Source organism: Cervus elaphus, chromosome 15, assembly GCF_910594005.1.
Source record: "Cervus elaphus chromosome 15, mCerEla1.1, whole genome shotgun sequence".
Lineage (NCBI taxonomy): Eukaryota > Metazoa > Chordata > Mammalia > Artiodactyla > Cervidae > Cervus > Cervus elaphus.
Window position 1 is genome coordinate 47,112,598 of NC_057829.1, and position 72,089 is coordinate 47,184,686.

Consider the following 72,089-nt stretch of genomic DNA (forward strand, 5'->3'; position numbering starts at 1 on the left):
GTTATCCTTTCACAAGTATACATATGCATAATATATTTTGGAATAATCAGTCATTTTTATACTGCCTAAGTCCAGTAACTTAGTTGTCTATTTCCTGCATTCCCTAAGTCAGGTCAACCTTCAGGTTGCACATCACAGGGAGAGACTCCTGGCTACATAAGTTTGGAGAGGAGCCATTGGTCCTTAAAGCTGCTATGATGATCTACTCTGTCATGAGTCAAATGGCTCTGAATCTTTAAGAACTGATGCAGGAACCAGGAAAACAGTTGACGCTATGCATAAAAGTAATACTCCAGAAGATTTTGAAATTCAGTATTCATGGAATTACTAAACACATTCAGTTTTACTTGTGTGAAACTTATTGCATCTCTTCTTTATTTTCCCACTTCCTCTTTGTTCTGCTTCTTTCATTTTATGCACTAATGTGTTATCTGTACAGCTTTAACATTTCTGTTTATAAAAATAAACATTTTTATTTAAATAAGGATTAATGGTCTACAAGTCTCAGGTCATCAGTCAGAGATCCTGAATTACAATGTAGTTATTCAGACCTAGGCCTCTTCCCTAACTTCACTCTTTTTCATTGTAATACTTTCTGGGTTCCTGTAGTTAAGATAGAGACCATTTGTTCATCAAAATTTCCTAGTATTTGATTGACCACAAAGTGTTCACCATGCTATAGTAGTCCAGTAAAGTGAAGTAAAGTGAAGTCACTCAGTTGTGTCTGACTCTTTGTGACCCCATGGACTGTAACCTACCAGCCTCCTCCATCCATGGGATTTTCCAGACAAGAGTACTGGAGTGAGTTGCCATTTCCTTCTCCAGGGGATCTTCCTGACCTAGGGATCAAACCCCTGTCTCCCAAATTGCAGACAGACACTTTACTGTCTGAGCCATCAGGGAAGTCCAGTCCAGTAAGGTCTGTATCAAAATTGACCTAGAGAGGATTTTAGCAGATTTTGCAAAACCTAACATCAATATAACTTCTAATGTTCTTATCATTATTTATTTATTTTTCCTTACAAACAACAGAGTTGGCCTCTGGAAATGTGTTGGTGTGTTTAGTGGAGATAGGAGGAACTGAGAGTACCTTTCTTAGCAAGGCACAACTTGCTGCTAAATCTTTAAATGGTCCTAAGAAAGCCTATCTCTCTTGCAAGTTGTGATTTGGTGGCCTTCAAGAGTCACTTATGAACACTGAAGAATGTAGATTTTACTGGGACACTTAAGGCTTCAGGCCAACCTTCAAAAATTAAAAAATGTATATCCTTCAACTTTTATACTTATAATTTTTGGGGCAGGCTTTTTTTTACTTGGAAGCATATTTCTTTAACAGAAACTGTCTTCATTTCTAGAAAAGTATTATACTAACGTTAAGCCACTTCCAGGTTTGGAAGTCTTTGGCCTTTCAAACTAATCAGATTTGTGCTGATAACATTTCAATAACCAATTTCTATGTTATAGTTCATATTTAAATCGTTACTAACTTATGCATCAAAAACCAGATTATTAACTAGTAATCCATGATTCGTTCAGTGTGTGCTACATTAATTTGCTTTGCTCTTGTCTGATTCTTTTTAACCCCATGGACTGTAGCCTACCAGGCCCCTCTGGAGAATCATGAGATTCTCCAGGCAAGAATACTGGAGTGGGTTGCCATTCCTTCTCCAGGGGAACTTCCCGATCTGGGGATCGAAACTGGGTCTCTTACATCTCCTGCATTTGGCAGACAGGTTCTCTACCACTAGCATATGCCTCATTTCCTGCTGTCTCTCATCTATGTTGCTTTTAAAAGATATACATCTTGTGTGTGACCTGACCCTGTATAAATTTCTAAAATTAATAAGAACTGGATAGACGTTGTTACAAATGGATTTGAAGGTTTTCCTCTTCCCATGTTTTTAGAGAGCTGGCAAGTGAGTTTCCTTTATTTTTTGAATATTTTATTTACTTAGAACTCAAAAATGGAAATAAAAACCAAGCATGTTACTTGGCTTTATTTTTTACAGAAATGCAAGAAAGTGGGGAAAATGTATGCTTTGGATAAATGCTCAAGATATAAACCATCATTCAGAAAATGAGTCTCTTGAAAGATTACACATTTGTTGGAAATAGTTCCTTGTGTGGATTAAAAGTAAATTTGGTGTTTGAATTATCAATTGTATTGTATGTATATAGTAGAAGAGAAGTGAAAGGCAGGGGAGAAAGGGAAAGATATATCCAACTGAATGCAGAGTTCTAAAGAATAGCTAGGAGAGATAAGAAGGGCTTCTTAAATGAACTATCCAAAGAAATAAAGGAAATCAATAGAATAGGAAAGACTGGAGATCTCTTCAAGAAAATTGGAGATATCAAGGGAATACTTCTTGCAAGGATGGGCATGATAAAGGACAGAAATGGTAAGGTTCTAACAGAAGCAGAAGAGATTAAGAAGAGGTGGAAAGAATACACAGAACTATACAAAAAAAGTCTTAATGACCCAGATAACCATGATAGTGTGGTCACTCACTTAGAGTCAAACATCCTGGAATGTGAAGTCAAGCAGGCCTTAGGAAGCATTACTATAAACAAGGTGCATGCAGGAACAGAACTCCAGCTGAGCTATTTAAAATCCTTAAAGATGATGCTGAAAAGTAGTGTTCAAATTACCACACAATTGCACTCATTTCACATGATAGCAAGATCAAGATCAAAATCATTCAAGTTAGGTTTCAGCAGCATGGAACTCAGAATTTCAGATATTTAAGCAGGATTTAGAAAAGGCAGAGGAAGCAGAGATCAAATTGCCAACATCTGTTGGATCATAGAGAAAGCGAGGGAGTTCCAGGAAAACATCTACTTCTTCTTCATTGACTGTGTTAAAGCCATTGAGTGTGTGGATCACAACAAATTGTGAAAAATTCTTAAAGAGATGGGAATACTAGACAACCTTACCTGTCTCCTGAGAAATCTGTATGCAAGTCAAGAAGCAACAGTTAGAACTGGACATGGAAAAAAAGACTGGTTCAAAATTGTAAAAAGGAGTGCATCAAGGCTATATATTGCCACCCTGCTTATGTAACTTCTGTGCAGAGTACATCTTGTGAATGCCATGTCGGGTGAATCAGACACTGGGATTAAGATTCCTGGGAGAAATATCAGCACCCTCAGATATGCAGATGATACCACTCTAATTGCAGAAAGTGAAGAGAGGTTAAAGAGCCTCTTGATGAAGGTAAAATAGGAGAGTGAAAAGCTGGTTTAAAACTCAACATTCAAAAAACTAAGATCATGACATACAGTCCCATCATTTCATAGCAAATAGAAGGGGAAAAGGTGGAAGCTGTGACAAATTTTATTTTCTTAGTCTCCAGAATTACTGTGCATGGTGGCTGCAGCCCAGAAATTAAGAGACACTTGGCATGCTGCTGTCCATGGGGTTGCAAAGAGTTGGACAAGACTGAGTGACTGAACAGCTCCTTGGAAGGAAAGGTATGACAAACATAAACAGTGTATTAAAAAGCAGAGATATCACTTTGCTGACGAGTGCCCATATAGTCAAAGTTATGCTTTTTCCTGTAGTCATATACAGATGTGAGAGTTAGACCATAAAGAAGGCTGAACACCAAAGAATTGATGTTTTTGAATTGTGGTGCTGGAGAAGACTCATGAGAATCTCTTGGACAGCAAGGAGAACAAACCAGTCAATCCTAAAGGAAATCAACCCTGAATATTCATTGGAAGGACTCTTACTGAAGCTCTAATACTTTGATCACCTGATATGAAAAGCTGACTCATGGAAAAGCTCCTGAGGTTGGGAAAGACTGAAGGCAAAAGGAGAAGGGGACCCAGAGGATGATATGATTAGATAGCATCACCAACTCAGTGGACATATATTGAACGTTCTCCAGAAAATAGTGAAGGACGGAGAAGCCTGGCGTGATATAACATAGCCCATGGTGTTAAGTAGTCAGACATGACTGAGTACCTGAACAACAAGAATAAATCGACTAGCTATGAAATAGCAAAAATAAATATAAGCTAAAGGCTTTGGCAACCCCATTCCAGTATTCTTGCCTGAAGAATCCTATGGACAGAGGAGCCTGGCAGGCTACACAGTCTATGAGATCACAAAGAGCTGGACACGACTGAAGTGACTTATTTAGCAAGCAAGCAAAGACTTTGAGGTCAATATACTATTCTGCCTTGCTTTCCAGCTGACGTTATAAAGACTTGACTTCGTTGGGATTATCCAGATATCATTTTGAAATGATCATACCAGCAGTTTTATTTCCAGGTCATCATGATAAGATTTGGTGAACAAAATCAAGAGCCCATTGCATTATATAGAATGGTGATAAATCTTGTCAGAATTTGTTATTTTTCTTTATAAATGAAGTGCTTACTTGATCTGATAAGTGGACAAAGCCTCAGTAGAGATAATACTACAGCCTTAGTTTTGTGACTTGAAAATATTAATACTCTAAGAACTGCTACATTACTCCGAATTGAGGGGCAAAACCAGGTTTTAGAAGTTAAAGAATGGGTGAGAATGGGTTAAAGAATATAAGAATATTCATTAGAGAAACCATTACAAAGTCTAAAATGGTTTCCAAAAACAGAATGAAATCAAAGAAAGGATACTAAGGCCAATGATGAATGTAATATTTATAATTTATTTAGGAAGGTTGCATTTTATTATCTTAGCCAAATCCTTGTAAACTTGCAGTCTAAGGTGTCCTGATATTATTTTCATCAGATGTCTTCAGAGCAAAGGAAAATAAAGGATTACTATATTTGGAGGTAAATCCCAGAGTTAAGAATCTAAAGAGCTAAATTTAACCTAATAGGACAAAATACTAGTTTGTTCTGAAATGTTAGGGTTTCATAGAATATGCAGTGTCAAAAATGTATGAATACAGGAACATTTAATCTGAAGTAGCATTTAGTAGCAGAAATACATTTATCCTAGGAATACAAAAAATAAAAATCATATATTTAAACACCAAACAAATATATCAGAAGCTGTAATGTGCAAGTTACTTTCCTAGGGGATGCATGTTCAGTCACCCAGTTGTGTCTGATTCTTTGTGGCCTCATGGACTGTAGCTCGCCAGGCTCCTCTGTTCTTGGTATTGAAGAAGGAACTCATAGGGCCTGGACTCCATCTCAGGCCTGTCCATGCTGGCCGTGCTCGGCTGCCTTTCCAGCGGACTCTGAACTCTCTGCTTAGTGCCTGTGGGGACGACAATGGAAGGATAAGGCCCCCTCCAGACAGGGGAATCTTGAAGATCACATCCAGGCTACTCATTGCCTAAGAGGAAGCATACCGTAATCACCCCTGTCTCCGGACAGGTCATAAACTTTTTTGTATCTATCAGGATGTAATCACAGGCTTATCGATTATTAACTGGTTGGAATGTAACTGCGGGCTTATTGACTATTGACTGTTTGGACACGTACACATGGGGTAGGTGGTGGGTTTGGACACGTACGCATGGGGTATAAAAGATTTTCACAAATGCTGGACGGGGTCCTTGGCTAAGAGGAGACTCTGCCTTGGGCCCGCCGGCGTAATAAACTGCACTCCACTCTCTGCATTGTCCTTCTGAGTGAGTCTGTTTCCCGGAAAGCGTGGCCATAACAGTATTATTCTGGGAAGAATACTGGAGTGAGTTGCCCTTTCCTCCTCCAGTGCATCTTCTCTACCAAAGTGTCGAATTCACAGTCGCCTGCAGCTCTTGCATTGGCAGGCAGCTTCTTTACCACTTAACCACACGGAAAGTCCTTCTAGATGGTAGGGGAGATTTAAATAAAGAAAAAATCTTGGGAGCCTATAAACTTTAGGATAGTTGGTTTAGAGATTAAAAACACAAATATATGAAAACAAAATATAATTAAAAGTTCATCAGAAGGTACCACATAGATAACTATCGACTTCATAAAAGAAAAACACAGATGCTCACATATAAGGTAAAGCAAAGTGTTACACTAAAGGAAAAATGTTTTTGGCATCAACATTACAAGAGAAAATGGGCAGTTGGATAACTTCATCAGGTGTCTAATATATGTGTCGACAATCCTCCTGCTAGCAGCTATCACTTTAGACAGTTTAACTGTAATCAACTTGTTTTATTTTTTCACAATATTCTCAGACTTTAACAAAAGACAGCTTTACAATAGCATGTCAGCCTTCTGCATTATATGACATTCATCTTCCTTAATAAAGCTTTGTTCTATTCATATTCATATTTCAGTGATGAAACTAGGTATTCATGTAAATTAAATACTTTTATTTAAATTGTCATCTAGAAGCTAATCTGTTTTAATGAATATTATTATAGAATGTCCTTTCCTGTCCTCTCCACAATGAAATTTTATCTGTAAGAGAAAGAAAAATAAACTGGAAATTCAGAGACACAGAGTTCAGTTTTCCCCTGAAAACTGGTTTGCAGCTGGGAATTTAAATGCCAGATAAAAACACCACACAGAATGAAGCCAACATGTGAGAAAATATTTAAAAAGAAGTATAAGGTTGGTGTATCAAATGACAGAAAGGAAAAGCTTCTTTTCTTTCTATTTGGCTTGGGACAACTTGTAGCATTAGCCTCCCAAGGAGAAGACTCTAGATGAAAAGCAGTTCAGCAAGGAATACTAAGAACTATATACTGAGGTGGAGAGGTGCCTTGAACTGCTGTGTTTAGCAGTGAGCAATTGTTTTGAAACAGAATCTTGACCACATTCAAACTTTGTGATTTCTAAATTCCACGATATTGCCTAGTCCTAAGTGATCTCAAATTTCTACTAAGCTGAAAAGAAGTTATGGAGTTAACACTCTTGATAACGCTGTTTCTCTGGACTTTATGTGCTTGAGAAGCTGTCAATCTTTGGCAGATGTTTATGGTGTTTTGTAGTAACTAAGTCTTAAATTTCTCTTTTAATCTGAGCCCCATCCCACCAAGTGTTCATTCCTAAATATGTTAGTAGCATACAGGTGTGAAAAGAAATTAACATCGATCACTTCAATCCAGAAAAACAGGTCTTTCATCCCTAAAATACAAAGCCAGAGGGTCCTCAGGCAATCACAGAACAACTAGATTTGTCTCACGGACATATCTAGCTATTACATCTCATTCTAGAATGGTTTTAATAAGCCTCTGCATTGCCCCTTCTATATCAAGTCTGATATATATCTGCATTCTCCCCCCATTGGGTTAAAAAATGAAATATCAAGTCACTAAATATTGGGCACATCCAAAGCAAGAGCTTGCTCTGAAAAGCTGGAGATTTTCAATGATTATATGTTTTAGATTTGTCATTCTAAGAAGAGGTTATCACTTTGGTTTTAGTGTCTAACCTCTTGTATCACTCTGAGCTCACAGCTCTGAAGTTGTCTTTTTATACCTCTAAAATAGATCTAAAAACATTTTCTACCCTCTGGAAAAATAATATCCTTCGACCAGAAGGACAAGGAGTATCTGATTTCTAATATTTCTGCCCATCTGAAGTTTACTAATGCCAGTGGTCACAATTCAACATTTCTTCTCAAATCTTTGTGTGTGTCTATGTTGTTGCTATTTTGAAACACCAGGGCCAGCATAGTAAAATAGCCATTAAGCCAATGTGGTTGTTTTTCTTTTAATTAGTTGGAGATATTTTGTAACAAAAGATAATATGTCAACTAATGAAGTCAGGTTTTATATTTTCTTCTTTTTCTGCACTGTGGTTAATATTCAGTCATAATATAATTAACTCTCTCTAGCTGTTTTACCTATTTGTGGTATTTAAAAAAAAAAAAAAACAAACCCTTGATTTCAAGAAGCAAAGTAGGGACCTCCCTGGTGGTCCAGTGGTTAAGACTCTAGGGGCATAGGTTCGATCCCTGGTTGGGGAACTAAGATCTTGCATGCCCCACAGCAGGCCCCCCCCCCCCAAATAAAAACAAAGCAAATGTTCTCCATTTTAAGCTCTTTCTGCTCTTCCTTAAGCTGATGTTTCCAAAAAGCAATAACAAATCCAGTATTTACAATCTCTTCCAGAGTTAATGTCCTCAGTGACAGTGATTCCAAATGAATATAAATGATAAGTACTTCAAATTGAAATTTAAGGTAACTTTTGGGGCTTGGCAGATTCACCATATTTTGTTTAACTGTCCAAAGCTCATCTTTATGAGGTGAGATAAAAGTCTTCTAAAAGTATAATGGTTATTAATTGTTGTTTTTCTTTGAACATCCCTCATTTCAAGGCAATCTATCACTTCATGGCAAGCCTGCCTCATTTGTTCATAGGTATAAATAAAAGATAAAGGCCTTCATACAGTCCATTCTTTATTTTCATGATATTTCCTTTCACTCTATTATTTTGTCACACCGTTTCAGGTCTGTTTGATTTGTACTTTGTACAGAAGTAGTGTTTATAATCCATTTTATTTAGCTGTTTTTTTGTGCAGTATGTTTTGTATGAAGAACATCTTATGAGTGTGGAATAAGTCACTTTGGCCTAATAAATGTTTTATTGAACAGAGTTCTATCACTCATAATTCTATTTAGAAAATAGTACTTTTGAGATTAGGCGTTAAAGGAGAATTTCACCTCTATAGTTCTTTGTCTTATATTTTGTTTTGCTTTTTTCCAGTTTCTTAATTATAAAGTTCAGGTACAGTCTGTTTTTTGTTTTTTTTTTTTTTTTTTTTTTTTACTGAAGAAACTGTAGAGGTATTTATACCTTCCAGTGTAAAGAGTGAGAGAAAGAGAAAGAGAGGAGACAGAGAGAGATTTTAAAAAAACATAATCGGGATGTGTATCTTTAGAATAGCAGTTGTTAATGAAACCTCAAAATCTTAAGAATGAAAGCCTTGGACTTAGACTGTCCAGATTAATATCTTGACTCCATCACTCAACATCTCTGCTATTTTCACAAAGTCAAATAATTTGTTATTCTAGGTTTTCTTATCAGTAAACAGGAATATCTCTCTCATAGTGTTTTTAGGAGTAAAACTTGATATAATCCATGAACTTATTTGGTACAATACTTGAAAGAGTAAATTGTCCCCAAGTTAATTATTGTTAATATATAGCAAGGAAAATAATACTGGCACTTTTAGGTCCACATGAACTTCTTTCTTTTGGTGGTGGACATGAAGGAAGTACAGTGATGACTAAACTTTATTGCCAACAACAGGCATACACTTTTGTTACATTTCAGCTTTATAATTAAATGCAAGCTGAAGTAAAATTATTTAATCTCTTGGGCACCAACATCCCTCATCGGTAGATGCTTGATGGTCAGTGCATTGGTAAAGACTGTGTCACTGAACAGGAGCCTAACAGGAACCACTGCAGAGATGGATTAGCAGGGTCTGTCATGGCAAAGCATGGTAAGTTGCAATACATGTTCAGTGTGTTCACTCACTTTGTTTCAGACATGGTTGTTTCTCTTGCAGCTTCTTTCCCATTCCAGGCCACTTTGATGGAAAAAATAAATATGAACAGTTGCTCACTAATTATAGAGGTTCTTTAGCATTCTTCTTGGAGAGGAAACAAAAACAAAACAGAGGAAAAAAAAGACAACCTTGCTTCTTGTTATTGCTATTCAGTTGCTAAGTTGTGTCCGATTGTTTGTGACTCCATGGACTGGAGGATGCCAAGTTTCCCTGTCCTTCACTATCTCACAGAATTTGATCAAATTGATGTCCACTGAGTTGGTGATGCTATCTAACCATCTCATCCTCTGCCATACTCTTCTCCTTTTGCCTTCAGTCTTTCCCAGCATCAAGGTCTTTTCCAGTGAGTCGGCCCTTCACACCAGGTGACCAGAGTACTGGAGCTTCAGCTTCATCGTTGGTCCTTCCAATGAATATTTGGGGTTGATTTCCTTTAGGATGGACTGGTTGAATCTCCTTCCTGTCCAAGGGACTCTCAAGAGTCTTCTCCAACACCACAGTTCAAAAGCATCAATTCTTCAGCACTCAGCTTTCTTTATAGTCCAACTCTGACATCCACACATGACTACTAGTAAAACCATAGCTTTGACTAGATGGATCTTTGTTGGCAAAGTAATGTCTCTGCTTTTTAATATGCTGTCTGGATTGGTTATAACAACTTTTCTTCCAAGGAACAATCATCTTTTAATTTCATGGTTGCAGTCACCATCTGCAGTGATTTTGGAGCTCCCCAAAATAAAGTCTATCACTGTTTCCATTGTTTCCCCATCTATTTGCCATGAAGTGATGGGACCGGATGCCATGATCTTAGTTTTCTGAATGCTGAGCTTTAAGCCAAGTTTTTCACTTTCCTCTTTCACTTTCATCAAGAGGCTCTTTAGTTCTTCTTCACTTTCTGCCATAAGGGTGGTGTCATCTGCATATCTGAGGTTATTGATATTTCTCCCGGCAATCTTGATTCTAGTTTGTGCTTCATCCAGTCCAGAATTTCTCATGATGTACTCTGTGTATAAGTTTAATAAGCAGGGTGACAATATACAGCCTTGACATACTCCTTTCCCAATTTGGAACCAGTCTGTAGTTCCATGTCCAGTTCTAAGTGTTGCTTCCTGACCTGCATACAGTTTTCTCAGGAGACAGGTCAAGTGGTCTGGTATTCCCATCTCTTTAAGAATTTTTGTTTGTTGTGATCCACACAGTCAAAGTTTGGCATAGTCAATAAAGGAGAAGTAGATGTTTTTCTGGAACTCTCTCACTTTTTTGATGATCCAACGGATGTTGGCAATTTGATTTCTGGTTCCTGTGCCTTTTCTAAATCCAGCTTGAACATCTGGAAGTTCACAGTTCATATACTGTTGAAGGTTGGCTTGGAAAATTTGAGCATTACTTTACTAGCATGTGAGATGATGATTTTAATATTGATCATCTGCTGACGTCCATGTGTAGAGTCATCTCTTGTGATGTTGGAAAAGGGTGTTTGCTATGACCTGTATGTTCTCTTGGCAAAACTGTTAGTCTTTGCCCTGCTTCATTTTGTAGTCCCAGGCCAAATTCGCCTGTTTCTCCTGTTATCTCTTGACTTCCTACTTTTGCATTCCAACCCCCTATGACGAACAGGTTGTCCTTTTTCATGTTAGTTCTAGAAGTTCTTGTACATCTTCATAGAAGAACTTCACTCCTACTTCTCTAATTTCTGAAATTCTAAATTCTCCATTCTTAGGTATATTTTTAGCTGGGGCTACAGAAATTTTGGTATAATCACTTGTACGAAAATCTAAACAATTCAGTTCAATCTGACCTGAGAATAGCTTGAACTTTTCATCCTTATCTGTTTCTGATATTCTAGATTAATCTTACAAATATTAAAAGTGAGTGTCTATGGTGGTCCTTTATCATATGACTGGGAACCAGGGCCTCTTGCTTAGGGAATTTTCTACTTATATTTGCATAATTTATTCTTTCTTATTGGTATTCATCATGATCCTATTTTTACCTATATGAAAAATAGTTTACACCAATGTACTATCTTTAAATTTATATTCCATACATGGCTTTTTTCCACTTTAGGTGATACCTAATGGTGGCATTTCAATGACTCTGAGAGACATGCTTAAGGAAAAGGGTATCATTCTATCACCTGTGAAATGATATAATTTAATAATTTAAAAAATTGAGATATAATTACATATTACAATTTATCAGTTTTAGGTATACAAAATAATGATTTCATATTGGTGAACCCTGAAAAATGATCACCACAATAAGTCTAGTTACCATCCACTACCATACAGAGTTACATTTTTTTTATGATGAGAATTTTTAAGATTTACTCTTTTAGCAACTTTCAAATATATAATACAATATTGTTAATTAGACACCATGCTATACCTTGCATCTTCATGGCTTATTTATTTTGTACCTGGAAATTTGTGCCTTTTGATCTGCTTCACCCATCTTGCCAAACCCCACTTGCCTCCCCTCTGGAAACTACTGGTCTCTTCTCTGTATCTGTGAGATTGTGTTTTACTCCTGTCATTTTGTTTGTTTTTCTTTTTTGATATTTTAGAGTCTACACATAAGTGAAATCGCATAGTATATGTCTTTCTATGTCTGATTTATTTCACTTAGCATAATGTCCTCAAAGTCCATTCATGTTGTCACAAATGGCGAGATTCCATTCATTTTTATGGCTAAGTAGGATTTCACCTTCTTCATTCATTTATTCAACAGCAGGCATTTAGGTTGTTTCTGTATCTTGGCTGTTGTAAATAATGCTGCAGTGAACATGGAGGTGCACATATATTTTAAAATTAGTGTTTTTGTTCTCTTTGGATAACTGCCTGGAGTTGGAATGTTGTATTATATTGTAATTCTATTTTTAATTTTTTGAGGAAACTACATAGTATTTTTCATGGTGACTGTATCAATTTACATTCCCATCAACAGTGTTCAAGTGTTCCCTTTTCTCCATAGCCTCTCCAATACTTGTTATTTGTTATTTTTTTTTGGATAATTCTGACAAGTGTGACGTGGTATCTCATTGTGGTTTTGAGTTGCATTTCTCTGATGATTAGATATGTTGAGCATTTTAAATGTGCTGATTGGCTATCTGTATATTTTTAGAAAAATGTACATTCATGTACTCTGCACCGTTTTTTAAAACCAGATTGTTGTTTTGCTATTGAGTTCTTTCCATTCTTTATATAATTTAGATATTAATCCCTTGTCAGACATGGTTTGCAAATATTTTCTCTTTTTTTTTTTTAGGTTGCCGTTTTGTTTTTTTCATGATTTCTTTTGCTGTGCAGCAGATTTTTAGTTTGATGTAGTTCCACTTGTCTATTTTTGCTTTTGCTGCTTTTGTTTTTGGTGTCAGATTCCAAACCTTGTCACTAAAACCTATGTTAAAGATATTTTCATCTACATTTCCTTCTGGGAACTTCATGGTTTCAGGCCTTACATTCAAGCCTTTAGTTCAGTTTTAGTTAATTTTTGTTTGTAGTACAATGTAGTGTAATTTCTTTCTTTCTTTTTATTCTCCATAGGTTTCCCAACTATAGGTTAGTTTCCAACTATATTTCGAAGGTTTCCCAACTATATTTACTGAAGGGACTGTCCTTTTCTCATTGTATATTCTTGGCACCTTTGTTGTAAGTTAATTGACCATATAATCTGGGTTTATTTCTGAACTCTCTATTCTGTTCCATTGATCTATGTGTCAGTTTTTTTTTTTTTTTTTTTTTTTTTTTTTTACATTTAGATCTTTATTCCAATATTATACTATTTTGGTAACTATAGCTTTGTAATATAGTTTGAAATCAGGGAATGTGATACTTTTAGCTTTGTTCTTTCTCATGATTGTTTTGGTCATTCAAGGTCTTTTGTGGTTCCATACAAATTTTACAGTTGGTATTCTGCTTCTGTGAAAACTGCATGGTTTGCAATGTCTGCAACTTTTTACATACTTTTCCAATTTTTTTTTAGTTGCTTTTGATATGAGAATAGATTTGATACCAAATGCTCTATTGTTAGCAGAGATAGACATGTTCTACATGTTCTTTTTGTTTATGCTACTGATTATACTAATTTCACTATGATTTAAAAATTTCCATACATTTTAGGTAATTTATTTTTAGAAGTATTATCGAAAAACAAAAAGAGAAAGAAAACATTGATTGTGGCAGTTATATGTTGTAAAGATCATTCTGCCTAATAAAAACCCTTAAAACTCAGTTGCTTGAAAAATGTACCCATATTTTAAATTTTATGAATATTTGATACCTTTATAATATTTAAAGATGATGTTAAAATATATAGTTAATTGCTTTAATTCAGATACATTTCTCTCTAGTCTTCTAAAATGAAATATGTGTATGGATATCAGATCAAAGTATTATAAATAGTCTCAGAAATACTTCCTAAATTCCTTGATGCTGAATGATATCTTCAATATTAGTTTTTATTTGAATGCTATAGTGAACATTGCAGGGCACAGCCTCAAAATGGAAGCTCTCAGTACCATCCGTAATCCTGCTAATTGTAAAATAGGGAAGGTAAATTTTTCATAACACTTTCTCATAAGGCATGCTCTTTTCATTATTTTATAAATGGTTTATTATGTGTATAGCTCCATTTATCTTATATTAAATTTCCATCCGTTTTGGTCAAAATCACTGAATTCTGTTATATTTTCTTTGGTAATAGACATCTTTTTTTTTTTTTAAGACATCATTTTTGAAGTGTTTCAGTAACTTTAAAAGCATTTTTCTTTTTAAGAGAAAGTAAATTCTTTTAGTATTATGTTCTTAAAGTTACAACTAAATGTTAAATTCATATAGTCTTATGTAAGACAAGATAATTTCTGGTGAGTTTAAAATGTTCTTAGAATGAATTGAAATTTTTAAGACATATAAATATTGATATGTATTTCTGTATGTGTTAATATCTAAATATGTGTGTATATATGTATATATATGTGTGTGTATGTATAGATATAGATATATGGATTTCAGAATATATGAAGTATCAAATAATTATGTGATATTTTAATAAATCTATACTGACCTGTGTTTCCTTCTTTTACTCTTTTCTTTGCCCCAGAAGCAATCATTTTCAAATCTCATGGTTGATTTTTGTATCCCTTCATATCTTTGAACAATATTCTTACATTTCTACTTTTTGATCTTTAACTTAATAATATTATATATTGATTTTTTTATCCTATGGAAGATTAGGATTTAGCATTCCTTACCTACTCACACACACTTTCCTATACTCATCTTCCCTCTATCACTGTATCATAAATTTAATCACCATGCAGTTGCATTATGCTATTTCCAAAGAAAAGATACACAGGTCTGTGCCGTGCAGTATCCTATAATTGCTGGGGCTCCCCCTATTGCCCAGCTGGTAAAGAATCCACCTGCAATGTGAGAGACCTGGGTTTGATCCCTGGGTTGGGAAGATCCCCTGGAGAAGGGAAAGGCTACACTCCAATCTTCTGGCCTGGAGAATTCCATGAACTGTATAGTCGATGGGGTCACAAAGAATCGGACAGGACTGAGTGACTTTCACTTCCCTCACAGCATTTTGTGTCTTGGTTACAATGGTCTTTTATGTTTCCACTTATGTAGTTTTCTGTGTCCATATCCTAAATTTAACCCATGTCTAGATAGAAATGTCTATCTCAGTTTTGTTAAACTTCCTTTAATATGTGCTAATAAATTAGATAATTCGTTATTTTTTTTTGAAGAAATTTATCCCAGAACCTTCTGACCATTTAACTCTTACACAGTGGCTTCCTAGGCAGATGCAGAGTTGTCATATAGATGTTTCTTCAAGCTTATTCTGGGAATTGCTCTTTTCTGTTTTCTATCTGATTTGCCTGTTTTCTGAAGCCCAAGACTTCTTTATTCTCAAATATTTCTTTATTATGATGTAAAACATTTTCTAATATGATGCTGTGACAAGGTCATTGGGTGGCAAATTTCTGAGAATTCATATATTTGAAAATAACTACATACCCTCTCCAAACACACATTATTTCTTGATATTGTATATGCCAAACATATAAAGGGAGGTTGGTTGAATATTAAAATGTAAGACTGGAAATAGTGTTCCCGTGGAACACAGAAGGCATAGTCCATTATGTTCCAACTTTTAATACTGCTGTTACTTCATTGCCATTCTGATTCATGATCCTTTGTGTGAAATTATATAACTGGAATATATTTTGTTTGTCCTGAGTTCTGAAATTTCATATTGATGGAATATTGTGTAGGTTAATTTTTATTCAATTTGAGAAGAACTCAGATTACCGATTGCTCAGTGGTAAAGAATCTGCCAGTAATGCAAGAGGCACAGGAGAAGTGGGTTCAATCCCTGGGTCAGGAATATCCCCTGGAAGAGGGCATGGCACCACTCCAGTATTCTCTCCTGTAAAATATCATGGACAGAGAAGCCTGGTGGGCTATGGTTCATGGGATCGCAAGGAGTCTGACATGACTGAAGTGTCTGAGCATAAGCACAGATTACCATCATAATTGAAAAATGTCTGTCTTTTAAATCTTGGAAATATATTTGAATTATTATGATTTTAATTTTTAACTGAACTTATTTGAAAGAATGTATAATCACATGCAGAGTGTACTATAATGTCACAACCAGGGTTTTGTGATTAAATGTTGTTGTTCAGTCACTCAGTCATGTCTGACTCTTTATGACCCCATGGACTGTAGCATGCCAGGCTTCCCTATCCTTCCCCATCCCCTGGAGCTTGCTCAAACTCTTGTCAATTGAGTCGGTGATGCCATCCAACCATCTCATCTTCTGTCGTCCCCTCTTCCTCCTGCCTTTAACTTTTTCCAGCATCAGGGTCTTTTTTAATGAGTCAGCTCTTCGAATCAGGTGGCCAAAATATTGGAGCTTCAACTTCAGCCTCAGTCCTTCCAATGAATATTCAAGGTTGATTTCCTTTAGAATCGACTGGTTGGATCTCCTTTCTGTCCAAGGGACTCTTATGAGTCTTCCAACACCATATTTCAAAGGCATCAATTCTTCACTACTCAGCCTTCTTTATGGTCCAACTCTCACATCCATTCATGACTACTGGAAAAACCATAGCTTTGACTGACAGACCTTTGTTGGCAAAGTAACTTCTCTGCTTTTTAATACACTGTTTAGGTTTGTCACAACTTTCTTCCAAGGAGCAAGCATCTTTTAATTTCATTGTTGCAGTCACCATCTGCAGCGATTTTGGAGCCACAGAATATAAAGTCTGTCACTGTTTCCATGTTTCCCCTTCTATTTGCCATGAACTGATGGGACCAGATGCCATGATCTTAGTTTTTGAATGTTGAGTTTTAAGTCAGCATTTTCACCTTCTTCAGGGGGCTCTTTAGTTCCTATTTGCTTTATTCCATAAGGGTGATGTCATCAGCATATATGAGGTTATTGATATTTCTTCCAGCAGTCTTGATCCCAGCTTGTGCATCATCCAGCCTGGCATTTCTCATGATGTACTCTGCATATTAGTTAAATAAGCAGGGTCACAATATACAGTCTTGATGCACTCCTTTCCCAATTTTGTCATTGATTACAATCAAATAATTTTATGCAGATTTTCTAAGTTTTACTTGTAGACAACATGTGTGTGTGTAGTTCTATAAAATTCTATACAATGTATTCATCATTACAGTCAAGATATTAACAGTTCCATTACCACAGGTGTTTCTTGAGTTTTCCTTTTAGGAAGTCATCAACTTTTCTCCTATGTCTCTTTCATCTCCAACTCCTAACAACAAAAAATGTGCTCTTTACAAATGGTGTCATCAGTCATTTATAAGTGGAATCAACGAGTATGTATGGTTTTGATGTTGACTTTTTTTCACTTTGTATAATTCCCTAGAGATTCATCCAAACTCTTGCACATATCAGTAGTTTGTTCTTTTTTGTTACTGAGTAGCACTCCGTGGTATGGATGCTTGAATAAAAATGCTGAGGGATTTGTGATTTGTTTCCTGTTTTCGGTTATTAAAAACAAAGCTACTCTGAAGGTTCATGCATAAATGTTTGTGTGAGCATAAATTTCCGTTTATCTGAGATGAATGCCCAAGAATGCATTTGCTGGGCAATATGGTAATTGCATTATTAGTTACATAAGCAACTGCCAAACTGCCACAGCAACTATAGTACTTTTTATTCCCACTAGTAATGTAGAAGTGATTCAGTCACCAATTCCTCACCAGTTTGGTATTACCATGCTTTTTAGTTTTAGCCATTCTGATAGGTGTACAATGAGACCTCATTGTGGTCATTTATATTTTGTTATTGTTGTTCAGTCATAAAGTTATATCCAATTTTTTGTGACCCCCTGGGATACAGCAAACCAGGCTCCAGTGTCCTCCATTATTCCCTGGAGTTTGATCAAGATCATGTCCATTGAGTTGGTGATGCTATCTAACATCTCATCCACTCTGGCCCCTTTTCCTTTTGCTTTCAATGTTTCCCAGCATCAAGATCTTTTCTCATGAGTCAGTTCTTCCCATAAGGTTGAAAGTATTGGAGCTATAGCTTTAGCATCAGTCCTTTCAATGACTATTCAGAGTTGGTTTCCTTTAGGATTAACTAGTTTGATCTTCCTGTGGTCCAAGAGACTTTCGAGAGTCTTCTCAAACACCATAGTTTGAAAGCATCAATTCTTGAGTACTGACCCTTCTTTTATGGTCCAACTCTCCCAAATGTAAATGACCACTGGAAAACCGTAGCTTTGACTATATAGACCTTTCTGTCTCTTTGTTTTAATATGTTGCTTAGATTTGTCCCAGGAGCAAACATCTTTGAATGTCATGGCTGCAGTTACCACCTACAATGATTTTAGAGCCCAAGAAATTATAATCTGCCACTGCTTCCACTTTTTTCCCCTCCTATTTGTCATGAAATGATGGGACTGGAGGACATCATCTTAATTTTTTGAACGTTAAGATTTAATCCAACTTTTTCACTCTCCTTTTTGACCCTTGTCAAGAAGCTTTTTAGTTCCTCTTCACTTTCTACCATTAGAATGATATCATTTGTATATCTAGGGTTCTTCGTATTTCTTCCAGCAATCTTTATTCCAGCTTGTGATTCATCCAGCCCAGCATTTCGCATGATGTACTATGCCTATGGGGGCTTCCCTAGTGGCTCAGTGGTCAAGAATCTGCCTGCAATGCAAGAGCCACAGAAGATGCAGCTTTGATCTCTGGGTTGGGAAGAACCCTTGGAGGAGGGCATGGCAACTCACTCCAGTATTCTTGCCTGGAGAATCCCATGGATAGAGGAGCGTGGTGAGGTGCAGTTCATAGGGTCACAAAGAGTTGGATAGGACTGAAGCAACTTTTTGTGCACTTGCACTCTGCATATGAGCTAAATAAGAATGGGGACAATATACAACCTTGTTGTACTCCTTTTCCAATTTTGAACCACAGTTGTTCCATGCCCATTTCCAACTGTTGCTTCTTGACGCACATACCCGTTTCTCAGGAGACAGGTAAGGTGATCTTGTACTCTTATCTCTTGAAGAGTTTTCCACAGTTTCCTGTGATCCATACAGCATCAAAGGCTTTAGCATTGTCTATGAAGCAGAAGCATTGTCAATGCAGCAGAAGTAGATGCTGAAAGCAGTTTTTCTGGATCTCTGTTACTTCCTCCATGAGTCAATGAATGTCAGCAGTTTGATTTCTGATCCTCTGCTTCTTCGAAATCCAGCTTTTACATTTGGAAATTCTTGGTTCATATATTGCTGAAGCCTAGCTTGAATAATTTTGAGCATAACCTTGCTAGCATGTGAAATGAATACAATTGTACGGTAGTCTGAACATTCTTTAGCATTGCCCTTCCTTGAGATTGGAATGAAAACTAACCTTCTACAGTCTTGTGGCCACTGCTGAGTTTTCCAAATTTGATGACATATTGAGCACAGTACTTTAACAGCATCATTTTTTAGGGTTTGAAATAGCTCAGCTAGAATTCCGTCACCTCCACTAGCTTTGTTTGTAATAATGTTTCCTAAGGCTCACTTGGCTTCACACTCTAGGATATCCAGCTCCAAGTGAATGACCACACCGTTGTGGTTATCTCAGTCATTAAGACCTTTTTAGTATAGTTTTCTGTGTATTCTTGCTATCTCTTCTTAACCTCTTCTGCTTCTATTAATTCCTTACCATGTCTTTCTTTTATCATGTCCAACATCGCTTGAAATATTCCCCTGATGTCTCCAGTTTTCTTGAAGAGATCTCTAGCCTTTTTCATTCTACTGATTACCTTTATTTCTTTGCATATTCATTTAAGAAGGCCTTCTTATGTTTCTTTGCTATTCTCCGGAACTTTGCATTCAGTTGAATATATCTTTCCCTTTCTTCCTTGCCTTTTGCTTCTCTTCTTTCCTCAGTTATTTGCAAAGCCTCTTCAGGTAACCACTTTGCCTTTTTGCTTTTCTTTTTCTTTGGGATGGTTTTGGTCACTATGTCCTGAAAAATGTTATAAACTTCTGTCCACAGTTCTTCTGGCACTCTCTCTACCAAATCTAATCCCTTGAATCTATTTGTTACCTCCACTGTATAATCATAAGGGATTTGATTTAGGTCATACCTGGATGACCTAGTTGTTTTCCCTACTGTCTTCAGTTTAAACCTGAATTTTCCAATAAGGAGCTCATGATCTGAGCCACAGTCAGCTCCAGTTCTTATTTTTGCCGACTGTATAGAGCTTCTCCATCTTCTACAGCAAAGAACGTAATCAATCTGATTTCACAATTGACCATCTGGTGATGTTCACATGTAGAGCTGTCTCTTGAGTTGTTGGAAAGGGTGTTTGCTATGACCATTGTGTTCTCTTGGCAAAACTCTGTTAGCCTTTGTCCTTCTTCATCTTGTATTGTAAGACTATTCTTGCCTGTTATTCTAGGTATCTCTTGACTTCCTACTTTTGCATTCCAGTACCCTATGATAAAAAGGACTTTTTTTTTTTTTTAATATCAACTATAGAAGGTGTCATCCTTTTCACAGAACCACTCAACTTCATCTTCTTTAGCATCATTGGTTGGCGCATAGACTTGGATTACTGTGATGTTGTATGGTTTACTTGTTAATTAATTATCTTGAACCACTTTTCATATACATAGTGACCATCTTTGTATTCTTGTCAGTGAGTTATCTGTCTCCAGTTTTAACAGTGAAATAAAATTTAAAGTTTTGCTTTGAGATATCTCTTGTTTATTGTAGTGGTGTATTGCTTAAGTTTAGACTCAGTCCCAAACTCTGTAGAAAGCCCTGTTATAGCTTCTGAATCATCTGAACCTTATCACAGAAGCAGATACTTTCATATCTTTTCCCTTCTCTCCACACTAAAATCTCTGGCTTCTCATCAATGAGCCAAAAGATGGTTTCATATCCAGGAGAGCAGGGTGCTGGGACTCATAGTATAGTAATGAAAGAACATTCCTTTTCTTTAATATTTCAACAACATATGCTTACCTTGAATATTGCTCTCTTTAGTTTCAGTTTTTATATAGGAAAGAGAATATCAGTGCCAACCCTTTATTGATATACCAGGCATTCTGAGATGTATTCCCAATATAGGTGACCTCTACTCAGCTATTCACTAGAGTATATTCACATTTTTTCTTCCTATAATCCAGAATGAATAAAAATACTTTAGCTTAGAAACAACAAACCAAGTAAGCCAAAATAGTTATTATCAGTGGTTTTATAATTAATTTAGCTTTAGGAGAACATTTTATAGCCATTAAATGTAATTTATAGACAACTATTGAAAATTTGGTTTCTTGTGCTCTTACTATAAGTCTGTTAAATCATAGTTTCTGGGGGCAGACCCTGTGAAATCATACTGCTCTAAGGCTTCTCAGGTAGTGTAGATAGGTTTGGAAAACATTAACTTAGAATCCAACCAGATTACAACTTTATAAGCATTATATTTATAGGATATTCACTACTTAGAATGAAGGATCAGAATTATAAGCAGAAAACTGCAGCCTATTGTAAAACTCTGGTATTTTCCAAATCACTGATTTTTTTATAATAGTTTTATATGTTTCTGATGGGGTGTTATATGGCTACCCTCAAATGAATATAACTTTTAGAGGTAATGGTTCTTGATATAAAATTAACTTTTTTTTTTTATTTTTAAAAATCAGACTGTTGTGGAAGTAAATGAATTCTCATTTGTTATGGGAGTAAATGAGTCTTATGAGATGGAAATTATTTCTTGGCTACTTTAATGTGTTGAACTTTATTGACCAAAGGGTAACTGAAAAAAGGTTTGGGATGCAAGTGATGACTTCGGCTGAAATAACTGGATTTCATCCCTATTGAAATTGCCAGGAAGCAATGAAATTTGCTGAGATGGTGTTACAGTGGTCTCATACCTCTCAAGAGTTTTTGAGTATAGCGGAAGATTTTGTATCTTGAAAACAACGTAAAATAATTCTGTTAGAAGTTATGTATCTATATATTCTACTCTATTCACATTATTCTATATGAAAAGCCACTTAGAGTAGAAATCACACCAATTTTAAATAGACAAGCAAGACAATAGTACATGTACCTTGGTGCAGGGGTTAATAGTCAGTTGCCTGTTGCTCTGGCTAAGCCATGAGAAACTCACCATGGGAAAAGTATAAAAGCAAAATATAGCAATACAGCATAACCCAAATAAAAGTACATTGGGTTATCAGTTGGGGTTGTCACGCCCTGCTAAGCTAAGGAAAAACATAATGTGGACCTTGGAACGCCAGGTCAGTGCAAGTTCAGAACACTGCTTGTGCATATACTAAGATGTTTTCCCAAGGCCTATGTGGGTCTATGACCTCCAGCTAGGTGATAGCCCTTGTACAAGAAAATAATAAGAATAGTGTAAAGTAATCAATAAAGTGGGAGATGTGACTAGAGACACAGGAGGCTGACTTCATCGTAACACAACAGATACTTTCTGCTTGCCAGGACACTAAATAAAAGTGATGTGGTTCCGAGAAACAGGGCTCTTGACCCAAGAGGTGTTGAGTCCCCCAGTCCCATCTTTAAAACTTTAATTCTATCTCTAGTTTCTTTTTCCCAAACTATGTGTCGACTACTTTTGATCCTTACCTGCTGTGCTGGCCACAGCACTTTGGGAAAAGTTATGTTTTGAAATATGTTTTTTTTTCCTGGTACAATTTGCATGGTAAGAGTTTGTAGAGTTACTTTCTTCAGAGAAAGAAAATTTGTTCAGACTTACTAATTTCTACATTTTATAGTCATCCTTATCAGAAAAAATAGATTAAAGGTCACAGATATTTACTGTAATATTTAATGTGTATTTAGTTGTTGTTGGATATTATGCATATAGTTAAGTATTTAAATAGATATTCAAAAATAATGAGATAACATTTGCATACATAGAAGTAAAGATGTTTTCTTCCGAAAATTCAGTAATAACCCCTTGGAGCATGTGTTCAACTGCAATACTTACTGGAAAGGACAGAACAAAGTAGAAATCTTTTAAAGGAAATATTGTCACTCTAGACAGAATGGGACCATGCTGCCCATTGATGGTGATTGGCCAATTTAACTCGTGGCTCAGCTAGTAAAGAATCCGCTTGCAATGCGGTAGACCTGGGTTAGATCCTTGGGTTGGGAAGATCCCCTGGAGAAGGGAAAGGCAACCCATTCCAGTATTCTGGCCTGGAGAATTCCATGGGCTGTATAGTCCATGGGGTTACAAAGAGTTGGTCACAACTGAGTGACTTTCACTTTCACTTTTTCACTTTACCTGATAGCATGACAACATGATTCATACTTTATGACATCATATTTCCATCTCGTATGGAAGTCGTATGTTATCACTTTACTTTCTCTCTGTATTTACACTTAATATGAATTAATTCTGCCTATAACATATGAATTGTGTTATTACTCATTATCTATATTTACTATATCCTAGATATTTACAGGATACTATATTATTTACTACCTATGCTTAAACTTTTGTGTGAATTTCGTTAGTCCCATTTATTTTTTGTTTATAATAGCCAAAATCAAAATTGCTAACAATAATGCAAATATATGTTCTTTGTTGTTGTTTAGGTGCAAAGATGTGTCTGACTCTTTTATGACCCTATGGACTGTAGTTCACTAGGCTCCACTGTCCATGGGATTTCCCAGGCTGGAAAACTGGAGTGAGTTGCCATTTCCTTCTTCAGGGGATCTTCCTAACCCAGGGATTGAACTTGCCTCTCCTGCATTGCAGGCAAATTCTTTACCACTGAGCCACTAGTGAAGCCCTAAATATATATTATAGTAGTGTAGTACAGTGTTAGTCACTCAGTAGTGTCCAACTCTTTGTGCCCACCTCTAAAATGCTCAATTAATTGAACTGTAATAATCTTTGTGAAAGTCGCTCAATCATGTCTGACTCTGCAACCCCCATAGGACCCCATGGACTGTGGCCTGTCAGGCTCTTCTGTCCATGGAATTCTCCAGGCAAGAATACTGGAGTGGGTAGCTATTCACTTCTTCAGGGGAATCTTCCTAACCCAGGGACTGAATTCAGGTCTCCCACATTGCAGGTGGATTCTTTATCATTTGAGCCACCAGAGAAGCTTTACCAGTAAGTTCAGTTCGGTTCCGTCACTCACTCATGTCCGACTCTTTGCGACCCAATGGGCTGCAGCGCGCCAGGCTTCCCTGTCCATCACTTACTCCTGGAGCTTGCTCAGACTCATGTCCAATGAGTCAGTGATGCCATACGTTTTAACCAATCAGTTAAAAACTGTTAATTACTAATATAAACCAGCATCTTTTTAAGATTCCAATTGCTAATATAAACCAGAAACTTTATGGAATTCACAATATCAACATAAGTTCAAACACTCAAGCCCCACCAAAGTCCAAAGAGCAAGTATATGTTTGTCTTTCCAGATCGTGTAGCCCTGGGTACCCACTTAATAGTGATATTTGTGGGTCATCACATAGATGTTTTTATTTTAAAACATCAGTGAGTTCTGAATTTGGTTGTACCATTCTGCACTCACATCAGCAAATTATGAGATGCTCAGCTGCTTCACATCCTGACAACAGTTAGTGTTGGCAGTCATTTTTATTTAAGCTACTCCAGCAGGTTTAAAGTGGTATCTCATTGTATTAGATTTTCCTGCTGACTAATCATGTTGAGTATCTTTTCTCATGTTTGTTGGCCAATCATTATCTTATTTTGTAAGTCTTCTCAACTCCATGCCCATTTTAAAAATTTATTAGCTTTTTGTCTTTTTTCCTTAACATTCTCATAAATATTTTCTCATGGGCTTGTTGGTCACCTGTATATCTAATTTTTTTGAAATTTTTATTTAAATCTTCTGTGCCTCTTTTTAGTTGTTTGTGAATTTATTTTTCTGTTTTATTGAGTTATAATTGAGAAATACAATTTTAAGATATTTAAAGTATACAACATGAGGGGGTATAAATCAGGAATTTGGGATTAGCAGATATGAACTAATATGTATAAAATGGCTAAGCAACAAAGTCCTCCTGTATAGAACAGTATTACAAAGTAGTATAATAAGCTACAATGGAAAAGAGTATGAAAAAAGAATATACGTATAACCAAATCATTTTCCTGTACACCAGAGACTAACATTGTAAATCAACTATATTTCAGCAGAAAATAAAGTATACAGTGTAATGATTTGGTACACATATATACATTCTGAAGGGGTTCTGAACTTGTTCTTGAGTTGAAAGAATTCTTTATTCTGGATATAAGACATTTGTGAGATATGCATGCTGAAAATATTTCCCCCAGTTTAGAGGTTGTATATTCATTTTCTGCAATTGTTGAGTATAGTGTTCTATAAATGTCAGTTAGGTCACTTGCTTCATTGGTTTTTGTTTTCTTGTTCTATCAATTACTAAGAGAATTTGTACAAATATGTAAATTATACTGTGGATTTGTCTATTTTTCCTTTAAGTTCTGTCACATTTTGTTCACAATTTTTAAAGTATTAGCAAGTTTTGTTTTTTTATTTTTTTGAGGAAGTTGTAGTGAGGAGGGGTTGACATCTTCTATTACTATTATGGAATGTCCCTCTATATCTTTAGTAGTATTCTTTAACAAGAAGAATATTTTTCTTATGTTAATGTAACCATACCAGTTTTCTTTTCCTTATGCTTCTGTGATAGATTCTTTTATCCATTTCCTTTGATCCTATCTGTCTTTTTAATTATGGTGTATTTCTTTTAAGTTGCATATAAATTTTACTTTTTATAGATGCTTGCTTTAAAAAGAAATCCTGGATGCTACTGTGAATGTTTTCATTAGATTGCAGTGTACATTAATACTTAATATAAACAATGATATATTTAATCGAAATGTCTTCTGGACTTTTGCTTTTAATTTTACCATTTGTTTTTTATTCCTCTATTCCTTATTTTCTGCTCATTTGTTATGAATTGCATAATATATAATCTTAAATATCTCTATCTCCTTCTCTGTCTTTTTTTTCTCTAACTAAAATGCACATACACATAGGCAGCTATACCCCATTGTATTCCTGTTTCATCAGTACAGGAGAAAATACAATATGAATCTTTAAACTGTCATATTCTGCCATCAAATATACTACTACATGATCCATGTAAAGATATTTACCTATATAATGCTATTTATTCCCTACCCCCATGTTTTAGTTGTCTTGTTTTACTTATGTATGCCACAAAACATATATATGTTTTTGCATTTAACAGCCAATGTTCTTGTTCGTGTTTGCCTAGATATATATAATGTTTTGCATTCTTTCCTACAGATCCCAAACTCCATCAACCATCATTTCTCTTCGTTGTGAAGGACTTCTGTGTGCATTTCCTGAGGAGTAAGTGTGAAAACATATTATCTCATTGTCTGTTTGAAGATATCATTATTTTGCTTTCCTAATTTTAAAGATAATTTCATTGGATATAGAATTTTTGGTTGGTTGACAGATTTTTCATTCCTCATGTTTCATGTGATATTTTTACTCCTGATACTTCTATTTGCAACTGTTTTATAGTTTTCCTATTTGGCTGAAATTTAATATTTTGGACAAGTTTTCTCACTATGTCTTTATTACAACTACTTTATAGTTTCTCTAACTGTTCAATATCTGAATATTTTCTTATGTTGATTCTGTTGATTTTTAGCCTCTTAAGCAATTGCTACATTTTTTCCTATATACTATAATCTTCATTTATGCCACATCTTATATATAAAAGGCACAGTTTTCTGCCAGGCAGCTAGAATGAGATCTGAGTCAATCTAATATGTAGTTGATGAGGATCTAGGCTTTGTTGCAGTTTTAGTTTAGTGCAATTCTCTTCAAGAAGGCAGAATCAAAAAAAAAAAAGGCAGAATCAGGTCTGTCCCTTTGATTAGATCAAAAATTAAGCAATAGTAAAATACTGGAGGGGCTTTCACAATGGCTCAGTAATAAAGAATCTACCTGCAGTGCAGGAGATGCAAGAGATATGGCTTTGATAGGAAGAACCCCTGGAGGAGGAAATGGCAGTTCACCCCAGTATTCTTGCCTGAAAAAGTTTCATGGACAGAGGAGCCTGGTGGGCTACCGTCCAAAGAATAGGACACGACTGAGTGACAGCATGAGCAAGAGCAAAATACTGGAGATCTGGGTATTCTGCACAGCTGAGATGCTCACTTCCAGAATCGAAGGAGATTACTTTCTGCTTTATAGCCCAGTTACCAGATCTTTTGGTCACTGGAAGTTACTTTTAGTCTCTTCTTCCTTCTTTTTTCTTCTTCTAAGGGATCTCCTTCAGTTCTCACGTTCTTCTCTTAGTATATCAAAGGCTTTGGTCATGTATTCTTTACATATTTAAAAAATATGTATTATATTGAAGGATTCTCCAGCCCCATTGTCAGTTATATTTATTTCAAGTTGGAAGGGCCTCTGATGAATTATACTCAGCTTTTTTTATCTTGTTTCTGCCTTCTGATGGAGTAGTATGCTTGTGAAAAGCTTGTGCAACCTCACAGGTTTATCTCTCAGCTGTTATTTTTAAAGTTGGCAGGAGGATGCAAACACATTTTATTAGTGAAGTTCCTTGGAAGTCTAATCTATCATGGTGGTTCATGATAGTTTAGAATCAAAGATTAAGTTAAAAGTTCCTTAACAATTTGGGTGATTTTGCCATGCCTTGTTCAATGTAGATTTATCTTCCTTACAAATGTCAACTTAAAAAAAAAAAAAAAGTCAAAACCTAAAAGTTGAGAGTTGTATTTTATTTTCACATTATAATGCAGGAAAAATGAGGAACATGGATGCTAAGTGGAGATAGCAAACAGCTAGGATTTGAACTAAGGGTTTTCTGATTAAAAATCCCAAGTTATACTAAAATACTGTGCTTCTTTTCTTATCCTTCTCAGGAAAAAAATGTGCTTGTGTGTGTTTGTGTGCATTTTTTTTTTTTTTTTTTTTTGCAATAGAAAGTAGGATTCCAGGTCAGTAATTCATAATTCAATTTCTAACAATATATAACAATAACAACATACTTCTGCCTTCTATGTACCAAGAAGGGCATCCCTCATAGCTCAATTGGTAAAGAATCTGCCTGCAATGCAGGAGACCTGGGTTTCATTCCTGGTTTGGGAAGATTCCCTGGAGAAGGAAATGGCTCTTTAAAGCAATCATATGGCATCACTGAGATTGAAGACTGACAACCAAAATATTCTAAAACTCTTTTTTTTTTTTTTTTTATTCTAAAACTCTTGAGGGGTCAAATTGAAATCATAATCTGGAAATCTGTAATCATTCTAGTTACATTTTGATGCTGTAATTCCCCTTTCCCCCACAAAATGAGACAAAAGAAACTAGACAAATATCACAGAATGAAGACTGAACTTCTGTAGATTTCAGCTTCAATATTTATAATTTCATAACGTAAAATAAAACAGTAAGAGCATGCTTGAAAGGACTTGTTGAAGATTATCTTCTTCCATTCTCTTTATGATTCCATTGAGTCAGAAAAGTAGAGGATGTAGCAGTAGATTTAACCAGCTTCCAGCAAAAAATACTTAGTTGTAGTAGATGGACTTTATTACCTCTTAACAGAATGAAGTCTTTTTTCTTTTCTTTTGGTAATATAAGCGGAGAGGAAATTGTATGAGGGAAATACATGATATTTCTGCTAATTTGGAATGGAAACATGGAGGATTTCATCTAACATTGTAAATGCTCCTGACCCATAGTGAGATTTTATTTTTTTATAGCTCTTGTCTCTACGTTATTTCTCACTATTTTAGAATAAATATATCTTTCTCAACCTGAATATAGGCAGCTTAACGAAGCAAGCTTGTCTTTTGTATTCACCTTTGTATCTTGCATGTGATAGATATTAAAAAATGATTGCTGAATGAATGAATTATGAGTACAAATGATTTAGTGTATTACTTTGCACATAATTATAATGTTAAGTAAATTTAAATAACGTTAAATTATTTTTCTTGTAATAGCAAAAGATTACCTTTGGAGTGTAAACTCTCAGTAATCAATTCTACAGCATAACATGCTGTAGAATGGAGGGGTTTATGTTTTGAAAATTTTAATTTAGTGTACAAAAATAAGTCCATGGTAAGAAGGAGGGGCCATTGAGATTGTTTATTGCTGGTTGTTTCAATTAACTAATTTGTGGGGGGGAAGAGCAAAAACACAATTATAAAATTCTCAGTGTAGAATTTTGCTTCACATACCTATTTCCTATCAAAATCTAGGACTTGTCTGAAATAGAGAAGGCATGTAGTGAATGTTTACAGAGTGAGGAACTGTAACTGTGTATTCAGTCTATGTACAAATGGTTGTGGTAGTTAACAGAAAGATCAGGAAGCAATTTGAACAAAGTTATCATGAAATCTAAGTGTCATTATCTGTAGTTATATTCTTAAAAGGGAGAGAGAATCTCTTAAATTATCATAAGCATCTTTCATTGTCATACCCTAGGCCCCTCCCAGCCTTCTAACATCACCCTGTTGGCATCCTTAAAGTCAGTAAATCATCAAAAATGGATTTGAGGATGCAGTCTAATTTGGGTCATTTCACTGTAATTATGAGTCTGAAACAAACAAGACACCAATACCAAATGTTCACAACATCCAGAAAATTACTATGCATCTCATTTAAGATTCTCTTTTACTCTGGATGTTTAATCTGGAGGTTAAAATTGACAGTGTGTATTTCTGCTAATTGATACGCCAGAGGTTTGCAAATCTCAGACAGTATCGTTAATAATTTCCTGCCAGCAGCTCATGGCATGATCATTAGTAACGATGGACTTCACACTGGCGAGCTCTGACAGCAGTCATCAGATTGTGCCAGCATTTCCATTCAGAATCCCCTGTCTCCTGTTGAGTGTGCAGAGTTGGCCAGAATGCAAGAGGAAGGTGTCAGTGTTCAAGTGATACCACTGGGCAATATGTCAACTGATGGCATTTTCTCTGCCTACACTGAAAGAGCTCAGTGGGAGATGGAGTTCACATAATACCAAAAGCAATTATGATAACAGACAATTTTTGTGCTTCCTGTTTTTTCACCTGTATCAAGTTAGAACAGGTATGCTTAAAAAAAAGCCAATGAGCAGTCTGCGTTGCTCTGTACACTTGGACTGATTGTGTGAAAGCTTCTTGGGAGAGTTTTATTTGGTCAATTTTTTCATTCTTAAGGAACAGAGTTATCCAATTATAATATTTATAAGTAGAGGCAATTTTATAGAGTTTAGAGATATTGACCAGTCATTAAAGGTCTTCCTTGGCTGGTAGTTTATGAGATATTTTTTGAAATACAGTTTGGTTTTTATGTGAAGTACTCATTTAGCTAAAATTTTATCTCAGCTTCTCAATCTTGCAGTTATTAATATGAACAACTACAAATCTTGACCATTCTGCTCCATATTCATTTGATTTGCATGATGTTCTGCAGATTCAGAGGAAAAAAGTCCTCAATCCAAGTGAGTGTACCGATGTGGAGGCACTGGCTGATAAGAGCCATATTTTTCTTCCAATAACATTTACTGATACTTTGTTTTTATTCCTGTAAAATGGAAACGCTTTTGCATGTCATTTTCTAATTCATACTGATACTGAATTTGTGAAAAACGAACTATGTGAAAGTCCTTTCTGTTACACATGGAGAACATTTAAGTATGTAAAACTTGGTTTTATTGTTTTCAAAATTATGTAGATTGTGCATTCTTCATGGCTATCCTGCAATTTCTTATTCTGAATACTTCTTATTCTAACTATAGTCATCTTTATTTGAATACAAGTCCTTCTTGTTTGTGTTTGCTTTTCTTTTTCTTTTTTTTTCTTTTTCATATCCATCAGTTTCTGCAGAGCTCCATGGTTCTGAAATACAAGTCACAGTGCACTTAAATAGAGGAATATATGGTTGGGGAAAAGTCGTTTATATGGCTTGTCCAGACTATCTCGTGGAGTCCAATTTCACAAGCTATTAACATTTTGAAAGGAAACAATTAATTTGGCTGTCATATTCTAGAAAGGGGGACAAAATGTTAGAAAATACTGTTCAGTTGCTTTGGAAGAGACAGCTTGGTATAAGATGCATTTATATTATTATAAATTGAGGAGATACAGTCCAATAAAGAGGTGAGACATTATCTTTAAAGTTATTATATTTATTAATTTCAGAAACTTCCTTTTTGTCCTTGAGGAAGTACCAGGACAAATTAGAGGAAGCAATGTAGACAGCATAGAGAGCATTCTAAAACTCAGCAATAAATAAGAACATGTAGGACATGTGGAGTGAGGTGCATGTAACTAGGGAGACTATAAAGCATTATGGAATTAGTGTCAGGGATTCTAAAACATAGAAGAATATGCATGTTGGATGCGTTCAAAGACCACAAGTTGAACTTTAAATGTAACAACCACATAAGAATAGCAAATGAGCAGGATTTGACTAGCTACTTAGAACTAGTGATAATTATTTAAAAAATGAAAAGTAGAGCTATATATTATTAACTTTTATTTTTATTTTTTAAATTTTTTGTTATTTATTTATTTATTTATTTTGCATTTTGATTCCGTTTATATTGTAGTGGTTTTTGTCATACATTGACATGAATCAGCCATGGATTTACAAGTATTCCCCATCCTGATCCCCCCTCCCACCTCCCTCTCCACCCGATCCCTCTGGGTCTTCCCAGTGCACCAGGCCGGAGCACTTGTCTCATGCATCCAACCTGGGCTGGTGATCTGTTTAATCCTAGATAATATACATGTTTCGATGCTGTTAACTTTTATTTTTATATTTGATTTTTAAAATTGACATATATTTGCATATCACAATATGCCCATGCATCCCACATATTAAAAAGACAGTATCATTAATTTTGCAAATGTATACAAATATTTCAGGGCTTCCCTGGTGACTCAGTGGTAACGAATCCACCTGTATGGCAGGAGATGTGGGTTCAGTCACTGAGTCAAGAAGATCCTTTTGTATAGCCTGTATTTTAAAATTACTAATATATTACTTTACAGTAATGATTGACACTGTTTTTTTTCTTGCCAAAAACAAAAACAAAACAAACACACAAAGTAAATTAGTTCAAACACAGGAAAGGTATGGAAGATTTAAAGGAAAAGAAACACTGTGCCCTTAAGCTAAGTGATATCCTGATCCCATTTGCCTCCTCTGATTGTTTCCTAGTTGCCCTTCATTCCCTTGATCTTTTTTTTTTTGTCTGTCTAACCAGGTTTTCAAATATCAGAAGAGCTACTAATGAGGAGGCAGTTTAAAGATATAGCATGCACTTTGAAATAAAGCAGATATGGTTTGAAATTCCAACTGTGTCACTTCTTTAGTTTATTGGTAAGGACTGAGTAACCTCTTAGTGCCTCAGTTTCCTCAGCTATATTAAGGAGAATGACCGCATATGATTTGGCACCTTGTAGTGGCTCAGGAAATGTTGTTACTTCCTTCTCCATTCCCCCATCTCTTTTGATTCTGGGATGGCTCTGACTGCTGCTCTCATTGCTTCCCCTTAACCTACCTAGAGGTGGGTTGGCTAGAATTCAGCCCAGGCTAGAACTTCCTAATATATAATCATGGTTTTTCTTTTGTTTTGTTAATTGTAGAGGGTGTTTTAGGTCTTCATAAAACAGGTGAAATTCAGCTTCTTCACTATTAGTGGTTGGGGCAGAGACTTGGATTACTGTAATGTTGAGTGGTTTGCCTTGAAAATGAACTAAGATCATTCTGTCATTTTGAGGTTGATCCATGAAGGAGATACTTAATGAATAACTTCACATAATTTTCTAAAAGTAAAACCTTATTTTGGGTGAATGAAGGAGGAATGAATCATTGGAAAAATGATAACAAAACCAAAAAGGGAGGAAAAAAAACAATAAAAACAATAAATTCCTGGGGACCTTTGCAGCTTGGAGTTTCCCTGTATTGCAGTTCTCATAAAAGAAACACAAGTAGAAATAAAAAAGTCAAGAGGATGTTTTGCATGTAAGCTCCCCCCCATTCTTTCTGACTTAACATGTATGTATATTTGATACTAACATCTCTACATTTTTGAAAATTAGCAGGCTTACTGGAGTAGTTCATATGCACAGAATAAAAAATGATTTCAATGCAGTGTGACTAAGAGAAGGAGATGAAGGGTATCTTTCCTCAAGGGGCCAGTAGTCTTGATGGAGAGGAAGGCAACAACAGAGTTTCCTAAGGTACCATGGAATGAGAAGTGAAAAGAAAGAATCTATATGGATTCTCTGGCAAGGAACCTGCTAGGAAGTATCCCAGCTAGAGAGGGAGATCTGGACTGTAGGGGTCTGGGCAAGGAGAAACATGACTTCCTCTGACAGGGGGGAACTGCAATAGGGAGGCTTAAATTCAAATTTTGACTCACATACTTGCTAACAGTGTAACACTGTTTCTTATATTCTATATGTTTGAATTATATTGTCTTTAAATAATTAAAATGAATAATTTCACATATATTCACAGGTGAGCATAACATGAATGATCATGTATCAAGTATGTATCATATGAGAAAGATTGACTTGTTCTCTTATTCATTTAAAATATTTCTATATAATTTAAAGGTTATTTTCCATTTAAACTTACTAAAAATTATTTGGCTAAATACCCTGTGTTGTACATCCTTGGGCCTGTGCTGTGCTGTGCTTAGTCACTCAGTCAAGTCTGCCTCTTTGCGACTCCATGGACTAGAGCCCACCAGGCTCCTCTGTTCATGATGATTCTCTAGACAAGAATACTGGAGTGGGTTGCCATGCCCTCCTCCAGGGGATCTTCCCAACCTAGGTCTCCTGCATTGCGGGTGGATTATTTACCAGGTGAGCGATCAGGAAAGCCAAGGAATACTGGAGTTGGTAGCCTATTGGGGACACTTTGCAACCCAGGAATTGAACCAGGGTCTCTTGCATTGAAGGAGGATTCTTTACCAGCTAACCTACCCAGGAAGCCCTCTTAACACTTAATAGTTTGCACTTCCTACTCCCAAATCCCTATATTTCCCATAACCATCCCGCCACTAGTGAACACTAGTTTATTCTATTTGTGAGTCTGCTTCTTTAATGTTATAGTCACTATTTTGCTGTATAGGAATAACCTGTTCTTGAAAGTATGATGGAGATAGAGAACTGTCTGGGAGATTTAGAACCATGACAGAAGGCCCTTCATTCCCAGAAAGGCCCTTTTCCATGCCCAGAAAGGCAGTAGGAAAATACTAAGAAAAACTGATTTGAGTATCTCCTAAGGTAATGGTATGGACATAACAGAAGCTGAAAATATTAAGAAGAGGTGGCAAGAATATACAGGAAAACTATACAAAAAAGATCTTCAGGACCCAGATAGCCACAATGGTATGATCACTCACCTAGAGCCAGACATCCTGGAGGGTGAAGTCAAGTGGGCCTTAAGAACCATCACTATGAACAAAACTAGTAGAGGTGATAAAATTCCAATTGAGATATTTCAAATCTTAAAAGATGATGCTGTGAAAGTGCTGCACTCAATATGCCAGCAAATCTGGAAAACACAGCAGTGGCCACAGGACTGGAAAAGGTCAATTTTCATCCAATTCCAAATAAAGGCAATGCCAAAGAATGTTCAAACTACCACACAATTGCATTCACCTCACACACTAGCAAAGTAATGCTCAAAATTCTCCAAGCCAGGCTTCAACAGTACATAAACCATGAAGTTCCATATGTTCAAGCTGGATTTAGAAAAAGCAGAGGAACCAGCGATCAAATTGCCAACAACCATTGGATCATCAAAAAAGCAAGAGAGTTCCAGAAAAACAATGACTTCTGCTTTATTGACTATGCCAAGGCCTTTGACTATGTGGATCACAACAAACTGTGGAAAATTCTTCAAGAGATGGGAATACCAGACCACCTGACCTGCTTCCTGAGAAATCTGTGTGCAGGTCAAGAAGCAACAGTTAGAACTGGACATGGAACAACAGACTGGTTCCAAATCAGGAAAAGAATACATCAAGGCTGAATATTGTCACCCTAATTATTTAACTTTTATGCAGAGTTAATCATGTGAAATGCTGAGCTGGATGAAGTACAAGCTGGAATCAAGATTGCTGGGAGAAATTTTAATAGCCTTAGATATGCAGATGCCACCACCCTTATGGCAGAAAGCAAAGAAGAACTAAAGAGCCTCTTGATGAAAGTGAAAAGGGAGAGTGAAAACATTGGCTTAAAACTCAACATTCAGAAAACTAAGATCATGGCATCTGGTCCCATCACATGGCAAATAGACAGGGAAACAATGTAAACAGTGATAGACTTTATTTTTGGGGGCTCCAAATCAGTGCAGATAGTGACTGCAGCCATGAAATTAAAAGATGCTTGTTCCTTGGAAGAAAAACTATGACCAACCTAGACAGCATATTCAGAGAAGGCAATGGCACCCCACTCCAGTACTCTTGCCTAGAAAATCCCATGGATGGAGGAGCCTGGTAGTCTGCAGTCCATGGGGTCGCAGAGAGTCGGACACGATTGAGTGACTTCATTTTCACTTTTCACTTTCATGCATTGGAGAAGGAAATGGCAACCCACTCCAGTGTTCTTGTCTGGAGAATCCCAGGGACTGGGGAGCCTGGTGGGCTGCCGCCTATGGGGTTGCACAGAGTCGGACACTACTGAAGTGACTTAGTAGCAGTGGCAGGCAGCATATTAAAAAGCAGACTCATTACTTTGCCAACAAAGGTCTGTCTGTCTAGTCAAGGCTATGGTTTTTCTAGCAGTCATGCAAGTATGGATGTGAGAGTTGGACTATAAGGAAAGCCGAGCACCCAACAGTTGATGCTTTTGAACTGAGGTGTTAGAAAAGACTCTTGAGAGTCCCTTGGGCTGCAAGGAGATCCAACCAGTCCATCCTAAAGGAAATCAGTCCTGAATATTCATTGGAATCACTGATGATGAAGCTGAAACTCCAGTACTTTGGTTACCTGATGCAAAGAACCAACTCATTGGAAAAGACCCTGATGCTAGGAAAGACTGAAGGCAGGAGAAGTGGATGACAGAGTATGAGATGGTTGGCTGGCATCACAGGCCTGATGGACATGAGTTTGAGTAGGCTCTGGGATTTGGTGATGGACAGGGGAGCCTGGCATGCTGCAGTTCATGGGGTCACAAAGAGTCAGACATGACTGAGTGACTGAACTAAGGTAATGGTGATATACTGTGCATAGAGTGATGTCATAAATAAGGAATATTAGAGCTATTTTCCTCAAAGAAGTTTCACACTGTAATAGGATGATATATTGTAATGGAATGATGTATAAAGGAATGTAAAATTTTACAGGTGTTGAATATTTTTATGTGAGTAAATTTTATGAAATGAGATAAAAGTAAGAATGGAATATAGAGAAGAAAGGTTAGAATTTCTGCCATGATCTGCTTCTTAGACATGAAATTCTTTTAAGGAAAAATGTTTACAAAGCCTTCTCCACTATTTTCCTCTGTACCTACAACTACAATACTTTATTCAAACAACTAAACTAATTTTTCTTTTGACAACTTTTGTTATAGACTCGAAAAGTCAAATATAAGTAAAACATAAAAAGAATTCCAATTGGAAATTATAATAAGAACTAAATTAATTTTACCTTCAAAATCTTGGCATTTTAAATTTACATCATATGTAAGCAATCACATGTCAATAGATTTATATTTTAAATAACTGCCATATGACCCAGCAATCCCACTCCTGGGCATATACACTGAGGAAACCAGATCTGAAAGAGACACGTGCACCCCAATGTTCATCGCAGCACTGTTTATAATAGCCAGGACTTGGAAGCAACCTAGATGCCCATCAGCAGATGAATGGATAAGGAAGCTGTGGTACATATACACCATGGAATATTACACAGCCATTAAAAAGAATTCATTTGGTTCTAATGAGATGGATGAAACTGGAGCCCATTATACAGAGTGAAGTAAGTCAGAAAGATAAAGATCAATACAGTATACTAACGCATATATATGGAATTTAGAAAGATGGTAATGATAACCCTATATGCAAAACAGAAAAAGAGACACAGATGTACAGAACAGACTTTTGGACTCTGTGGGAGAAGGCGAGGGTGGGATGTTTAGAGAGAAGAGCATCGAAACATGTATGTTATCTAGGGTGGAACAGATCACCAGCCCAGGCTGGATGTATGAGACAAGTGCTCGGGCCTGGTGCACTGGGAAGACCCAGAGGAATCGGGTGGAGAGGGAGGTGGGAGGGGGGATCGGGATGGGGGATACATGTAAATCCATGGCTGATTCATGTCAATGTATGACAAAAACCACTACAATATTGTAAAGTAATTAGCCTCCAACTAATAAAAATAAATGAAAAAACAAATGGGACCTAATGAAACTTAAAAGCTTTTGCACTACAAAGGAAACTATAAGTAAGGTGAAAAGACAGCCCTCAGATTGGGAGAAAATAATAGCAAATGAAGCAACAGACAAAGGATTAATCTCAAAAATATACAAGCAACTCCTGCAGCTCAATTCCAGAAAAATAAATGACCCAATCAAAAAATGGGCCAAAGAACTAAACAGACATTTCTCCAAGGAAGACCTACAGATGGCTAACAAACACATGAAAAGATGCTCAACATCACTCATTATTAGAGAAATGCAAATCAAAACCACAATGAGGTACCATTTCACGCCAGTCAGGATGGCTGCTATCCAAAAGTCTACAAGTAATAAATGCTGGAGAGGGTGTGGAGAAAAGGGAACCCTCTTACACTGTTGGTGGGAATGCAAACTAGTACAGCCGCTATGGAAAACAGTGCGGAGATTTCTTAAAAAACTGGAAATAGAACTGCCATATGACCCAGCAATCCCACTTCTGGGCATACACACTGAGGAAACCAGATCTGAAAGAGACACGTGCACCCCAATGTTCATCGCAGCACTGTTTATAATAGCCAGGACATGGAAGCAACCTAGATGCCCATCAGCAGATGAATGGATAAGGAAGCTGTGGTACATATACACCATGGAATATTACTCAGCTGTTAAAAAGAATTCATTTGAACCAGTCCTAATGAGATGGATGAAGCTGGAGCCCATTATACAGAGTGAAGTAAGCCAGAAAGATAAAGAACATTACAGCATACTAACACATATATATGGAATTTAGAAAGGTGATAACGATAACCCTATATGCAAAACAGAAAAAGAGACACAGAAATACAGAACAGACTTTTGAACTTTGTGGGAGAATGTGAGGGTGGGATATTTCAAAAGAACAGCATGTATACTATCTATGGTGAAACAGATCACCAGCCCAGGTGGGATGCATGAGACAAGTGCTCCGGCCTGGTGCACTGGGAAGACCCAGAGGAATCGGGTGGAGAGGGAGGTGGGAGTGGGGATCGGGATTGGGAATACATGTAAATCCATGGCTGATTCATATCAATGTATGACAAAACCCACTGGAAAAAAATAATAATAATAAAAAAAATAAAAAAAATAAAAATAAATAAAATAAAATAAATGAAAAAATAAATAAATAAAAAAATTTTTTAAAAAGAAATAATTGTCAATTAATTGTGAAGAGATAAAAATCAAAACACATTTTTTATTCTAGTTGCTTTTCTTTGTTTCTTTTATCCTAATGCATCCTGGAATTATCCAAAAGAAATAGAAAAGTAGCTAGAAGAACATGTGCATTTTGAACACTGCATATATTATTAAAATTAAATTAGCATTGAAACATTTAAATTATTAATTCATTAATATTAACTTCTTAAATGGTTGTTGTTCTTGTTAAATCACTAAATCATGTCCAACTGTTTGTAACCCCGTGAACTGTAGACCTCTAGGTTTTAGATGGTTACTTCTTTGTATTTTCCAGAAAAGTCAACATTCAAAGATATTCCCTATAATAAATAACAAAGAATCTTATGATATCTTAGAATCAGGAAACAGTTTTAGTTATAAAAGCAATCATCTTTTTAACTTTAAAAATGATGATATGGAGAAAATCCATTCTTTGAAAGTTCAGGAAATTAAAAACCATTTTTTTAAAAAAAATTCACACTCCTATTTGAAGTAATTCTCTTAATCTATTTCACTCAACTCTAGTGGTTGCAGTGTGGAAGACTGCAGGAAAAGTTTAGTAGTCATCCTTTTATGACTTCTTAGAATAGTACTTGTTTAATTGCATATTAAATAATTATCACAACATTATGTCAAACATAAAATTATTATGTGCTATAACTAAGGGATAGAAAAAGCATTGCCAATATTTTTGGCTATTGTGTACAGAGACTAAAGCTATGTAGTTTTTATTTTTTAATTGGAAGTATTGATCCAGCTATAGCTCTTAATTTGAATATCCACTGATTAATGATTAATGAAATATTAATTGAGTTGAGTTCAGTTGCTCAGTCATGTCCAAATCTTTGCTACCCCATGGACTGCAGCATGCCAGACTTTCCTGTCCACTAGCTCCCAGAGCTTGATCAAACTCATGTCTGTCGAGTCAGTGATGCCATCCAACCATCTCATTCTCTCTTGTCCCCTTCTTCTCCTGCCTTCAATCTTTCCCAGCATCCGGGTCTTTTCCAATGAGTCAGTTCTTTGTATCAGATGGCCAAAATATTGGAGCTTCAGCTTTGGCATCAGTCCTTTCAATGAGTGTTCAGGATTGATTTTCTTTAGGACGGACTTGTTTGATCTTGCAGTCCAAGGGACTCTCAAGAGTCTTCTCTAATATCACAGTTCAAAAGCATCAGTTCTTCGCTGCTCAGCATTCTTTGTGGTGCAACTCTCATTCCATACATGATGACTGGAAAACCATAGCCTTGACTAGACATTTGTTAGCAAAGTAATGAGTCTGCTTTTTAATATGCTGTCTGGGTTGGTCAAAACTTTTCTTCCAAGAAGCTAGTGTCTTTTAATTTCATGGCTGCAGTCACTATCTGCAGTGATTATTATGTTATGCTAATTATGGGCTTCTACAATCTAAAGCCTAAAATTATTATTTTCATTTTTTTGAGTCTAATATTTTTGAATAGTGGTTGAGATTTTATTCTGGTATATTCTTATTAAGTGTATATTAAGAACATCAACAATAAAATGATTTACTTGAATATTGCTTAAATAACACATGAATTTAAATTTCTTAGCATGATTGCTAAAGAGATATCTTATATTTACCTTCAATTTTGTTTGGCTCTTATATTACAAAAAAGTAAATGGACAAAACAATCAACCACCACTCTCTTCCTTTCATTTGACCATCTTCAAATAACCTGAATATTTGCCTTATGAAAAGATAACTTCTCCATTGCATTTCCCTAAGACATTCCCTTAGGGAAAAGTAGGTTATACTAAGAAATAAATAAAGCAAGGGTTTAAGCTTTAATCTTAATGAATTATACTGACATGACTTCAGTATAACTCTCCCATAAATTCTTCTGCATATATTTGAAGAAAGAAAGAGAGAAAAAGAAGGAAAGTTAAAGATAAAAGAGGGAATGCTGGGAGAGAAGGAGAAAAGGAGAACAAAGGGAGGAGGAAAAGGGGAGAGAAAAGAGAAGCTAGTAGAAAAGGAAAGGAAGAGTGGAAAGAAAGAGATGGAATAGGAGGAGCAAATTTTATTCTGTAATTATTAATGAAAATACATATCTGTTCATGTTAAACTCAAGTTCTAATCTCTACATCAGTCCTCCAAGAAAAATGTGTTTCGAAAACCTGCAATTCAACTTCTAGTCACTGTTCTTTATCCCAGTCCTTCTTCAATAGCTTTCATATTGTATATCTTTCCATTTCTTTTTTTAAAAAATAGTGTGATTAATTAGTTCCTTTTATTTTTGGCTGTGCTGACTCTTCGTTGCTGTGTGGGCTTTTCTCTACTTGCAACGAGCAGGGGCTCCTCTCTAGTTGTGGGGCATGGGCTTCTCATTGCAGCGGCTTCTCTTATTGTGAAGTATGGGCTCTAGGGAACAAGGGCTTTAGTAGTCGCTATGTTTCTGCTCAGTAGTTGCGTCTCCAAAGCTCTAGAGCCAGGCTCAATAGTTGTGGTGCAAGGGCTTAGTTGCTCCATGGCATGTGGGGCCTTCCTGGATCAGGGATCAAACCCACGTCTCCGGCATTGCTGGGCAGATTCTTTACTGCTGAGCCACCAGGGAAGCCCCCTCCATTTCTTTTTGACTGATTAAGAGTAAAGCTTATTTAGTAGTTTCATTTACTCAAAGTAACCACCAAGAATTCAGCCAGAGAAATGTAAACACAATGTACATAAAGTTTGAACCTTGTGTCAGATCATCCAGGTGTTGTGGGTACTGCTTCATGAACCATCCAGATATTTTCTCTGTTGTCTATCCACAAGTTTTGTTGTGTTTATGTGGTCAAAAGCTTTTATTTTCATTTCTTCTGGTTGTGTGTGAAATATCATGAGATTAGAAATGAAGGAGCTGGTAATTATGAATGCATTCTTTAGGCTTTCCAAGCTCAACAGATGTAACAAACAATATTCTCTGAATGATAAGTAGAAAGATTTACATCTGCTAAATTTGCAAGAATCACAATTATAACAACAGTAAACAGCAACAATGAAGTTCAGCACTGTCTTTACGGAAAATCGTGTTAGCAAGTAAATAAGAGAAAAGAGAGTTTTCATCATGACCAAGAAGGCAGTTTTTGTCTTCCTTTGAACTAGCAGGTTTCGTTTGCTATTATGACGGATATCTGAGAAATGCAGGGGGCAAACTGCTTTATATCTGTAGACAAAATGTTGAGAAAAATATGAGACTCCAGTGCTTGTAAGTACCTATTATTTCTTGGCTAAGTAGTATATTTTCTTTAGGCCTAATTAGAAATCAGGAGTCAGATTGTATTTGACAAATTGTATCCAAAACTAAGATTTAAAAATATCTACAACAAATGTTTGATATTTCCTTTGTAATTTTTAGCAGAGAAAATGTAAAGTTAAAAGTTACAAAGTATATTTACATTTTTTGTATCACTTGGAACTAATCCTTAACTAAGATTTAGATGTTTGTTTCCTACAAAAAAGGATATTCTTCTACACAACTGCAGTGTAACCCAGGAAATCACCATTGATACATTATCTTCTACCCCAATATAATACTGGAGTTTTGTCTAGTGTCAATATAATGTCTTTCATAGCTAATGGATCAAATTCAGAATTTGTTTTTTTTTTTAACTTTTATCACTTTGACACCTGAAAAAATTCTGTGACAGTTTTACAGATCTCCCTTTAATTTGGGTTTTTGTCTTGTTTCTTCATCCTTAGTTTAAAGGTGTGCATCTTTGGAAGGAATGTCAGAGAAATTCTGCATTTCTTTCATTGCTTCCCAGATTTTGACTTGTCCTGTTAATGATGCTATTTACTTTCATCATTTCCAATAGGTGGTGTCTGTAGGGTTTCTCTGACGTAAAATGTATTCCCTTTTACTTTGTAATTCATTTTTTTTTGAGGAGATACTTTGAGATGATGTGAGTATTTTATTTCTATCAAATGGTCAGTTTAATCTTTATTAATTTATATCACATGAACTCATGGTTTCCTGTATTATACAAAGAATGACAGTCTGTTAACATATATGTGGGCAGATCCTGGGATTGCCATTGCCTTCCCTCTGCCTCCATATTCAAGGCCTCGGCTGCTTCTCCATGTGGATGCGTTACTCATCCTGCTCTGAGACACCATGCTGATCCTGTCGTCTGAGGGCTGGACCGCCTCAGCCTACATGTGTCTCCCTCCTCCTATATGTATGGATGCCTTCCTCAGGCTGCTCATGTTCCGGTTCCCATAAAAATTAAAATTTTTATTCTTTGCAAGCTTACAAGAATACATGAAAGGACAGGCTGCATACTGGGAGAAAACTCATGCAAGCTACAAATTCTTTAAAGACTCAGTATCTAGAACATATTAAGAACTGCCAATATTCAATGGTAAAAAATAAATGATACAATTAGAAAACAGGCAAAAGATATGAATAGGTAGAGAAAAATGATAGTCCTGATTTTTAGTCACATTGCAAAAAGACATTTTATATATATATACATATATATATATATATAAAATATATGGGTTCACATATATCATGTTATATTTAATATAGACATATGTATGATAATGCTGATGGATCAGACAGTAAAGAATCTGCCTGCAATGCAGGAGGCCCAGATTTGATCCCTGGGTTGGGAAGATGCCCTGAAGAAGGGAATGGCAACCCACTCTAGTATTCTTACCTGGAGAATCCCATGGACAGAGGAGCCTGGCGAGCCACAGTTTATGGGGTTGCACAGAGCCAGGCACAACTGAGCAACTAACACTTTCACTATCATAATAAATATATAGTGTATTTATGTGTATATGTGTGTGCATGTGTACACATTATGTTTGCTAAATTGTAGGAAGATCACAATTAAAACAAATAAAGGATAGCTCTACAAATGACAAGCACAAGATTAAAATTTATGATCAAAATTTGTGTGTATCAGGGATCAACTTACTACGTGGGAAGTTTTTTTTTTTTTGTAAATAAACTTTTAGTGGAACACAGCCATTCTCATCCCTGTGGGTATTTCCTTCGGCTACTTTTGTGCTACAGGAGCTTAGTTAATTGCAACATAGATCATATGGCCTGTAAAGCCTTAAATATTTAATAGTTAGTCCTTCACAGCAAAAGTTTTGGCAACTCCTTTCTTAGTTGGTTAGTATTCACAATGTCAAATAATGCCAGTATTTGCATCTCTGATTCTCTGAAGACACAGCTCATTTTAGTTTTAATCACTAGTGTTAATTTTACTCCCTTATTCAATTTAAATTCTTAATTTTCTCCAAGTCTGCTACTTCTTGCAATTTGTAATAACTAGCAATACTTTACATCTCAGATTGTCTGATAGACACTGTACAGACTAACACTTCATTATCCAGAGAGGATGACAGTTCATGTCAGCCCAGGAATCTGAATATCTCTTGAAAGACCTAGAGAAAACTGAGAGCAAAGATGATGTGTTCACCCTTGGACACAATTTTGCTACATGACTTAGACTCAGTTTGGGTTTTCCTGTGCTTTTTTTTCACACTTGATAGCATATTCAAGTTAGGTAAAAATGTTAATTAAAGTTCAGTTTTCATTGTTCAAATGACAGGATAAGTGTTTATTTAAGAATCTCATTGGAATTTGAAATAACCAAGAAAGGTCACTCTAAGAAATTACAGAGTTCTAAGACAATTTATTTTCCCTCTAAATCTCAGCAGTATTAGTTTTCTCCCTTTATGTTTTTTGCCTTTATAATCTGCATAAATGGAATGGAGGATACAGCTGAGTATCTCATTTGAGAGCAGGACTCCTTTTAAAAGTTCATTATATTAAATTTAGAAAAATAATGTGACATCATAACCTGTATAATGTTTTAATGGTTGTCACAATAAGTCACTTTGCCAACTTCTTATTTTAGAATTGGTGTAAATTTCTTACACAGTAGCATTATTTTCTTCATTTGAAAAACAAATCTTAATGAACAGCATAGAAAATTATATTTTAAAAAACATAATTAGAATAAAATGTTACATTAGTATAGTAATAAGTCAGTCTGTGTACATGAAAGTCGCTTAGTTGTGTCCGATTCCTTGCAACCGCATAGACTATAAAAGTCCATGAAATTCTCCAGGCCAGAATACTGGAGTGGGTAGCCTTTCCCTACTACAGGGAATCTTCCTAATCCAGGGATCGAACCAAGGTCTCCCACATTGCAAGCAGATTCTTTTCCAGCTGAGCCACAAGGGAAGTCAATAAATCTATCTAGTATATTTCAAAGTCATCTCCAACATGGACTGTATTTAAACTGCTCTTACAATATCATCACTTTTTAATGGGAGGTAAATCAATAGCTTTCAAATCTCCCTCATCATTGTATATAAGAAATACATACAAATAGAAAAGTATATGTTAAAGTAGAAATATACACAGATAATCTTGATTCCTTTTGATGTTTATAGCATTTAATATAAAATTAAAAGTTCAATGTCAGAAGTAGTCTATTACTCTTTAAACATGTCACAGCATATAATACACACTTATTTTTGTAGCACGTAATATGTACTTTTTTGCAGAACATTGTGGATATTCTTAGACAACAGAATAAAATGTTAGTGATATGGGCACTATACCTTCTTGCAATAAGTTTCAGTATGAAGTATTCTCTATGTGTCTTGAAGCACATATTAGATAAAAATGCAACTTCGATATTTTCCAAGTGAAATTTAAGTTTTTTAAGTTAGACTTTAAAAAAAAATTCAGTTCCCCAAATGCATTTTCCCCACAGTCAAATTTTTCAATTAAAAGTAATATTTTCAAATTGCATTGCTAAACATCTTATAAAAGCAAATAAAAATGTACCATAAAATAGGACTTTCATTTATAGGAGCTTTAGGAGAAAGAGAGAAATTGAAAGAAAAATGAAACTAAAAAGACAGTAGGTATGTCTTGTGTTTGTATTCACCAGTATTGGTGTTTACTTTTAGAACTCCCAAGATCAGATGCACGATGGTCACGTAGGTGAACTACTTAGTGTATCCCTGAGCATGGAATCTTCTTTTTCAGTTTCCTGTAAAATTTAGGGATTGCTTTCCTAACACTTCATGTCAAACAAGCTTGGTGTCTTTGATAGAGATGGCTGTTAGCTACGAAAGCAACTTTCACTCATATGTCAGAACTGTGCAAATATTAAAAGAAAAGGAAATGACACCAGAGGTTTAGGGCTGACATTAAATGATAAGGGGTAAAGAACATTCATGGAAAAGTGTGGGTCTGTAACATCCCCTGTGAAAAAAAAATTCCAAGCACTATAAAAAGGAATATCTTTTGTGTCTTACAGGTTTTCTCTAGAATAGAATGAATACCCAGAGTGCCATAATTTTTTAAAAAATTATTCATTTAGAATGATAAATCAACTTTACTGATTCTACATTAATGTTCATTATCCAAACACTGATTATAGTTTTATTTCTTGTTAGAAATTTTACTAGAAGACAAAGACATGAAGATAAGCCATCTGAGTACCTACTGTGCTTGAAATTAATAATTTTTATTGAAATTAATACTTTGGCATTCTCTATGTGTTTTAAACTATACCAATAGGAGCATTTATGAAAACAAAGGTAACTTGAGTTGATGAATATGTCATCTATTTCTCTTCTTATTGGACAAGTAGGATATTATATTTTTCTGATAATATTTGTATTCAGACACTCCTATTCATATATTGCCAAAAGGGAAGTGTTAAAATTTTGACTTATTTTGTCACTTATTAGCAAAGCATAATGCATCTGTCTAAAACGGGCATTTATGCTTGCCATATAAATTTGCAAAGTTCAAAAACTATAGAATCAAATCATTTAATTTCCTATAATGGTATGAGAATATATCAGAGTTCAGAAAAGTTGTTTATCTTTATCATATCATTTGTCTCTTTGTATAAAGATGTGGGGTATATTTCAGGAAATCCTTGAGTTTGTCACATAATTCACCTTAAATAGAGTAGGCCCTCAAAGGTAGTACAAACTGCTGGCTGATTTACATTCATGGTTTGATAGATTGGGGAAGTGTTTCTGAAGAGGATTTTGAAGGCAAACTTAAATTCTTAAGTTACTGTTTTATTTAACTGAAGTATAGTTAACTTACAATATTACAGTTGACCCTTGAGCAACATGTGGGTTAGGGTGCCAACAATTCATGCAGCTACAGCTTGTCATTGGCTTTCAGTGTTCTCTGTTCCTCTTTATACATGATTCCACGTTTGCAAATTCAACCAACTTTGGATCCTGTAGTACTCTAATTATTATTTTAAAAAATACATGTATGAGTGGTGCCAGGAAGTTTGAACCCCTGTTGTTCAAGAGTCGAATATATATTAGTTCCAGCTGTACAACATAGTGATTTTGATCACCATATTAAGTCTACAAATTATCTATCACCATATAAAGTTATTATAATATTATGAACTATATTGCCTATGCTGTACTTTGCATTCTTCTGACTTATTTTTTATTGAAGTACAGTTAATTTACAACATTATTGTATTTAGTTTCAGTGTAAAACATAATGATTCAAAATTTTAATAGATTATCCTCCATTGATAGTTATTATAAAATATTGGCTGTAGTCCCTGTGCTGTACAACATATCCTTGTAGCTTATTTGTTTTATATATAGTAGTTTTTACTTCTTAATCACCTTTCTCTATCTTGCTCCATCTATGTACTCCTCTGCCTGCTGGTAGCCACTTGTTTGTTCTCTGTATCTGTGAGTTTGTTTCTGTTTTGTTATATTCATTTATTTGCTTTCTCTTTTAGATTCCACATATAAGTGAAAACATACAGTTTTTGTTTCTTTGTGTGCCTTATATCACTAAGCATAACACCCTCCAGGTATATCCATGCTGTTGCAAATGGCAAAATTTCATTCTTTTGTATGGTTGAACAATATTGTGAGTGTGTGTACCCCACATCTTTATCCTTTCATCTCTTGATGGACACTTAGGTTGCTTCCATATCTTCGCTTTTGTAAATAATGCTGCTATAATATTGGACTGCATGTATCTTTTCAAATTAGTGTTCACTTATTTTATTTTTGGCCATGCCAGACAGCCTGTGGCATGTTGGTTCCTCAACCAAGGATTGAACCCACACCCCCTGCATTGGAAGCATAGAGTTTTAATCACTGAACAACCAGGGAAGTTCCACTTATTTTATAACTGCAAGTTTGTACTTAATCCTCTTCACATGTTTCTCCCAACTCGCCACTGCTTTGTCAACCATCACTTTGATCTCTGTATCTGTGAGTCTCTTTTGGCTTTATTTTGTTTGTTCATTTGTTTTGTTTTTTAGATTCCACATAAAAGAGAAATCATTCTCTATTTGTCTTTCTGTATGAGTTACTTTACTTAAAATAACATTCTCTAGGTCCACTCATGTTGTTGCAAATGGCAAGATTTCATTCTTCTTATGACTGAATAATATTCCATTATATATATATGTGTGTATATATATATATATATGTATGTGTATATATGTCTTCTTTCCTTATCAGTTCATCAGCTGATGGACACTTAGGTTGCTTCCATGTCTTTGCTATTGTAAGTATGGGTTCACTAAACATAGGAGTGCATGTATATTTTTTAATTCAGATTTTTGTGTATTTTGATACATACCCAGTAGTAGAAATTATGGATTGTATGGTAGTTTAATTTTTATTTTTTTGAGGAAATTCCATACTGTTTCACATAGTGAGACTTCCCTGGTAGCTCAGGCAGTAAAGCGTCTGCCTACAGTGTGGGAGACCTGGTTTCGATCCCTGGGTCAGGAAGATCTTCTGGAGAAGGGAATGGCAACCCGCTCTGGTATTCTTGCCCACCTCTACCCCCCCACCCCCCAAAAAAGTGGCTCAATGGGACATTTTAAATCTCAGGTGGAAAACTAGAAGATCTCTGTCTGTCTGTCTGTATTTATGTATGCCTCAGTGTGAGTCTTCTGTGTTTTGGGCGACTTCCCTGGTGGCTCAGACGGTAAAGCATCCGCCTACAATGCGGGAGACCTGGGTTCAATACCTGGGTCAGGAAGATCTCCTGGAGAAGGAAATGGCACCCCACTTCAGTATTCTTGCCTGGAAAATCCCATGGACAGAGAATCCTGGTAGGCTATAGTCAATCCGTTGGGTCGCAAAGAGTCAGACACGACTGAATGACTTCACTTTCACTTTCACACCAGTTTGCATTCTCACCAAGAGTATGTGAGAGTTTCCTTTTCCACATTCTCTTGTTACTTGTTACTTGTCTTTTTGTTAGCCATTCTGACAGGTTTGAAGTGATATCTCATTGTGGTTTTGATAGGCATTTCCCTGATGAGTAGTGATGGTGAGCATCTTTTCTTGTGCTTGTTGGCCGTATGTATATTTTCTTTGAAAATATGTCTATTCAAATCCTCTGCTTATTTTTTAATTGCATTTTTTATATTAAGCTGTATGAGTTCTTTGTAAACTTTGAATATTAACACCTTACAGAATACAGTATATGCAAATATTTCCTCCCATTCAGTAGGTTGTCTTTCCTTCGGTTAATGGTTTTCTTTGCTGTACAAAAGCTTTTTAGATTGATGTAGTCCCATTTGTTTTTCATATTTTTGCACTAGTTGTCCTTGATTGGGTAGTTAGATCCAAAAATTATTTCTTAGATAGATGTCAAAGAGTATGCCACCTAGGTTTTCTTTTTCCCTAGGAGGTTTATCCTTTCAGGTCTTACATTTTAGTCTTCAATACGTTTTAAGTTTAATATTGGATAAAGTGGTCATTCAGTTTGATTACTTTAGAGGTTGCTGTCCAGTTTTCTCAACATCATTTATTGAAGAGGCTGGCTTAATACTGATGAACTTCTTTAGCTTTTTCCTGTTCAGGAAACTCATTATCTCTGTTTCAATTCTGAAAGGGTCTGTGTACTTTCCTGTTATGTTTAGCCTGTATTTGTTGTGACCACGCTGTCGCTGGCCCCCAGTTGAGCTGTGTGGCTCCTCTTTCTTCTGCTGTCTGCCCCTGTGGTGGGTGAGGTTGGTTCAGGGACTAGTGTGCGCTTCCTGGTGTGAGGGACTGCTGCCTCTGCTCCAGGGGGTAGAGCTGAATCTTTTCCCTCTGACAGCAGGGCCACGTCAGGTGGTGTGTTTTGGGCTGTCTGTGAGCTGAGTACAACTTGAAGCAGCGTGTTTGCTGATGGTTGGGACTGTGTTCCCATCTTGCTGGTTGATTTATATGAGGTGTTCAGCACTGCAGCCTGTAGGCATTTGGGTGGAGCCAGGTCTTGGTGTTGAGATGGATACCAAGCCAATCACAGGGATTTAATCCTTGCCTTGTACAGCTGCATGAAGGAGATTTCTGTTCCTCTTAGTCCCACTGCCCCTGAAAACTTGATCTGTGTTCACCATCAGCGTCCGCAGAGTGAGAGTGTCTCAGGTTGGTGCCTGGTAAAGGTCTCTAGGATGGAGATTTGCATACAGGACATTCCTTAATGAGTGCTCTCTGGTTGGACAGATGGAACCACCATGCAGTTACCTAAAAGGCCTCCACCAAGAGGTGGGAGCTCAGACGGCTCTTTAAAATTGTACAGTATTTTTTAACTGAATTATTGACTGACTTCTGTGGTAAGGTTTTCAACCAATTTAATTGGCTTTATCATCTAAAAATTCACTAAAGATACAATCTACACAGTAAAATCACTCAATAGATATGCTATATATTTAGTCACTTAATAAAGTCTTATTTTTTAATCTTTTAAAAATCACAACAAGCTGTTTTATACAAATTTATATAAATTGAAATGGTAATATACCGAAATATTATCACAGCATTGGTACATTTTAATGTTGAGACTCTCAGAGTCTTGAGAAGAGGAAAGAAAAAAATGGGCTTAAATCTTTTAATAATATAAGCATCTATTTTCTCTCACATTATTTGTTGATTAAGAATTTAATAGTAGCTTAGCTGGATAATTATGTTTTAGGGTCTCTTAGAATTTGCAGTGAAGACACTGGCTGGAGCTGAAATTATTTGAAAGTTTAACTGGGAATGGAAGGTTGTTTTCCAAGGTAATTTATTCAAAATGCCTGCCAAGTTAGTCTTGCTGTTGACATGAAGCTTCAGTTCCTTGCCCTGTGGGTCTTTCCATAGTACTTTTTGAGTGTCCTCAGGACACGCAGCTGATCTCTAAAGCAAGTGATCCCAGAAAGCAAGGCAGAAGCCACGATTTTTATGACCTGGCCTCAGAAGTCAGACCTGCCATTTTTACAGTATCCTGTTGGTTACACAGGTAAACCCTATTCAGAGATAGAGAAAACTACACAAGGAATGAATGCCAGGAAGTAATAATCCCAGGGGGATGGACTTTTTAGAGGCTGTCTACAACTGTCATTCAGGTCTGAAATTCAAATTCATGTAGTCCAATTCCAGAACCTTAATTAATCTGGATCTTCCAGTCACTAGCAATATGATTTTTTAAAATTGCTTCACCTCTCAGAATTTTTTCAATCAGAAAAAGGAGACAGAATATCTCCCTAATAGAGTTATATGCTGCTCTTAGGATCAAGAAAACTGTTAAGTAAACTTGTTATCAACCAAATTTGTTGAACATCATAGAAAGTTAATATGGAGAATTTAAGCCAATAACTGCTTCTTCATCATCTACTGGCACCTTGAATTTAAAGGGAAAAAATGTAACAAATGAAACAAATATACGGAATCATGACATAATGTGACTTGGAGTCATGCTTAACCTACCTGAGAATCTCAAAGAACTGAAAACGTTAAGTGAAAACCAATATAAAAGAGAAATAAGTTCTGTGATTTATCCACAATGGGGATATGAAGAGTCAGCCACTTTGCATATTCATCTTACCATGTGCAGCTATTAATTTTTCTCAATGTAAATTCTAGTTCCAAGGAGTACATGTGGGAATTTCTAAGAGCAGCATTACATTAAATTTCTTAAGTTTTGCTTTCCACAATTCAGAAAGATTATTAGGGCTTTTATTTATTTTATCATGGCTTAATAAGGATAATTTCATCAAGGTGAGCCTTAGAATCACAATATCTTAACGTACTAGAGTAGAGGAAGGCAAGTAGATAGTATCCATCAGTCTTCTCATTTCAGTTTAGAGAGAAAGAGCCTGTAGAAGTGAATGCCTTTGTCAAAGTATGAAAAGGATCTCCAGGGACCTCTAGTGTCCTCAAAATTTTATCATGAGAAGTTGATGGAATGCTCATCCTTTGCAAATATGAAAGTTTAGCAAATAATTTTGTGGAAGGTAAAATCATGTACACATAAAATGAACACATCAGATTATGAAGCTCATTAATGAGAGAATCCCTAAGATGTTTCAAATATTCAGAGAATTTAATGAACTGGGTGTTTATAGGCAATGCTATGATTGATTGTTGCATACAAAACTGGTTAATATCTCCCCCAAAACCAATAAACTGTTAACACTGGCATTAGCTGTTCCATTGGACAGAAATTATTTGAATCTCTACTAAATCAAAATCTATATGATAAACTTTGATCCTGAAAGAAATGTAATATAGACCAGATAGTACATAGTCAATCTCAGCACCTCACTGAAATAACACCCAGGAATTTATTTACCTTCTTTCTACATTTTGAATTGTTTTTGTGATAGTCTTTGTAGAAAGTATATTTCCAAAATATAGACATTTCTGTATAGTTTTGCCTTCAGGGTTTTTCAGAATTGCATGAAATGGAATATTATAAGTGAAAAACTGTGTGTGAACAAAAAGTACAGATACATTGTGTTGCTTCATAAATGTAACCATTCTTTTTGTAGAAAAAAATTATTATTTTGTTAGTTTTGATATAAATTAGCTATTTCCTTGTAATTAAATTTTCTCTTGAATTCCAATCAGTGAAGTTTGTAGAGCAAACTCCTCCACTCCACACAGATATATCACAAGCCTCAAGCCTTGTCAAGTGGCAGTCTTTCCTTGACTATAAAATTAAAGTGTATCATCTGTCTCTCCAAACCTCTTGACATGTCTGCGCTTTGCAGAGTGTAGATTTTGTGAACTCTCCTTTGCAGTTAAGGAGTTGTCACATTTATATATTTTTATAGCTTTCATTTCAGTGACTTATTGACTATCATATGATGGCAGTGCATGTTATTAAAAATACAATTGAGAAATTCCATAGCATTTTTGCCAATTACTTTAGTGTTTTGCATTAAGAATGACCATTTTTAACAGAAATACTCTCCTTAAGACCCTGCAGTTGACCTTGTGCTTGCCTGTTTGGTGACTTGAAAGGTCAGGGCCCAGAGGCAATGTCAATTTTTGATCAGACAAAAAAAAAAAAAAAAGAATAAAAAAAGGTACAACTAGTAGTCTAACTCCTTATTGACAGAACTTTTCTAAGCCCATTTGAGAGAGATTGTCAGCTCTCTGCAAATGTCAAGTCCATGCCTGATGCTTCTGGATAAATGAAGAGTAATACTTAGAAAAGTGTAAAAAAGGTTAAGTTTTTATTTGGAACCCTTACACATTCCCTTTTGTAAATCTCCCTTCACTTTTATATCCTTATTCATTGTGAACTTTTAAGATGCAAAATATAAAAAACTATTAGATGCAAGCCCTATGCAGATCAGGAAGATAATAACAGTGCACATGTGAAGCATGATGGATATTGAAGGAAACTTGAGTGTGCATGTATGTACCTATATTTTAAGTCATGAAAATATCCTTTGTGTTCTGATGTGGCTATGCTTCTTTGTGAGCTGTATGCTGCCAGAAATTCCAGTTTTTCAAGAAAAACTGGAAATCTATAAGTGAAATACTTTAATTGGCTTAAGATTTATAGATATAAATAATTGTCAAATAAAAAATATCTGACTAAACTATAGACATGCTTCAGTTCATTTCAGTCACTCAGCCATGTCTGACTCCTTGTGATCCCAAGGACTTCAGCACGCCAGGCCTCCCTGTCCATCACCAACTCCCAGAGTTTACTCAAACTCATGTCCATTGAATGGGTGACACCATCCAACCTTCTCATCCTCTGTCATCCCCTTCTCCTCTTGCCTTCACTCGTTCCCAGTGTCAGGGTCTTTTCAAATGAGTCAGTTCTTTGCATCAGGTGGCCAAATATTGGAGTTTCAGCTACAGCATCAGTGATTCCAACGAATATTCATGACTGATTTCCTTTAGGGTAGACTGGTTGGATCTCCTTCTTGTCCAAGGGACTCTCAAGAGTCTTCTCCAACACCACAGTTCAAAAGCATCAGTTCTTCAGTGCTCAGCTTTCTTTCTAGTCCAACTCTCACATCCATACATGACTACTGGAAAAACCACAGCTTTGACTAAATGGACCTTTGTTGACAAAGTAATGTCTCTGCTTTTTATATATATATATATATATATATATATATATATATATTAGTTGGAGGCTAATTACTTCATAACATTTCAGTGGGTTTTGTCATACATTGATATGAATCAGCCATAGAGTTACACATATTCCCCATCCCGATCCCCGCTCCCACCTCCCTCTCCACCCGATTCCTCTGGGTCTTCCCAGTGCACCAGGCCCAAGCACTTATCTCTGCTTTTTAAAATGCTGTCTAGGTTGGGCATAGCTTTTCTTCCAAAGAGCAAGCGTCTTTTAATTCCATGGCTGCAGTCACCATCTGCAGTGATTTTGGAGACCAAAAAAATAAAGTCAGTCACTGTTTCCACTGTTTCCCTATCTATTTTCCATAAAGTGATGGAACCAGATGCCACGATCTTCCTTTTATGAATGTTGAGTTTTAAGCCAACTTTTTCACTCTCTCCTTTCACTTTCATCAAGAGGCTCTTCCTCACTTTCTGCCATAAGGGTCATCTGCATATCTGAGGTTATTGATATTTCTCCCAGCAATCTTGATTCCAGCTTGTGCTTTATCCAGCTCAGCATTTCTCATGTTGTACTCTGCATATAAGTTAAATAAGCATGGTGATAATATACAGCTCTGACATATTCCTTTCCCTATTTGGAACCAGTCTGTTGTTCCATGTCCAGTTCTAACTGTTGTTTCCTGACCTGCATACAGATTTCACAAGAGGCAGGTCAGGTGGTCTGGTCTTCCCATCTCTTTAAGAATTTTCCACAGTTTCTTGTGATACACACAGTCAGAGGCCTTGGCGAAGTCAATAAAGCAAAAGTAGATGTTTTTCTGAAACTCTTTTGCTTTTTCAATGATGCGGCGGATGTTGGCAATTTGATCTCTGGGTCCTCTGCCTTTTCTCAATCCAGCTTGAATATCTGGAAGTTCACAGTTCACATACTGTTGAAGCCTGTCTTGGAGAATTTTGAGCATTACTTTACTAGTGTGTGAGGTGAATGCAATTGTGTGGTAGTTTGAACATTCTTTGGCATTGCCTTTCTTTGGGATTGGAATGGAAAGTGACCTTTTCCAGTCCTATGGCCACTGCTGAGTTTTCCAAATTTGCTGGCATACTGAGTTCAGCACTGTAACAGCATCCTCTTTTAGGATTTGAAATAGCTCAACTGGAATTCCATCACCTCCACTAGCTTTGTTTATAGTGATGCTTCCTAAGGCCCACTTGACTTTGCATTCCAGGATGCTTTGCTCTAGGTGTGATCACACCATCATGATTATCTTGTGTTGTGAAGATCTTTTTTGTATAGTTTTTCTTTGTGTTCTTGCCACCTCTTCTTAGTATCTTCTGGTTCTGTTAGGTCCATACCATTTCTGTCCTTTATTGTGCCCATCTTTGCAAGAAATATTCTCTTGGTATCTCTAATTTTCTTGAAGAGATCTCTAGTCTTTCCCATTCTATATAGACATGCCTAGATTGTCTTAAATCTTAAAATTGTTCATGGCACTAGCATGGCCAAATTTAACAATATGTTTAGCTATTTCAAAGAGTTGTAAAATTCATTTGATATTCAGGTGGTAGGAGCAGTATTTAAAAATGAAAGAAAATTATTTGGCAAGTACAGTATTTATGATAAAAATAAGCTTATTTATAGTAAATACCAGAGTAAACTATGCAACAATATGTAAATAATCTAAGAAGTAAAATTAAAGATTTTTCAAATGTGTTATTCACTCATCTTTTACCTATTTATTTAGAAATAAAATTCCATTACTTGGAGAGATGGCTCAAGATATGTATTGAGTATTTGTAGTATGATGTGTCTAAATGCTTTGGCTGAAATGTCATGTCAGTTTAGGTAAAAATAAATGGCCTAGAATCTCCAGTAGCAAAGCATTACTGCTCAGTGAATTTGCCAAGGTCTTAGTGACTACTTAGAGTGAATAAATCATAGGAAAGATAATCAAATAAATTTCCCTAGATACTCAGAATCCTTAGGTTAAAGTGCACAATCTGATGTTTTGGACTGGCCAGACTGCAACCACATCTCTTATAGATGATACATACATTCTTTTCAACACCAGTTACTGTTCCAAGAGCCAAAATATCTTATAATATTTAGCAGAAGTAGTTTTTCTTGACAAGAATCCTGGGTTGAGTCAATGAACCTCGTAAGTCTCAGCATCCTCATTTATTATTTTTTTTAACAAAATATACGAATACTATAATTTCTAGTTTCTATTCCTGAAAAATAATTTTAAAATGTATGTCATAGAAGTAGATTATCCTTTGGTAAAGACCTGTCATTTCTGGGAAAGTGAGAAATGTATTGTTACAGTAGAAATGTAGTTTTGGTGATGCTGATTTTAAATACACAGATATTAAGAAAAAAATCACCTTTGTAACATGTTTAGTACTTCATCTCCTACAGATACGGTGAGGTTTTGCTTATCTAATAAATCAGGCATCTAAATGATTTAATCTTAAAGAACTTAGAAAAGGCCCAACTGATAAATAATCAGTTCATACATAAGTCTACCAGATGTCTTTGGTCTGTTCTTAACAGTCTTAAAGAGCTAGTCATGATTTGCTGTATCATTTATTATACTCCCTAGACAAAAAAATAATAAATATTTGATATAAAGAATAAATTTAAAATGCACATTATTCTACCACTCAGTTATAAGTACAATGTCATAGTAGATTTCCAAGTTTGCAATACATCTATAACTTTTCCTATTTAGTGTTGGTGTAGCTCACATATGCAATAACTTATTTTTCAATTAGTTTTGTAGTGTAGGTGTGTCATATAATTTGTAAAGTTCTCATAAACAGCATATCATGGCAACAAAAACTTATATAGCCAGGAACAAATTACCAAAAACTTAGTAACTTAAAACAACATAAATTTATTCTTACACAGTTATGAGATTCAAAAGACTAAATTACCTTTAGCACCTAGCATTTCTTCTGGAGACTGTAGAGGAGAATCTGTTTCTCTGCATTTTAATTTTAAAGGCAGCCTGCATTCCTTGGCTTGTGACCCCTTCTCTGTCTTCAAAGCCAGCAGTCTAGAAATTTTTCTTCTCTTATTTCCTGCCTCCCTCTCATAAAGGCCCTTGTAGACATTATCAAGCAGACTTAGATAGGATAATTCAGGATGACTAATTTCAAAATTCTTGATCAAATCTCACCCAGAAGTATAAGGTAAAAGATTCATATACCATATAAGGTGGTTAATAACAGGTTTGGGGATTAGGAGAATGACATTTTTGGTGCTATTATTCTGTGCACAGTATAACCCTATTTTTGACTTTGCTATTTTTTTTCCCCTTGTCATTTATACATAACACTGCATTTGACATACATATACTTTTGTTTTTTTCAGATAACTTCAAAAAATGATTTGTTTTACTTTCAGAATAGGTCTGTAGAAGTATAACTATTAACGGACTTCTGTGTAATTTTTTTTTGTTGTTCAGTAGTTCAATTGTGTCTAACTCTTTGTGACCCCATCTGTGTAATTAGTGTTTCTAAATTATGTATACACACACAATGGGATATTACTCAGCCATAAGAAAGAATGAAATAATGCCATTTGAAGCAACATGGATAGATCTAGAGATTGGCATGCTGAGTGAAGTAAGGCAGAGAAAGACACATATCATATATCATTTATATGGGTAATCTAAAATACGATAGAAATGATCTTATTTACAAAACAGAAGTAGACTCACAGACATAGAAAACAAACTAATGGTCGCCAAAAGGAAAATTGGGGGAGTAGGGATATTTTACGGAGAAGGCAATGGCACCCCACTCCAGTACTCTTGCCTGGAAACTCCCATGGATGGAGGAGCCTGGTAGGCTGCAGTCCATGGGGTCGCGAAGAGTCGGACATGGCTGAGCTACTTCACTTTCACTTTTCACTTTTATGCATTGGAGAAGGAAATGGCAACCAACTCCAGTGTTCTTGCCTGGAGAATCCCAGGGATGGGGTCACACAGAGTCAGACACGACTGAAGTGACTTAGCAGCAGCAGTAGCAGCAGGGATATTTTAAGAGTTTGGGATTAACAGATGCAAATTACTGAATATAAAATAAGCAACAAGGACCTATTATATAGCACAAGGAGCTATATATTCAGTAATTTGTAATGATCTATAATCTGAAAAAGAATATATATAAATACATACATGTGTATATATATATAACTGAATCACTTTGTTGCATGCCTGAAACCAAGAGAACATTGTGATTCAATTATACTTCAATAAAAACCAGAGATTCTGTTAACTTTTCTTAAATAGGTTTAAACACTGTATTTGTTGGCCAATCTTTTGCTCCCCCCAGCCATTTCTTTCCCTCCTTTTAGTTTAGTCCATGGCCACTCTGACATGTACTGTTCAGAATTAGTTCTGAATCTTGGTGTGTCCAAGTTTTCTTACACAGGTGAGTTATCACAGAGGCTGCTTCTACTGCCTGAAATTCGCTTATACTCAAGTATCTGTAACAAACCGCTCCTTACTCTTCAGATCTGTCTGCCTATCAATACCATTTATAACCAAATTAGTACTATTTAGAAGATATTTTCTAATTTATAAATAGCATTCACATCCTAGTACAAAATTCCTAATTTTGAACACTGAAATTCATAGATCTTCCCGTCTTTTGATGATGTTCCAGATATACCAAAATTTTACTTTAAAAGGAGAAAAATACCAAGATGATGTTAGAAATAGTATATATGACTTTCAAACTTGCTTTTACTCTGTGATAATAATGTTTTTCCCATTAGTGAAATTTTGTTGTTGTTTTTAATGTTTAAATTTTGAAATAATTGTGTATACACAGGAAGTTACAACAATAGTAGAGATGTCTAGCATACATTTCACTTTTACTTTCCTAATGGTGATATCATACATAATTGTAGTACACTATTAAAACTTTATTTTTTGGGGCTCCAAAATCACTGCAGATAGTAATAGTAGCCATAAAATTAAAAGACGCTTACTCCTTGGAAGGAAAGTTATGACCAACCTAGACAGCAGATTAAAAAGCAGAGACATTACTTTGTCAACAAAGGTCCATCTAGTCAAGGCTATGGTTTTTCCAGTAGTCATGTATGGATGTGAGAGTTGGACTATAAAGAAAGCTGAGTGCTGAAGTATTGATGCTTTTGAACTGAGGTGTTGGAAAAGACTCTTGAGAGTCCCTTGGACTGCAAGGAGATCCAACCAGTCCATCCTAGAGGAGATCAGTCCTTGGTGTTCATTGGAAGGACTGATGTTGAAGCTGAAACTCCAATACTTTGGCCACCTGATGTGAAGAGCTGACTCATTTGAAGAGACCCTGATGCTGTGAAAGAATGAGAGCAGGAGGAGAAGGGGACTACAGAGGATGAGATGGCTGGATGGCATCACCGGCTCAATGGACATGAGTCTGAGTAAACTCTAGGAGTTGGTGATCAACAGGGAGGCCTGGTGTGTTGTGGTTCATGGGGTCACAAAGAGTCGGACACGAATGAGTGACTGAACTAAACTGAAATGATTAAAACTAGGCAACTGACACTGGTACATTGTGGTCATGATTACAGGGCAAGCTGCATTGTATGAAATATGGGTCTTCCTAGGTTTGTGAGAAAGCACAGTTTTTGGAGCCTTTGGGATATGGGTACTTTGAATTTCTGTTGATTTTCTATAAGATTCCCACAGTTCACAACCTGAATACAGCAAACAAAATTCATCATTGTTATATTTTCTCTGGGAGCTTCTCAGGTGGTGCAGGGTAAAGAATCTGCCTGCCAGTGTAGGAGATGCAATAGACATGAGTTTGATTTCTGGGTGGGGAAGATCCCCTGGAGAAGGAAATGGCAACCTGCTGCAGTATTCTTGCCTGAAAAATTCCATGGACAGATGGGCCTCAAGGGCTATGGTCCGTAGGATTGCAAAGAGTCAGATATGACTGCACATGCACACAGATATTTTCTCTGGGATGTCTTCATAACTAATTTGCAGCATGGGAAGTCATTAATTTTAAAGCAACTAAAAGATATTCAAAGAGGTTCTCAGGAAATAGGGAACCATGGCTATGTTACTCTAATAACCTTTTTTTAAAAAGAAAAAAGCTCAAGAGGCGGACGCTGTGACCTCAGGGGAGCTGGACACAGCCTGTGTGTCCGCACCCACCCGCTGTCTGCTGTCTCTCTCCTCATCCTGCCATCTCCGCAACCTCGCTTAAGGGCCCTGACTCTTCCTGCTAATGATGAGGAAGCCTGGTGTCCCAGCCAGCCAGAGGGTCACCCCTCCCACCTCCTTGGGGTGGGAGGTTAAAGAAGGTCCCACATCCCCCCCCCCCCCAGAAAAGGAATAGTCATGTAGAGTTTGGTGCCAGAAGCAAGGGCCGGGGAGGCACCCCCAGAGGGTCAGTGCGCCATGATCAGGGTGGTTTGGTTTGTCTTTGCGTCTTTTTCTGATTTTTTTTTTTTTAAACAATCATTAATGAGATTTTTCTTCAGCCACCAGTGTTGGCCTCGAAGCAGAGGGCTGCAGCCCCTGGTGTTTGTAATATAAGAAAGAATACACAGTGTGGCTGTGGTTGGGTGTTGGGTTGTTTGGTTTTTTTTTCCTTCCTTTGAGAATTTTCTTTTGTAGAAGCAAAATGAAATACTTTTTTAAAACTGTAATCTGTGGATGAAATAGAAGCTGGAACCCTCCTCTTGGAATATGCAGCCTAAGAACCTCATGGGACTATGAATTCACCCAAAATTTTCATTTGCCATCAGGCCGAGCTTTTAAAGAAAAAAAATAAATTGTTCTCTAACCAGGATTGTAACAAAAGTGTAAATACTATTTCAGAGTTGAAAGTTGACGGTGCAAATATGTATATAACGTACTGTATTTTTACAATGATCGTCGCATGACTCTATTCCACCCCTTTTTGTACTCCATATCTGTCTTCCAGAAACACCACCTGTCCTTTCTCCTGTGGTCTCTTAATCCAATAATTGTATTACTGCCATTAAAGGATGCAGTTATTTAAAAAAAAAAAAACAAAACAACTAAAAAAATAAAAAAATAAAAAGAAAAAAGCTTTAATTTTTTATAGGGTTTAGATTGGAATAATTCCTAGTGAACCTCATGTTTAATATTCTGTGATTCTGTATATCTTCAAGATATAAACATTAAAGTCTGAGGAGTTTGCATATAATATTCCTAATTTGACAGTTCTCATTTAGAAACTCAATAAGATCCCTCTTTCCAAGAGAAGATAGTCTTGTTAAATACAATTATATTTTACTTTATCTAAGTGATACTAGTAATCTTATTCAAAAGATAAGCAAGAAAATGATGATCTGAAGAATATCTTTTTGATATGTGGGAAAACACATTATTTGCTCTATGATTGCATGTATTATCAGAACAAAAGCTGTCTTTATTTTGACTGTCAATCATTTGGATGTGCCAGTGACATTATAGGGCATCTTGATTTAAACGTGAGTGTCTAACAAATGTATTTGCTTCTTCCTTCTTTCTAAATATGCTGAATTCTTCATGTAAAATTTTTAAAAAGGTGAACTAATTGCTAGACTCTGATATTTTAATATAAAAGCATATGAAAAGATAAATCATTGCCATAGGAACAATTCTACTCTTATACAGTGTAATTATCATTGTGATAAAAGATCCAGCTTTTGCTACTTATAACAACAATATCTTGTTCTTAAAATTCATTCTGCCATATATCTTTTAACAATATCTGAAACCTTTTAAAAAGCAGCACTGTAACAAGACTGTGAATTATTTGGAAGTTTTTGAGGGTATATGTTGGCATATTATTTTATTTAAAATACTTTTTTGACTCAACTATTTGATAGGTACTGTGGCTTAGAGTCTAAAATATTACTATCTTCCTTCTTCTGGTTCTTACTATTCATGCCTCTTTACTATAAAGTTTAACAAAACAACTTGAAGTTCAAATACCCATCACTTTTCTTTGTGGCCACCATTCCTGCTTCTTTGTTGTATACCTCAAGTCCAGACAGACAAACACAGACACACCCACTCACCTTTTCCCTCTGTAAATTACTCAAAATGAACAGGTTAATTATAGTACATGAGGTAATCCTGCCAAACATAATCACTAATTCTAAATTTGGTGTGATTTTTATGGCAAAATACAATTATTTATAATTGATTCTTATATGCTTAATGCTATTGAGTATAGAGGTTAGAAAACAATAAACTACAGTTTCTCTAGAAATAGTATCTGTAATAATTAGACAATAGGGAATAGATCAGTTTTGTATAAATAAGTAAATACCTTTTTAAAATTTAACAGTAAGCAGCTTCCTGAAAAATGCAGACAGATACACACACACACACACAGAGATGATTCTTATAGGATAGCTTAGAAATTAGCACATATCAAAATGACAGAGGATGCGATGTTTGGATGGCATCACCGACTTGATTGACATGAGTTTGAGCAAGCTCCAGGAGTTGGTGATTGACAGGGAGGCCTGATATGCTGCAGTCCATGGGGTCGCAGAGTCGGACAGGACTGGGGGACTGAACTGAACTGAATGCCAGAGTATAGAGCTTCCCAGGTGACTCAGTGGTAAAGAATCCTCTTGCCAATGCGGGAGGGGCAGGTTTGATACATGGGTTGGGAAGATCCCTTGGAGAAGGAAATGGCAACCCATTCCAATATTCTTGCCTGGGCAATCCCATGGACAGAGGAGACTAGTTGGTTACAGTCCATGGGGTTGCAAGGGTTAGACACAACTGAGCACACGCACCCACCCACACACACACAGACACACACACACATGCTAGAGGATAGAGAGTAGATTCATTTGTTTTCTTTAAAAAAGTATTTTCTTGAGAGTGATTTCTAGAGGCAGCACAGGTATTTATTAAGTGCTATGTGTTTGTTGAGTCCCTAAGTCATGTCTAAACATTTGTGACCCCATGAACTATAGCATGCCAGTCTTCCCTGTGCTTCACTATCTATGTGTTTAAAATTGTTCTAAAGTATTCAGAAAAAAAAATCACAAAACAGAGTTTGTCTATAAAGTGTATTTAGATTATTTTAAGAAGTAAATCAAGTCACATGAAGTGAATAGCCAAAATATAGTTTTATGTGAAATAGTAAAGACACTTTGTAGTTTCCTAGATCAGGATAAATGAAAAAAGAAACCATTTAGTCAACAGCATCTTAAGAGATTTTATTAACTGCAGATAATCCCCAATTACTGGTTTGATGTAAAATTCCCTACCAAATATTGCCTAATATGGGGGCTTTTTATCCATTCAATAAGCTTAAAATTTACATAAACTTCTTTAGTCCCATACCACTCTGAACACCCAACATTCATTTCCTCTGTCTTATTACCATTTAACTATGGGGGACTGAGATTGTGTAAGCAGAAGGGCATGCTCTTTTCTATAACTAAATGACATAATACTTCACAGGAATTTTACTGCTCTATGCTCTTTATCCCCTTATTTACTCTAGGTTTTATTAATGCAGACAGATTTGCTCATCATTTTCAATTTCATTTATGTGCCAGAACTTTGCTTTGCACATTCTTGTCATTTAATAAATATTTTAAAGAATGAAAGAAATAGTCTACTTCATTTCTAAGTGAGTGCTCTTCAAAATTGTGCCATAATTATTGTCTAATTTTAGACTTTCAGGGGAGTTTATAAATCATATAATCCACACATTTGATTGTACTAATGAAAAGTTTAATAACTTGTCAAGGGAAACATAATTAGGTAAGTGAAAACTTTACAACTTACTCCCAGGGAGGTTTTCTATTCCTTCTGAGACTAAACCTTGATTTTCTCAGGGATCATTTCTATTAATATATAAGACTTTCAAATCCTATTCACATTAGTTTACTTTAACCTATTGTGAATGTTCAGTCTGGGTAGGCTTTGTAGCACGCTCATTATACGTTGCACATACTTAGCCTTTTGTTATCTAAAAATCTAGGTCATTTCTCACATGGAATAATGCTATATTTCTCTATGTTACATTATGTGTTAATGTTGTGCGCTGAATTAATAGCCAAAGTTTTTATAGCATACTCTGTCGGAGAAGGTAATGGCAACCCACTCCAGTACTCTTGCCTGGAAAATCCGTGGACGGAGGAGCCTGGTAGGCTGCAGTTCATGGGGTCGTGAAGAGTCGGACATGACTGAGCGACTTCACTTTCACTTTTCACTTTCATGCACTGGAGAAGGAAATGGCAACCCACTCCAGTGTTCTTGCCTGGAGAATCCCAGGGAGGGCGGAGCCTGGTGGTCTGCCGTCTATGGGGTCACACAGAGTCAGACACGACTGAAGCGACTTAGCAGCAGCAGCAGCTTGATGCTGATATTTTTTTTTTTCTTGGAAGCTTCTCTCTGGGATACTGAAGTGAACGTGTTTACAATCATCTTACTTGTAGATGTAGTAATACTAATAGAACCCTAACTCCACTAACATAAAATGGCTTTATGTACTGTAACAAATTTCCAATGAAAAATGTGGGTGATCTCTAATTTCTATGTAGGTTAACTTTAATAGCACTGAAACAATATACAGATTGTAAAACAAACAAACAAAAAACCAAAAAAACTATGATGAATTGGGGGTTATTGAGGAATGATTTAAATCCATTTGCAAGAGTCTTACATATGTATGTGCATAAAAGTGTATGTGAGTGTTTTATACATAAGTACAAGAAGTGAATGCTGCACTGTGCTGTGCTTATCACTCTGTTGTGTCTGACTCTTTGTGACTCCACGGACTGCAGCACACCAGGCTCCCCCCTGTCCTTCACTATCTCTTGGAGTTTGCTCAAACTTGTGTCCATTGAGTCAGTGATGCCATCCAACCATCTCATCTTCTGTTGTCCCCTTCTTCTCCTGCCTTCAATCTTTCCCAGCGTCAGAGTCTTTTCCTCTGTTGGCTCTTTGCATCAGGTGGCCAAAGTATTGGAGCTTCAGCTTCAGCTTCAGCATCAGCCCTTCCAATGAATATTCAGGGTTGATTTCCTTTAAGATTGACTGGTCTCATCTTGCTGTCCAAGTGACTCTCAAGAGTCTTTTCCAATACCACATATGAAAGTATCAAATCATTGTTTTACACTTAAAACTAATATAATATTTTCAGTCAACTATACTTCAATTTTAAAAAAATGTAAAATGGAAATTAAAGAACAACCAGAAAATAAAACAAAGTAGTCAAGGAAAATATTAATATGTTGGTCATGAGGTCAAATGAAATAATCCAACTAAAGTGTTCAAGTCATGAATTAATAAAAGGGATAAAACACTGAGTAGCCATTAACTATGTATTAACTTTTATTGCTATTACCACAATTATCACAAAATATGGTTCTTAAAAGAAGTTATCAAAATGTTAAAAAATATGATAAGTTAAAAAATATGAAACCAGGAAAAGATTTAAAGTGGCTTCTAACAAATGACATAAATTTGAAAAAAGAGGAATAGTAACAGTTTAGCAGAAAGTTTATTGAAGTCTTACTAGTAGATATGTTAGCAAGGTCACATGCCCATTGCTATTTTATATGTAATTCACTATGTTTTCCATTATCCTTAGGAAAAATAGGCATTTTTTCAATAATTAGGGAAAAATAATGTTATGAGTGCTTAAGAAACACTATGATGCCTACAATACAGTATTGTTTATTGTCATATGCTGTGATAAGATTTACATGAAATTTATTACTTAATTCTTAAAAAAATATGAATTCTGTAACATATAATAAACTTATTCAAACACAATATGTTTCTATCTTCTTATAATAACATTCAGTTCAGTTCAGTCATTCAGTTGTGTCTGACTCTTTGTGTCCCCATGAACTGCAACACAACAGGCTTCCCTGTCTATTACCAACTCCTGGAGATCACTCAAACTCATGTCCATCCTGTCGGTGATACCATCCAACCATCTCATCCTCTGTCGTCCCCTTCTCCTCCCACCTTCAATCTTTCCCAGCATCAGGATTTTTTTTCCAGTGAATCAGTTCTTCTCATCAAGTGGCCAAACTATTGGAGCTTCAGTTTCAGTATCAGTCCTTCCAATGAATATTCAGGACTGATTTCCTTTACGACGGACTGGATGGATCTCCTTGCTGTCCAAGGGACTCTCAAGAGTCTTCTCCAACATCCCAGTTCAAAAACATCAATTCTTCAGTGCTCAGCTTTCTTTATAGCCCAACTCTCAAATCCACACATGACTACTGGAAAAACCAAAGCTTTGACTAGACAGACCTTTGTTGGTAAAGTAATGTCTCTGCTTTTTACTATACTCTCTAGGTTGGTCATAGCTTTTCTTCCAAGGAGCAAGTGTCTTTTAATTTCATGGCTGCCGTAACCATCTTCAGTAATTTTGGAGTCCAAAGAAATAAAGTCTCTCATAGTTTCTAATGCTTCCCCATCTTTCTGCCATGAAGTGGTGGGACAGAATGCCATGATCTTCATTTTCTGAATGTTGAATTTTAAGTCAGCTTTTTCACTCTCCTCTTTCACCTTCATCAAGAGGCTCTTTAATTCCTCTTTGCTTCCTGCCATAACGGTTTTGCCATCTGCATATCTGAGGTTATTGATAATTCTCCCGGCAATCTTGATTCCAGCTTGTGCTTCATCCAGCCAGAATTTCACATGATGTATCCTGCATATAGGTTAAATAAGCAGGGTGACAACATACAGCCTTGATGTACTCCTTTCCCGATTTGGAACCAGTCTGTTGTTCCATGTCCAGTTTTAACTGTTACTTCTTGAACTGCATACAGATTTCTCAGGAGGCACGCAGGGTAGTCTAATATTCCCATCTCTTTAAGAATTTTCTAGTTTGTTGTGATCCACACAGTCAAAGGCTTTGGTGTTGTCAAAAAAGCAGAAGTAGATTTTTTTTTCTGGAACTCTCTTGCTTTTTCTATGATCCATCGGATGTTGTCAATTTGATTTCCGGCTCCTCTGTCTATTCTAAATCCAGATTGAACATCTGGAAGTTCACGATTCACGTACTGTTGAAGTCTAGCTTGGAGAATTTTGAGCATCACTTTGGTAGTATGTGAATGAGTTCAGTCATGCGATAGTTTGAACATTCTTTGGAATTGCCTTTCTTTGGTATTGGAATGAAAACTGACCTTTACCAGTCCTATGGCCACCGCTGAGTTTTCTAAATTTGCTGGCATATTGAGTGCAGCACTTTCATAGCATTGTCTTTTAGAATTTTATATAACTCAGGTGGAATTCCGTCATCTCCACTAGCTTTGTTCACTGTGATGCTCCCCAAGGCCCATTTGACTTTGCCCTCCAGGATGTCTAGCTCTAGGTGAGTGATCATACCATCATGGTTATCTGGGTCATTAAGATCTTTTTTATATAGTTCTTCTGTGTATTCCTGCCACCTCTTCTTAATATTTTCTGCTTCTGTTAGGTCCATACTGTTTCTGTCCCTTATTGTACCCATCTTTGCATGAAATGTTTCCTTGGAATCTCTAATTTTCTTGAAGAGACCTCTAGTCTTTCCCATTCTTTTGTTTTCCTCTATTTCTTTGCATTATTCACTCAAAAAGGCTTTCTTATCTCTCCTTGCTATTCTTTGGAACTCTGCAATCAGATGCATATATCTTTCCTTTTCTCCTTTGCCTTTTACTTCTCTTCTTTTCTCAGCTATTTGTAAGGCCTCCTCAAACAGCCATTTTGCCTTTTTGCATTCCCCCGCCACCCCGCCTCCCCCCTGCCCCCCCGTGGGGATGGTTTTGACCACTGCCTACTGTGTAATGTTATGAACCTCCATCCATACTTCTTCAGGCACTGTGTCTATCAGGTATAATCCCTGAAATATATTTGTCATTTCCCCTGTATAATTGAAAGGGATTTGATTTAAGTCCTATCTGAAAGGCCAGTGGTTTTCCCTACTTTCTTCAATTTAGGTCTATTTTTCAATAAAGTTTTCATGATGTGAACAGCAGTCAGCTCTCAGGTTGGTTTGGTTTTTTGCTGACTCTATAGTGCTTCTTCATCTTTGGCTGCAAAGAATATGATCAATCTGATTTCGCTATTGACCATCTGGTTATGTCCATGTGTAGAGTTTTCTCTTGTGTTGTTGGAAAAGGGTGTTTGCTGTGACCAGTGCATTCTCTTGGCAAAACTCCATTAGCCTTTGCCCTGCTTCCCTGGGGGTTCTCAGTCCCTTTGCCATATCCCAAGGTTGGGAAATCTCTTGTGTGTCCTAAAGCTTTTGCAAAAGTGCGAGAATGTCTTTGGTATAATTATTCTCCAGTGTGTGGGTCATCTTCTTGGTGGTTCCATAGTGGAGCTAATGGTGACCCTCATTAAAAGGAGTTATGTCACACGCCTCCCAGGTGTGCTGCAGCCAGAGACCCTGTCCCCGCAGCCAACTTCTGCTAAGTCACGTCTCTCTAGGAGACACTCAAAGACTCAAAGGCAGGTCTGGCTCACTCTCTTCTGGAGGCAGTTGCTCCTTTTCCTGGGTCCTGGTGCACACAAGCTTTTGTTTGTGCCCTCTGAGAATCTCTCAAGGGTATGAGATTTGATTTTAAATGTGATTGCTCTCCTCCTACCATCTTGTTGGGGCTTCTCCTTTGTTCTTGGATGCAGGGTATCTTTTTTTTTTGTTGGGATCCAACATTCTCCTGTTGATGGTTGTTCAGCAGCTAGTTGCGATTTCAGTGTGTTCTCATAGGAGACGATGAGTGCATGTCCTTCTACTCCGCCATCTTACTTTACTTAGTCCATAAGCAGGTGTGAGATTAGTGAAACAGTAAAGCTCATAGTTTGGGTTTTTTGCTTCAGTCTCATCCTCTACCAACAGATTTTTCATCTTCTTTATCTTGAGTTAATGCATCTGCTAGGTTTTATTCTAAAAATGTGACTTCGGAATAAGTCACAGCTTTTCTGTATTATAATCTGGTGCCTACTGCCTTCCCTATAATTATTTTTTAAATTATTACCTTATATGGAAACTCATAATCAATGTTCTTGTTTAAAAAAATATTTCAATAAAGGTGGTTGTGAATATTTCACTCAACAATCTGATGCAGCAATTATGCTATGTTATTGTAAAACTTTTTCAATCATATAAATATTGGAGAGTAAGTTTAAAAGTTTCAGTAGTAAATATAGCTTATTTGATTATAATCATCTTATATATAGAAGGTTGATGGTCCTATAGGCACAGGACTCAGTGGATGTGTTTGGGGAAAGAATGATACAATTTTAAGATATTTACAACATATTTATCTAACTATATGTCAAAGGCACATTTCTATTTATGTTCATTTTAAAGTTACACTCAGCCATTCAACTAGTACCCGATGATGTCTATTACCCTCAAAAGAAATGGTCTTATTATTATTTTCTGGTATCATCTGATAAACTTTGATAATTAATGAATCAATCTTCCTGGGAACTTGCAAAAGGAAATAAAAAAAAATGAAACCTTATTAATGCTCATAGGTCACTTTGGTAACAGGAAATTATTGTATCCTCTGAGTCCTGTTGGCTTGAACATTGACCTTGTAACTTAAAACAGTTAACATAATTTGCCTATTAGAATTTAATTACAACTAGCATTGTGTTCTCTTGAAGAAATTTGTTGTTTATTTTCAGATGGCAGTAAACACTCTCAGTCTCACATCTTCACATTTGCTTCAGCAAGTCATGTAACTTATTATTTAAATGTTATTTAGATGCTTACTATTGGCAGCCTTCGTTGCTGACTTAGTAACTTTTGAACCTCAACAATTAGCTTGTTAGAAACCAACGATTTTGCAGGCAAATATAATAGTGTTATATATAACTATCCAAGTAAGTAGGTCAGTAAATAAGGCAAGAACAGCATCACCATCATGTTCATTTGTCACTGTTTACTTGGACATTCTTCCTCTAAACGTAATTAGCAATCAACTGAAAGTTAAGTCAAACATACAATATGTGGATGACCTATATGGGGGTTATAACTACTCACTACCCACTCATTGCTCATTCAAATGCTGTATTATCTACTAGTGGTGTGCCAATGTTTATTACACCTGGAGCAGAGAATTGTAAAAGAAAAAAAATTTTTCTATCATGGGACAGAATTATTTTCTATAATTTGTGCTATCTCAGGAAAGTAGTTGTTTTGTTTTTTGTTTTTGTTTTTAGTTCTAAAGAGACAACAACCCAAGACATACAGATAGCCCCACAGACCATTAGAAGATACATAACATCACTAATCATCAGGAAAATGAAAATCATACTCACAATGAGATATAACATCACATATGTTAGAATGACTATCAATAAAAAAACATAAAAATTATGTGTTGGTGAGTATGTGGAGAAAAGGGAAATTTGTACACTATTGAAGGGATTATAAACTGGTACAGCCACTATGGAAAACAGTATGGATGTTCCCCAAAGGATTAAAAATAGATCTATAATCGAATCCATTGTTCCATTTCTAGATATTTACCAAAGACATAAGAAAATGAAAATATTAATCTGGAAAGATACATGTACCCCAATGTTCACTGCAGCACTCAACCATAAAAAGAAGGAAATTATGCCATTTGCAGCAACATGGATAAACCTAGAGATTATAATACTAAGTGATATGTCAGAATAAATAAATATTAAATCACTTATATGTGGAATATGAAAAAAAAAAGATACAAATGAACTTATTTAAAAAATAGAAATAGACCCACAAACATAGGAAATAAACTTATGGTTAGGAACATGGGGAGGGACAAATTAGGAGGATTAACATATACATAGTACTATACATAATATAGCCTGGAGGAGGGCATGGCAATACTCTCCAGTATTCTGGCCTGGAGAATCCCATGGAAAGAGGAGCTAGAGAGCTACAGCCCACAGGGTCACATAAAGTTGGACATGACTGAAGCTACTTAGCATGCACATACATAATAGAGATAACCACAAGCACCTACTCTATACACAGAGAACTATAGTCAATATTTTATAATAACCTATAAGGGAAAAGAATCTGAAAAAAGAGTAGATAGGTAGGTAGGTAGATAGATAGATAGATGCATAAGTGAATCACTGTGATACCCCTAAAACTTATATGACATTGTAAATCAACTAAACTTCAATTAAATAAAGTCACTGACAATGAAGTTTAAGCACATCCACAAAATACCACAGCAGCATATAATTAGCATTTTATTGAACAACTGGTTACTGCAGCCTAGTGAAGTTGACCCATCAAAAGATCATCACTCATTGTGCTACACTGACTGATTTTTCACATTAACCCAATGTTGCAAACCTAGAATATACCCCATTTACCCAGGACAATAGTTATTATTTTCATTCTGCAGATAATGAAGCAGAGTTGGAGAAACAATATCACTTGCTCAATGTCATAAAGCTCAAAAGTTATGGAGCACAAACTGGTACCCATGTGCTATGACTGTAATGTTGTCAGTCTAACTCCTGATTAAAATATAAATTTAAAGTTCTAAGTAATATTTTAAAGCCAGGAAGAGCTATAGAAGAAAATATAGTAGTTTTATGACTATTAAATTTTAGAAGTTGTTAAAAATAAGGTAAAAAGTATAATATGCCTTTTTATTTTTCCAAACAAAAGCAAATGAAAAAATAAATAAAATCAAAATCACTATATTTTCATTAAGCAAAATTTAACTTCAAGAAACTTAAAGGACATAATCTTAAAGTACTATACAATTTGTCTCAAGAAAGTAGATGGTATTCTCTAATGACAAGAAGATTACAATTATATTTACTTTCCTCACTTGACTATCAGCATATGAAAATGTCTTAGAGTTTCATTGGGGAACTTCTGGTTTGTAAATAATAATGTTGACAGAGGTTGGAGGAAGGGAGAGAGAGTGGTAGAGAGAGGGAGAGACAGGATATGTGTGTAAAGGAATATAAGGACACAAAAATTACTAAAGAAATTGTAGAGACCTCACTCATCTGGAAAATATAAAAAGCAGACAGTTGACTTTATCTCCAACCTAACTAAAATACTTTAAAGTTAATCCTGGGAAAAGGCTGTCCTTTATAAAGTTTTTAAAAGAACTGAACTTCAAATTTCCATTTGTATTTATAAATAAACCGAACTTCTGTTCTACAACTTCTCTTT

The 72,089-nt window shown here is 36.0% G+C and overlaps 1 long non-coding RNA gene across 1 annotated transcript; it reads left to right on the forward strand.

Annotated features, from left to right (window-relative positions):
• The first annotated feature begins 24,611 nt into the window (after positions 1 to 24,611).
• Positions 24,612 to 39,791, forward strand: LOC122709261. Its single transcript, XR_006345454.1, has 3 exons — positions 24,612 to 24,622; positions 26,874 to 26,878; positions 39,664 to 39,791. It is a non-coding gene; the product is annotated as an uncharacterized LOC122709261 (long non-coding RNA).
• Positions 39,792 to 72,089: the final 32,298 nt, after the last annotated feature.